The following is a 72,089-nucleotide window of genomic DNA, read 5'->3' on the forward strand; positions in this document are numbered from 1 at the left end:
TGCTTCCCTCCTTAATCTAAGGAAGGTCCTCTCAGATTCAGAATCAAAGGAAGTTGAAGCCCCGCTTCTTCTACCTGTAATACAACCAACAAAGCAAAAGCAAGAGAGATAGATGCAGACAGTAATTTCTTCAGAAATGCTGTTAGTGTGAGTGACGCAATATATCAAACAATTAGTGGGTTAGTGAATGAATTGTAAACAACTAAGAAAATGGGTAGGCGAAAGGGAAGAAAATAGCTAAACAGAAAGTAAATTACTCAAATGAACTTAAATCAAACAAAATAAAAACAAATGCTCAATCTAGTTATCCACCAATTTAATCATTGTTGATACAAAATCAATCCCCGGCAACGGCACCATAAAATTGATGCACGGGAACTTGTTTCTCAACAAATTTCCTTCGGCAAGTATACCGAATTGTCGTCAAGTAAAAACTCACAATAGAGTGAGGTCGAATCCCACAGGGATTGATTGGTCAAGCAACTTTAATTGGAAGAATGTTCTAGTTGAGCTAAGCAGAAAGTGAGTTGAGAATTGCAGGAAATTAAATGGTGGGAAAGTAAATAGCAGAAAATAAATGACGAGAAGTAAATTACAGAATCTTAAATGGGGAAGGGAAGTTTAGCATTAAATTAAATGGCACTAAGTAAAGAAAATGGGTAAGATCAGAAATGAGGAAGTCATTGGGCTTAGGAGATGTTGCATTCTCCAGATCAAGTTCATTTTCATCTCTTCCTCAATCAATGCATTCATTGATCTCCTTGGCAATCTTAAGTGATTGAATTCCAATTCCTTGGTAATTCAATCTTTCAAATCAGATCAATAGCCAATTCCTTGGTCTAATTGCTCATGAGAAGAGATGAAGTGTGGTCACTGATTATACCACATGTATTTCCAAATCAAGAGAAAACAAAGAAGAAGGATTATGAAAACTATTATTGATCCATCAAATTACAACAGAGCTCCCTAACCCAATGAAAGGGGTTTAGTTGTTCATAGCTCTGGGAATGGAAAGCAAAGATGGAGAGTACATTCTGAAAGTTAAACTAGAAGTGCAGAGAAAGTAAAACACAGAGAGTAATTCTAATAATGCCAAAAGCTCCTTTTTTTCTAGTTCAAAGCTCTCCCTATTTATACTACTCTTCTGATCTTCTAGTTGGCTCTTCAAGTCTTGGATATGGGCCTTTGGATCTTGAGTTGAAGCAGTTATCTTTTTCAGTGGGCTCAGCTTTACTTGCAGAGAAAGTGTGAAGTAGGCAGCGACTTTAGCTTAGGGCGTTAGTGGTGTTAACGTTAAGTGAAAATGTGGGGTTGAGAACGTTAGTGACAATCACCTTTTTCACTAACGTTCCTAACCCAAAGTGGTCCACGTTAACTTCAATGTTAGTGGCACTAATGTGACCACTAACTTTGACCCTTGGCCCTTCGCAAACGTTACTGGGGTTTACCTTTTTCAATAACGTTGAGAGTACCCCTTTCTCCCTACGTTAGAGTTCACGTTAGAATAGTTAACGTGGCCTTTAACGTAGGCTTGCCAAATCTTCGAGAGTGTTAGTGACACTTACCTTTGTCACTAACGCTTCAGAACGCCCCTACTTCCCACGTTAGAGTTCACGTTAACTAAGTTAACGTGACTTCTAACGTGGTATTGATAGCCATCTCCAACGTTAGTGACAAAGGTGAGTGTCACTAATGTTGGCTCATCATCCCTCTTCTCCACGTTAGCTTCCACGTTAATGTAATTAACGTGGCAACTAATGTGGCTCATAGTGGCTCAATCCAACATTAGTGACAAAGGTGAGTATCACTAACGTTGGTGATTCTTGCTCCCTCCACGTTAGAGTCCACGTTAACTAGGTTAACGTGGCTTTTAACGTAGCCAATATGGGCTTAGTCCAACGTTAGTGACAAAGGTGAGTGTCACTAACATTGGCATCATCTTCTTCCACGTTAGAGCTCACGTTAACTAAGTTAACGTGGCTCTTAACGTGGCCAATTGCCCCTTTTGGAACGTTAGTGGCACTTACTTTTACCACTAACGTTGGAGTTCTACTTCTCTTCCACGTTAGCTTCCACGTTAACATAGTTAACGTGGCAACTAACGTGGGCTATGATGGCTCACGAAGGTGTTATTGGCAATCACTTTTCTCATTAACGTTGCAAGCTAGCCTTCATTCCACGTTAGTAGTCACATTAGCTAGACTAACGTGGCTGCTAACGTGGTTCTTCCTTACTTCCTTTATCCTGAAATCAAGCAATAAAGTGAATCAAAGCTCTGATCCAAGTTATGAGACATGCATCATTCAATTTGTCCTTTAATTCATGCATAATTCTCATGAAATCATGTAAAATTCACAATGTTTGCTTGAATCAAGATGTAAGTGATTATTTACCCAAAACTTGCTTATTTCCTAAGAAAATGCATGAAACTACCTTAAAACCATAAAGAAAAGGTCAGTGAAACTGGCCAAAATGCCATGGCATCAGTTGTGCGTGCGCACAAGGCTGTACGTACGCACACAACCCAGAACTCACAAATTCTGCAGAATCTGCAGAATTCAGACTTTCGACCAAAACTTCCAATGATCATATCTCCTTCCACAAAATTCTAATTTCAATCAAATTTAACCATTTTAAAGCTTATGAAATTATCTTTCAATTGATATAAAAATCATCAAATTCTGAGAACAATTGCTCGAGATATGATCCGTTGAAGTTCATCGAAATTCCATTTTTACCAAAACTTATAAACTCCCCATTTCAAAACATAAACTTACCAAATTCCCAATCAAAATCAACCCAAAACTCAACCATTCCAACATTAACCATTTCCAACCCTCATTCAATCATCAACCCATCAATTACACCATATTTAACCAATATCTCAAATTAACAATTCTCACATCACAACCACCATTTCATATCTCAATTCCCAAAACAACAATCATTTTCATCAATCACCATATATTTTCACATGTCAACATCATACTCTACAAACATGCTCATCAACAAGAGTTTCAACCTTTTCATCAAATGAACATATCCATCCAAGTATCCATCTCAATCCAATTCATTCATCAAATATTTCAACATGTCACAACCCACCAAGTTCATGCATAACAACATAATTTACAACATTCACCAACTAACTCATTATTTTAAAACCCTATCCTAAAGCCACTAGCCTACATTTTCACACAACATTACATTTTAGATACAGGAAATCGAAATCATACATTGGCCGATTTCCGTTCCACCTGGAACACCTCTAATATCAACCTTCCAAGGTTTCTAAACTCCACCAACAGGTTTTCCCAACACAAAGCTCCTTTCCCAAGCTTTCCAAAATCACCAACCAAGCTCCAAAACACACATATATAATACCTAAGCCACAATATCACACCAAAACACAATAACTCAATACCCAATACCTCAAATTCATTATTTTAATAGGTTTTGAGATCTCTCACCTCACCCAAGGATCTAGGAAGCAAGGGCAAGCCTTCCTTTCAAGTTAATTTGGTCCTACAACACAAAGAGCTCACAAATTTCAACATTTTTGCCCAATAAATTCGAAATTAAGGGCTGGAATTCGAAAAAGAAAACGTGGTTTACCTCAAGATTGATTGTGTGAGTTTTGTAGAGCTCGACGCCGCGGTTGCGTGGCCACAAATGGTGCATCAATCGAAGCTTCGGATCAAAAGATATGATCAATTGAAATTGGAGCAAGGGTTTATGTTTCCTCCCCCTCTCTCCTTTCTAATTTCAGCGTGAGTGTGTTCTTGGAGGAGAGAGGGCTGAGTGATAAACCACTATTTTATGGTTTATCTTGTGCTTAATTGAGTGGATTTTATCAATCTTTCATACACTTATTCATACTATTTGCATGGTTTTACATTCTCCTTCCTGATTTTGTGCTATGATTGAAAACATGCTTCTTTGGCCTTATATTTGCTAATATTAATCCTCTCTCATTACCATTAGATGCCTTGATATGCGTGTTAAGTGATTTCAGAGTTTATAGGGCAGGAATGACTTAGAGAATGGAAAGAAAGCATGCAAAAGTGGAAGGAATACAAGAATCTGAAGGAAGTGCTAAAGCTGTCTAGCCTGACCTCTTGGTACTAAATCGACCATAACTTGAGCTACAGAGGTCCAAATGATGCAGTTTCAATTGCGTTGGAAAGCTAACATCCGGGGCTTCGATTTGATATATAATTTCCCATAGTTACCCTGACGATAAGTGATGCGAATGCATGATCTACGTGGACGCGTCGCAGTGGCAAAAAACCAGCGTGTTTGAATTCGAAACCAGCGAATTCTGGGTTGTTTCTGACCCATATCTCGACCCAGAAAACACAGATTAGAGGCTATAAAGTGGGAGAATGCATCCATACATCATACACTCATAATTCACTTTTCATAATTTAGATGTAGTTTTAGAGAGAGAGAGGTTCTCTCCTCTCTCTTAGGATTTAGGATTTCTTATTATTTCAACTTACAATTTCTTTTTGAGTTCCAGGTTCAATGTTCCTTTAATTTAACTTCTATTCTACTTTTATTTGTTCTAGCTTACTAGTTTATTCTATTTTTCTTGTTGATTCTCTTTTTAGCCAAATTGGCTTATGAACTCTTCATGTTAGATTATAATTTTTATTTAATAAATTGAGATATTTGAGATTTATGATTCTTATTTAGCTTTTTATATTCTTGATTTTAATTGATTAACTGGAGGCTCTTGAGTTATCAAACTTATCGTGATTGTTGATTAATTTTTCTAATTGAATTGAATTCCACTAACTCTAGTCTTTCCTCAGGAGTTGGCTAGGACTTGGGGATCTAACTAATTAGTCCACTTGACTTTCCCTTGCTGTCGTAAAGGTTAACTAAGTGGGATTAAACTCAATTCTCATAAAGATAACTAGGATAGGACTTCCAAATTTTCATACCTTGCCAAGAGTTTCATTAGATACTAATTTATTAATTCCTGCAATTTATTTTCCTTGTTCAAACCTTTTAAAATCCAAACACACTGTTTTTCATAACTAATAATAAGAACACCTCCCTGCAATTCCTTGAGAAGACGACCTGAGGTTTGAATACTTCGGTTTATAAATTTTATTGGGTTTGTTACTTGTGACAACCAAAACATTTGTAAGAAAGGATGATTGCTTGGTTTAGAAACTATACTTGCAACGAGAATTTATTCTGAATTCTAAACCGTCAATCATTCGTTCTTCAAAATGGCGCCGTTGCCGGGAAATTGCAAACGTGTGCCTTATTATTGGTTATTGTAAATATTTGTTTTTTACTTGTTTATTTGTTTTTATTTTTGTTTTTAATTTTGCTTTTTTCGTAAATTAAGAGGTTATTGTCTTTTATTTAGTTATTAAATTTTTTTCAAAAATTTGTTCTTCGTGTTCATCTTGACCTTCAAGTTGTTCTTAGTAGTTTTCTTTGTTTTGATCTAAAAATTTTAAGTTTGGTGTCATTTTATTGTTTTTCTCTTTCCTCGTTTAATTCAAAAATATCTTTTCTCTTTATTTTAATTGATTTTTTTCGAAAATTACAAAAAAAATATTCAGATTTTGATTTTAAAATTTTTATCTTATCTTATATTAGTTTTAAATTTCAAAATTCAAATCTTTTTCAAAAATCATATCTTTTTCAAAATCTTATCTTATCTTATTTCAAAAATCAAATTTCAAATTTCAATATTTAAATTCCAAAATTCAAAATTTAAATTTCAAAATTTAAATTTAAAAATTTTAAAAAATCAAAAATTTTCAAAATTTAAATCTTTTTCAAATCTTTATCTTATATTGTTAACTTTTCCAAATTCAATTTTCAAAATTTAAAAATTCAAATTTAAAAATTTTCAAATTTGAAATTTCAAAATTCAAAATTCAAAAATTTAAAATTCAAATTTAAAAATTCAAATTTGAAATTTCAAAATTCAAATTTCAAAATTTAATTTTCAAATTCAAAATTTAAATTTCAATAACCTTTTAATTTAAATTTGTTTTTATTTTCATTTTTAATTTTTATTTGCTATTATGAGTTCTCACCCCCATCGCTTTAAGTTTGGTTCCAATGTTGTAAGGAATGGAAACTATAATGAAAATAGGCATCAAGGTTGGAAGAATCAAAGATGGGAGGAGCCACAAGGATTTGATCAACCCTCTTGGCAACAACCCCCTCCAATGCACTATAACCAACAACCATTCTGTGATGCATACCAAAATAATAACTATGGTGGACCCCCTTGTAGTTACCAACAAGTCCCGCCATATGCTTATGAACCATCTCCTCAACACAACTTTGAACCACCATACTCACAAGCCCCTTACCACCATTCACCTCCATATGACCCTAACCCGTATCCATCATACCAACTACCTTATGAACCAAATGAACCATACATAGAACCACCCCCATTCCAACACAACTACTCTCATGAACCACTACCTCAATATACACCATCTCCTTATCATTATCAAGATGAACCACCTTCCTACCATGAACCCTCCTATCCACCCCAAACCTCCATGGAGAAAGCACTTGCCGATCTAAACTCTACTATACAATCTCTCGTCGCCCAAATCGGACCACCAAATACCTTCAACAATCAACCCTCAAGCTCTAGTGCACTTCCTTTTCAACCACAGAATGATCTCTCCATCCCATCACCATCATCCATGGAAGAGCACCCACATCCATCAATCCAAGAGCAACATGATCCTAATGATGCTATTGACATGGAACAAGAGAGAAGGGATCATCTTCGCGAATCCATACTTCATAAGGAGCTAGAGGAGGCCTTAAAGGTGAAGGTAGTAAAGACCCTTGAAGTCGAAGGAGTGGTTGAAGAATTAGTGAAGGAAGACATCAAGGAGGAGTCTGATTTTGTCTTAGAGCAAGAGGAGGCCCAGAACGTGGAGATAGGAGAGACCCTTGAAGATGAAAGAATAGTTGAAAGGAGTTGTCATGGAAAGAAAATCATCAAGGATGAGTACGATTTTATATTAAAACTACTGGACAAAGCAGTAATTATTGAAGAGGAAGAAGTGGTTGAAGACTTGGGAGATGCTGAACCTCCATGGGAAAGTCACGACATAGAGCCTCCTTCCAAGACGGTTGCATTTGATGTTGAGGAGGGTGTACAACCTCCAAGGCATGTCATGGTTAAGGACTTGGAAGAGGTGGATCAAGAGATGGAGATTCAAGAAGAAGAAGCACAACCTCCCATGCCCTTGGAAAGCAGTGAAGAGGAGATTGAATTGGAAGAAAGCTACCAAGAGAAAGAGGTTGAAATTGAAGAAGCTTACAAGGAGGTGGAAGTTGTTAGAGAAGAGCACAAGGGAGTGGAGCTTGCAAGTTCATTAGAAACACCTCTCCCAAGGCCATTACCATCCAACACAACGTTCAAGTGGGTAAAATTCTTATCCTTGACCTTTACCTTCCCACTTGAATATGGGCTACTTGAGACAGATGGTCAACTTAGAGCTCTTTGTGGCATTAAGAGTAAGAGGAAGATGGTTAGTGGTTGGAGTTGTCAGGCAAGGTTCATTAAGGTTCCACATTCCGCACTGGAGTACAAGTGTTGGCGCAGAGCTCAATTGAATGGGTCTAGGATGTTGTTTGGTCGCTTCAGTGAGAATTCAAATTGCTTGCCACCCGGATGGAACAATGATGATCAACTTGAAGACGGGTGTAGAAACAAGATTTGGGATCCGAGAATATATGACGATCAATTTTGGGAGCTCAAAGCTTATGAAGAACTCCATCAAAGCTTGAGGAATTTACCTGGTATTGATAGAGCTTATTAGAAGTCCAAGCATTGGTGGAAGTTTCAAGATGAGTTCAAGCACAAGCCGCCATGACAAGGAGCTCACCAAATGTCTAACTTAAGGACTTTAACTAAAAGTGCTAGGTGGGAGACAACCCACCAAGGTATGACCGCTCCTTTTCCAATTATAATTTTATTTAGTTTTGTTTGTTTTTGAGTTTTATTTTACTTCATTGGACCTGGAATAATTCATAGCATCTGCATACTGCATTCTGCATTTTGCATAAAAAAAATGCACGCGACGCGTCCGCGTCACAAGTGCATTAGGAAGAAAAGAAAAGTGAACAGAGAGTCACGTCAGAGCGTGGCTAGAGGCGTGCCTTTGGCACAAATTGATCCACGCGACCGCGTCGCTGACGCGTCCGCGTCATGTGGGAAAAATGCCTCCCACGCGTCCGCGTCACCCACGCGAACGCGTGGCTCTGTAAAATCGACATAAAGGGGTGTATGGCAGTATGTTGGGCTGGAATGGGGCTGGACTTGTGCTGGAAGCCCAAGCCCTCCGACGCGAACGCGTTCCCCACGCGGCCGCGTCGTTTTTAAAAAAATGGCCACTCACGCGATCGCGTCAACCACGCGACCGCGTCATCCAGATTTTTGGTAAAATGCATTTAAAACAGAGAGTTGCGCGACCGCGAGGCTACCCTCGTGCTAAAGGCACAAATCACTCCACGCGAACGCGTGACCCACGCGTCCGCGTCGCATGCGTCACACAACTTATCCAGATCAGCGCCAATTATCTTATCTTTTCTTTTCTAATCCTAATTTCTTCTATCTTAAGGCTAGTAATCTGCACAATCTATAGAGAAAGGCATCAGTTGGAGCAACTCGTCCACTTGTACATCTTAGCATGCACCGAGGACGGTGCAACCTTTAAGTGTGGGGAGGTTGATACCGACTTCCAGGGGTTAGTTACCTTCTTTTCAACACCAATACTCTATTTTCTTTGTTTGTTCATTGTTGCATTTGCATATTTGATTGCATGTTTGTTTAATTTTATGCATTTAGTTACTACTTGGTTGAAGTAATATTTTCTTTTTCAAGAAATTTTTATAGTATTTCACTAATTTAAATTGAAAAATTTTTGTTAAATTTGTTTGAAGTTGTATTTAGAACATGGTTTTTGAGCCAAAGAACACACAACCTGTGAGATTTTGAGCTTATTTATATGGTTACATTATTTAACCATAATATTTTTATTCTTGTGTGTTTTCTTCTCTATAATTGCAATCTTTGCTTTCTTCCATTCTATATGTCCATTATTTAGTGTATTTACATGCTTGCATATGATTGGGGCCATTACTTGTTTTCACTCACTTATCCCAAATAATCCTACCCTTTTATATCACCCTTGTTAGCCACTTTGAGCTTTTTAACCCCCGTCTATTCCATAACCACATTACTAGCCTTAAGTAGAAAAACAAAATAAAAATCCCAAGTTGAATCCTTGGTTAGCTTAAGATAGATATTGTGTATAATTTAAGTATGGAAAATTTTATGGGAACATGAGATGATAAAAAAAAAGGGAATTAAATTGAATAAGTTATTTGAAAATTTGGGAAGCATGCTCATGTGAAATCAAAATAATTAAATTACCATATGTATTGAAAAAAAAATTTAAGTAATTAAATAAGGGGATACAAAAAAATTTAAAAAAATAAAAAAATAAATATTACCCCAAATGCAAAATAAAAAGAATCAATGCACATGGGACAAAATTCAAAAATAAGTTTGATACATGAGCATGTCATACAAAAGTGGAAAAAATTTGGGTAGCTAGGTAAAGCATTTTAAATTATATAAAGTATGTATATGTTAGATGAGATCTTAGACAAATCAAGGATTCACTTTGTTAGCTCACTTAGCCTTATATATCCTTACCTTTACCTCAGTCCCATTACAACCCTGAAAAGACCTCATGATGTTTGCATTGGTACATTAAATTTTTGTTGATTGGTTAGATGAAGAATAAAGTTTAGAAAGCATGACTAGAGAAGAGTAGAGTGAATTAACCCTAGACACTTGAGAGATTAAAGTGCATATACACTACTAGTGAGGGTTCAATGCTTGATTCTATGTTCCCTGCTTTCATGAGCTATCTTCTTACAAGTTTACTTGTCTTTTATTGTATGATTTGAATTAGTGGAATCTAATTTATGTTTGTCCTAGAAAACTTGTTTACTTTTAACCAAGTAGGTAGAAACATTTTGCATGAACTTACATTCATATAGATAGGTTGCATTTCATACATTCTATCATTCCTCTTCACTCTTTTAGTTCTCTTAAGCTTAGCATGAGGACATGCTAATGTTTAAGTGTGGGGAGATTGATAAACCACTATTTTATGGTTTATCTTGTGCTCAATTGAGTGGATTTTATCAATCTTTCATACACTTATTCATACTATTTGCATGGTTTTACATTCTCTTTCCTGATTTTGTGCTATGATTGAAAACATGATTCTTTGGCCTTATATTTGCTAATATTAATCCTCTCTCATTAACATTAGATGCCTTGATATGTGTGTTAAGTGATTTCAGAGTTTATAGGGCAGGAATGACTTAGAGGATGGAAAGGAAGCATGCAAAAGTGGAAGGAATACAAGAATCTGAAGGAACTGTTAAAGCTGTCCAGCCTGACCTCTTGGTACTAAATCGACCATAACTTGAGCTATAGAGGTCCAAATGATGCAGTTTTAGTTGCGTTGGAAAGCTAACATCCGGGGTTTCGATTTGATATATAATTTTCCATACTTACCCTGACGATAGGTGACGCGAACGTGTGATCTACGCGGATGCGTCGCAGTGGCGAAAAACCAGCGTGTTTGAATTCGAAACTAGCGAATTCTGGGCTGTTTCTGACCTAGTTCTCGGCCCAGAAAACACAGATTAGAGACTATAAAGTGGGAGAATATATCCATACATCATACACTCATAATTCACTTTTCATAATTTAGATATAGTTTTAGAGAGAGAGAGGTTCTCTCCTCTCTCTTAGGATTTAGGATTAGGATTCCTCTTAAAGGATTTAGGATTTCTTATTATTCCAACTTACAATTTCTTTTGAGTTCCAGGTTCAATGTTCCTTTAATTTAACTTCTATTCTACTTTTATTTGTTCTAGCTTACTAGTTTATTCTATTTTTCTTGTTGATTCTCTTTTTAGCCAAATTGGCTTATGAACTCTTCATGTTAGATTATAATTTTTATTTAATAAATTGAGGTATTTCAGATTTATGATTCTTATTTAGCTTTTTATATTCTTGGCTTTAATTGATTAACTGGAGGCTCTTGAGTTATCAAACTTATCGTGATTGTTGATTAATTTTTCTAATTGAATTGAATTCCACTAACTCTAGTCTTTCCTCAGGAGTTGGCTAGGACTTGGGGATCTAACTAATTAGTCCACTTGACTTTCCCTTGCTGTCGTAAAGGTTAACTAAGTGGGATTAAACTCAATTCTCATAAGGATAACTAGGATAGGACTTCCGAATTTTCATACCTTGCCAAGAGTTTCATTAGATACTAATTTATTAATTCCTGCAATTTATTTTCCTTGTTCAAACCTTTTAAAACCCAAACACACTGTTTTCCATAACTAATAATAAGAACACCTCCCTGCAATTCCTTGAGAAGACGACCCGAGGTTTGAATACTTCGGTTTATAAATTTTATTGGGTTTGTTACTTGTAACAACCAAAACGTTTGTAAGAAAGGATGATTGCTTGGTTTAGAAACTATACTTGCAACGAGAATTTATTTTGAATTCTAAATCGTCAATCATTCGTTCTTCACTGAGCTTCACTAATTAAATGAAGCTTGGCTGGGCCTTGGTGTAAGACCCGGTTAATTAACGGCTAATTAACCCATAAATGAGAATTTATTCTAGAAAGCCAAAAATGTTATTTTTATGGCTAAATGTGATAGAGGAGATTGAGACGAGAATTTTGGTACCAATTTTATAGAATTCGGACCAAGATTGGACCGAACGGGCCAAACTGGGCCAACCGGACCCAAAGTGGGCCCTTGGCCCAACTAAACTAAACCAAAACCCTAGTTTTCAGCACTCTCTCTCCTCACAACACTCATATTCACGCTGAAATGGAGTAAGGGAGGGGAAGAACACTCTCTCAAGTTCTATCTCTCACTTGATCTTCAAACCACCATAACTTTTGATCTAGAGCTCCGATTGCCGCTTCGTTTGCGGCCACGCGTTCACCGCGGAGAGCTCTACAAAACCCATACAATCAATCTTGAGGTAAGCCACGTTTTACTGTTCGAAATTCCAGCCCTTGATTTCGAGTTTCATGAGCAAAAATGTTGAGATTTTGGGTTCTTTGATGTTATAGGACCCAACTCTCTTGAAGGAGAAGGTTAATCTTGTCTCCTTGGACCTTGAGTGTGGTAAGATTCTCAATCCTAGTGTAATTTATTGTTCTATGATGTTTGGGTATTGAGATGTTGTGTATGGATATGATGATTGTGGCTTATGTTGTGTATATGTGAATATTGGAGCTTGATTGGTGATTTTTGGAAAGCTTGGAAGAGGGTTTTGTGTGATAAAATCTGTTCTTGGAGGTGTTGATACCTTGAGAGCTTGTGGACAAGTGATTTGGAAGTGCTCCGGTTGAGCTTGGAAAATTGGCTAAGGTATGGTTTCGGTTTCCCGTATCTAATATGTAATGTGGTAGGAAATACTTAGGCTAGAGGCCCTAAGATAGGCATTGAATTGATGATGTTGTGGAATGGTTGAGATATATGATGTGATCATATGTGTGATTATGAATATTGATGCCTTGATTGTGTGATATGTGAGAAAATGCATGTTGTGATATATGCTTGATGAATGATTGAGGTTGAATTGATGGGTGGTGCCATATTGTTGGTGAGTATGATGATTATGTATAATGATGGTTGATTGGAAATTGATATTGTTAGAAATTGGGATGAGAAGGATGTATGACATAATATTGTGTTTATCCTTTGGCCTTTTGATTGAGAAGTGTTAAAATGGTTGGAGGTAGTTTTGAGAATTTTGGTAAAATGTCAATGCGTGAGTTGAGGATGGCTTGTTGTTGAATTTGGTACACTTTGATTGATTTCAAAGAAAAGGGATGAAATTGGCATGTTTTAATTGATTTTGAAAAGAGTTGAAAGTGGCTTGTTTTGAAAATGGCACTTTGTGGTTTTGAATGAAAATATGGTTTTTGGGCATACTTTGACGGGACATAACTTGGACTACGGATCTTTGATTTGTGCCAAATCTATTTAGAAATGAAATTGGATCCGGGATGTTCATGCCGTTCGAAGAACGGGTGAAAAATGATTTAAAATGAGAGAGTTATGACCGTCGGAAGATTGGGGGTTGAATCTATGAATTCTGCAGCTTTTAACTTAGAAAATTTTTAGCAGAATGACCCCTCGCGCGTAAGCGCACTTGGCGCGTATGCGCCGTTCTTCGAGAAAGCATCATCCACGCGTGCGCGTGGAGTGCGCGTACGCGTGGCCCTGTTTTCATCCCAAAGTTGATTTTTGAGTTTTAAAAGCCAAACTTCATACTTCTAAGCCTCTGATCTCACCACTTATGTCTTAAATCATTATGATATGCCTAGCATGAGGAAAAGGGCTAGTGAATGTGGTAACTTGCGAGTGAAGCAAGGGAAAAATGAATGATCCATGAGGATCAAAGATGATTATGTGAGATGTGGAGGATGGCGGTGGAAGTGCTTGTTATGCCATGGGCCAAATGGCCGTAATTGTTAATGAATTGGCTGGTTATGGATTTAACTATGAGCCGGATGGCTGGATTATGCCGTGTGGCGGCGGAGCCATGTTTATGGCTAAGTATAAATGCATATATGCTGTTGAATGAATTGTGAAAGTTTGCACTTCCACCATTGGAGATGAGGGTTTCCCTGGGTAGTAGCAATGGCTAGCCACCATGTGCTCCAGGTTGAGACTCGAAGCTCTGTTAACCCAATGTCGTAAGTGTGGCCGGGCACTGTGAAAGGCCCGGATGAGCTTGCCCCCATAAATATTCACCAGTGATGGTGATGGATAAATATTCACCAGTGAGGGTGATGGATATGGATCATGATTATGATCAAGTTTATGATGAGTATAACTCGAGTTGGGGATGCACGACAGAGGGACAGTCCAATGGTTAGCTACCAGGACTTGTCGGGTTGGCTCTATAACCGACAGATGATATCATCAGCCACTAGGGAAAGGCATGCATCATAAGCATACTACATGAATTGTTTGAGATTGCCTATTGACTGCATATTACTTGCTAATTGCCTAAATGCCTTATCTGTTCCTATTTGTAAATCTCTTGTCTGATATAACTGTGTTTGCTATATTATACTCCTGCTGGTGGTTGGGAGGTCTGAAGGAATTGGAAAGGGAAGTATTAGTTAGAATGAAGGATCTTTAGTCAGTTGCCACTTACGGTTTAGCTTGTTTATAAGCTTTGATATTACCTGGAGGAAGTTCTAGGATTGCCTTCGGCTTTCCTCTATTATTATGTATTATATATGTGGAAGATGTTACCGTACTGGGGACCTCTGGTTCTCACCCATGCGGATTTTGTGGTTTTCAGATGCAGGACGCGAGGCTTCTCGTTGAGGCATGCTGGAGACTTCTGGATTAGCGAAGATCCTTTGTTCTTGGGACTCTGTTTGGTTTATATATCTTGTTTAGATACTTTTATCTCCATTAAATAATACAAACTGTGATGACTCCTTCTAGAGGGGATTTTGGAGAATAGGTTGTATGTATTTGTGTCCCTTTGGGTTTTGGTGCACGAAATTGTGATCTCTGGTAATGGCTTTTTAGGCCAGACACTCTGATCTAGTTTTACAGTCTGTCACAACTTCGATACAACTAACCAGCAAGTGCACTGGGTCGTCCAAGTAATACCTTACATGAGTAAGGGTCGAATCCCACGGAGATTGTTGGTATGAAGCAAGCTATGGTCACCTTGTAAATCTCAGTCAGGCGGATATGAAGTGATAATGTTGTTTTCGAATATTATATAATAAAATAGGGATAGAGATACTTATGTAAATCCTTGGTAGGAATTTCAGATAAGCGAATGGAGATGCTTTTCGTTCCTCTGAACCTCTGCTTTCCTGCTATCTTCATCCAATCAGTCTTACTCCTTTCCATGGCTGGCTTTATGCAAGGGCATCACCGTTGTCAGTGGCTACATCCCCTCCTCTCAGTGAATGATATGCTCACGCACCCTGTCACGGCACGGCTATTCATCTGTCGGTTCTCGATCATGCTGGAATAGGATTCACCCTCCTTTTGCGTCTGTCACTAACGCCCAGCACTCGCGAGTTTGAAGCTCGTCACAGTCATTCAATCATTGAATCCTACTCAGAATACCACAGACAAGGTTTAGACCTTCTGGATTCTCTTGAATGCCGCCATCATTCTAGCTTACGCCACGAAGATTCTGGTTAGGAGATCTAAGAGATATTCATTCTAGCTTTATTTCATGTAGAACGGAGGTGTTTGTCAGGCACGTGTTCGTAGGGGAGATGGTGATGAGCGTCACACATAATCATCACCTTCATCACATTCTTGGGTGCGAATGGATATCTTAGAAGCGAAATAAGATGAATTGAATAGAAAACAGTAGTACTTTCATTAATCTTTGAGAAACAGCAGAGCTCCACACCTTAATCTATGGAGTGTAGAAACTCTACCGTATGAAAATACATAAGTGAAGGTCCAGGCATGGCCGAGATGGCCAGCCCCCTTGATCTAAGAACAATGCGTTCAAAGATGATCCTAAGATCCTAAGATGATCAAAAGATGCCTAATACAATAGTAAAAGGTCCTATTTATAATAAACTAGCTACTAGGGTTTACATGAGTAAGTAATTGATGCATAAATCCACTTCCGGGGCCCACTTGGTGTGTGTTTGGGCTGAGCCTGAGTGTTGCACGTGTAGAGGCCATTTGTGGAGTTGAACGCCAGTTTCTGTGCCAGTTTTGGGCGTTCAACTCTGGTTTTGGATCCTTTTTTGGCGCTGGACGCCAGATTTGGGCATAAGGCTGGCGTTGAACGCCAGTTTACGTCGTCAATTCTTGGCCAAAGTATGGACTATTATATATTTCTGGAAAGCCCTGGATGTCTACGTTCCAACGCAATTGGAAGCGCGCCATTTCGAGTTCTGTAGCTCCAGAAAATCCACTTTGAGTGCAGGGAGGTCAGAATCCAACAGCATGAGCAGTCCTTTTTCAACCTCTGAATCTGATTTCTGCTTAAGTCCCTCAATTTCAGCCAGAAAATACCTGAAATCACAGAAAAATACACAAACTCATAGTAAAGTCCAGAAATGTGAATTTAACATAAAAACTAATGAAAACATCCCTAAAAGTAACTAGATCCTACTAAAAACATACTAAAAACAATGTCAAAAAGCGTATAAATTATCCGCTCATCACAACACCAAACTTAAATTGTTGCTTGTCCCCAAGCAACTGAAAATCAAATAGGATAAAAAGAAGAGAATATACTATAAATTCCAAACTATCAATGAAACATAGTTTCAATCATATGAGCGGGACTTATAGCTTTTTGCCTCTTGAATAGTTTTGGCATCTCACTTTATCCATTGAAGTTTAGAATGATTGGCATCTATAGGAACTTCAGATTTCGAATAGTGTTATTGACTCTCCTAGTTCAGTATGATGATTCTTGAACACAGCTATTTTATGAGTCTTGGCCGTGGCCCTAAGCACTTTGTTTTCCAGTATTACCACCGGATACATAAATGCCACAGACACATAATTGGGTGAACCTTTTCAGATTGTGACTCAGCTTTGCTAGAGTCCCCAATTAGAGGTGTCCAGGGTTCTTAAGCACACTCTTTGTTTTTGCTTTGGACCGTGACTTTAACCACTCAGTCTCAAGTTTTCACTTGACACCTACACGCCACAAGCACATGGTTAGGGACAGCTTGGTTTAGCCGCTTAGACCAGGATTTTATTCCTTTAGGCCCTCCTATCCACTGATGCTCAAAGCCTTGGGATCCTTTTTATTTGCCCTTGCCTTTTGGTTTTAAGGGTTATTGGCTTTTTCTGCTTGCTTTTTCTTTTTCTTTTTTTTTCTATATTTTTTTTCGCCTACTTTTTTTTTTTCTGCAAGCTTTGTTCTTTGCTGCTTTTTCTTGCTTCAAGAATCATTTTTATGATTTTTCAGATTATCAAATAACATGTCTCCTAGTCATCATTCTTTCAAGAGCCAACATATTTAACATTCTTAAACAACTTCAAAAGACATATACACTGTTCAAGCATACATTCAGAAAACAAGAAGCATTATCACCACATCAATATAATTAAACTAAGTTCAAGGATAAATTTGAAACTCATGTACTTCTTGTTCTTTTGAATTAAAACATTTTTCATTTAAGAGAGGTGATTGATTCATAGGACATTCATATCTTTAAGACAAAGTTACTAACTACTAATGATCATGTAATGAAGACACAAACATAGATAAGCACATAACATAGAAAACGAAAAACAGAGAAAGCAAGAACAAGGAATGAATCCACCTTAGTGATGGTGGCGTTTCCTTCTTGAGGAACCAATGATGTCCTTGAGCTCTTCTATGTCTCTTCCTTGTCTTTGTTGCTCCTCCCTCATTGCCTTTTGATCTTCTCTTATTTCATGCAGCATGATGGAGTGCTCTTGATGTTCCACCCTTAGTTGTCCCATATTGGAACTCAATTCTCCTAGGGAGGTGTTGATTTGCTCCCAATAATTTTGTGGAGGAAAGTGCATTTGAGGCATTTCCGGAATCTCATGGTGATGAGCTTCTTGCGCCTCTTGAGCTCCATGACTGGGCTCTCTTGCTTGCTCCATCTTTTTCTTAGTGATGGGCTTGTCCTCTTTGATGAGGATATCTCCCTCTATGTCAATCCCAGCTGAATTGCATAGGTGGCAAATGAGGTGAGGGAAGGCTAACCTTGCCATGGTGGAGGACTTGTCAGCCACCTTGTAGAGTTCTTGAGGTATAATCTCATGAACTTCCACCTCTTCTCCAATCATGATGCTATGGATCATGATGGCCCGGTCTATAGTAACTTCAGACCGGTTGCTAGTGGGAATGATTGAGCATTGAATAAATTCCAACCATCCTCTAGCTATAGGCTTGAGGTCCAATATTCTTAGTTGAACCGGCTTGCCTTTGGAGTCAATCTTCCATTGAGCTCCTTCTACACATATGTCCATAAGGACTTGGTCCAACCTTTGATCAAAGTTGACTCTCCTTGTGTAGGGGCGTGCGTTCTCTTCCATGTATGGCAAGTTGAACGCCAACCTCACATTCTCCGGACTAAAATCTAAGTAATTCCCCCGAACCATTGTAACATAGTTCTTTGGATCCGGGTTCTTACTTTGATCATGGTTCTTGGTGATCCATGCATTGGCATAGAACTCTTGAACCATTAGGATGCCGACTTGTTGGATGGGATTTGTTAGAACTTCCCAACCTCTTCTTTGAATTTCATGTCGGATCTCCGGATACTCATTTCTTTTGAGTTTAAAAGGGACCTCAGGGATCACCTTTTTCTTGGCCACAACATCATAGAAGTGGTCTTGATGGGCTTTGGAGATGAACCTTTCCATCTCCCATGACTCGGATGTGGAAGCTTTTGTCTTCCCTTTTCCTCTTCTAGAGGATTCTCCGGTCTTAGGTGCCATCAATGATAATGGAAAAACAAAAAAGCTATGCTTTTACCACACCAAACTTAGAATATTGCTCGCCCTCGAGCAATAAACAAAAGAATAGATGATGAAGAAGAAGAAATGGAGGGGAGGGAGAGGGAGATGTGGTTTCGGCTAAGGAGAGTGTAGAGGGGTGTGTTGTGTGAATTTGGTGAAGAATGGAGGTCTTTATATAGGGAAGGGAAGGGGGGGAAGGTTTCGGCCATATGGGTGGGTTTGGGTGGGAAATTGGTTTTGAATTTTGAAGGTAGGTGGAGTTTATGAGGTAGGTTTATGGGGAAGAGTGGGTGGATGTGAGTGGTGAAGGTTTAGTGGGGAAGAGAGATTGAGGTGATTGGTGAGGGGTTTTTAGGGAAGAGTGTTTATGGGATTGTGTGAAAGAGAGTGGGGAGAAGAAGTGAGTGGAGGTAGGTGGGGATCCTGTGGGGTCCACAGATCCTGAGGTGTCAAGGCATTTACATCCCTGCACCATTAGGCATGTAAAAATGCCTTTGTACCCAACTCTGGGCGTTCAGCGCCAGGTTGGTGGCCATTTTGGGCGTTCAACGCCCATTTGTGTGCCATTTTTGGCGTTGAACGCCAGAACTATGCCTGTTCTGGCGTTCAGCGCCCAGAAGCTGCCCATTTTGGGCGTTCAGCGCCAGAACCATGCTCTGTTCTGGCGCTGAACGCCAGACAGATGCTCCTCCAGGGTGTGATTTTTCTTCTGCTGTTTTTGATTCCGTTTTCAATTTTTATACTTATTTTGTGACTCCACATGATCATTAACCTAAGAAAACATGAAAAACAATAAAAATAAGAGTTAGATAAATATTGGGTTGCCTCCCAACAAGCGCTTCTTTAATGTCAATAGCTTGACAGTGGGCTCTCATGGAGCCTCACAGATGTGCAGAGTTTTGTTGAAACTCTCCAACACCAAACTTAGAGTTTGGATATGGGAGTTCAACACCAAACTTAGAGTTTGGTTGTGGCCTCCCAACACCAAACTTAGAGTTTGACTGTGGGGGCTCTGGTTGACTCTGCTTGGAGAGAAGCTTTTTCTGCTTCCTCTCCATGGTTACAGAGGGAGATCCTTGAGTTTTAAACACAAGGGAGTTCTCATTCCATTGAAGGAATATTTCACCTCTGTCAACATCAATCACAGCTCTTGCTGTGGCCAGGAAAGGTCTTCCTAGGATGATGGATTCATCCTCTTCCTTTCCAGTATCCAGGACTATGAAATCAGCAGGGATGTAAAGGCCTTCAACCTTTACTAACACGTCCTCTACTTGTCCATAAGCCTGATTTCTTGAGCTGTCTGCCATCTCTAATGAGATTTTAGCAGCTTGCACCCCATAGATTCCCAGTTTCTCTATTACAGAGAGGGGCATGAGGTTTATTCCTGAACCAAGGTCACACAGAGCCTTAAAGATCATGGTGCCTATGGTACAGGGTATTATGAACTTTCCAGGATCCAGTCTCTTCTGAGGCAATGTCAGTTGATCCAGATCACTTAGTTCATTGATGAACAAGGGAGGTTCAACTTCCCAAGTATCAATGCCAAATAATTTGGCATTCAGCTTCATGATTGCACCAAGAAACTTGGCAGTTTGCTCTTCAGTAACATCCTCATTCTCTTCAGAAGAGGAATACTCATCAGAGCTCATGAAGAGCATAAGGAGGTTCAATGGGATCTCTATGGTCTCTAGATGAGCCTCAGAGTCCCTTGGTTCCTCAGAGGGAAGCTCCTTATTGACCACTGGACGTCCCAGGAGGTCTTCCTCCTTGGGATTCACGTCCTCTCCTCTCCTCATAGGTTCGGCCATGGCGCTTATGTCAATGGCCTTGCACTCTCCTTTTGGGTTCTCTTCTGTATTGCTTGGGAGAGTACTAGGAGGGATTTCAGTGATCCTTTTACTCAGCTGGCCCACTTGTGCTTCCAGATTTCTAATGGAAGACCTTGTTTCATTCATGAAACTTACAGTGGCCTTAGATAGATCAGAGACTAGATTTGCTAAATTAGAAGCATTTTGTTCAGAGTTCTCTGTCTGTTGCTGAGTTGATGATGGAAAAGGCTTGCTATTGCTAAACCTGTTCCTTCCACCATTATTAAAGCCTTGTTGGGGCTTTTGATCCTTCCATGAGAAATTTGGATGATTTCTCCATGTTGAGTTATAGGTGTTTCCATAAGGTTCACCTAAGTAATTTACCTCTGCTATTGCAGGGTTCTCAGGATCATAGGCTTCTTCTTCAGAAGATGCCTCTTGAGTACTGTTGGATGCAGCTTGCATTCCATGCAGACTCTGAGAAATCATATTGACTTGCTGAGTCAATATTTTGTTCTGAGCCAATATGGCATTCAGAGTATCAACTTCAAGAACTCTCTTCTTCATAGGCGTCCTATTACTCACAGGATTCCTTTCAGAAGTGTACATGAACTGGTTATTAGCAACCATGTCAATGAGTTCTTGAGCTTCTGCAGGCGTTTTCTTTAGGTGAATGGATCCACCTGCAGAAGTGTCCAGTGACATTTTTGATAGCTCAGATAAACCATCATAGAATATATCCAGGATGGTCCATTCTGAAAGCATGTCAGAAGGACACTTTTTGGTCAACTGTTTGTATCTTTTCCAAGCTTCATAGAGGGATTCACCTTCTTCCTGTCTGAAGGTTTGAACATCAGCTCTAAGCTTGCTCAGCTTTTGAGGAGGAAAGTACTTGGCTAAGAAAGCCGTGACCAGCTTATCCCAAGAGTTCAGGCTGTCTTTGGGTTGAGACTCCCACCATAATCTAGCTCTGTCTCTTACAGCAAAAGGGAAAAGCATGAGCCTGTAGACTTCAGGATCTACTCCATTAGTCTTAACAGTATCACATATCTGCAAGAATTCAGTTAAGAACTGAAAAGGATCTTCAGATGGAAGTCCATGAAACTTGCAGTTCTGCTGCATCAGAGAAACTAATTGAGGTTTCAGCTCAAAGTTGTTTGCTCCAATGGCAGGAATGGAGATGCTTCTTCCACGTAAATTGGAATTAGGTGCAGTAAAGTCACCAAGCATCTTCCTTACATTATTATTATTTTCGGCTGCCATCTCCTCTGCTTGTTCGAAAATTTCTGAAAGGTTATCTCTGGATTGTTGTATTTTAGCTTCTCTTAATTTTCTCTTCAGAGTCCTTTCAGGTTCTGGATCTGCTTCCACAAGAATGTTCTTATCCTTGCTCCTGCTCATATGACAAAGAAGAAGGCACAGAAAAATAATAATAATAATAGAGATCCTTTATACCACAGTATAGAGATCCCTGTGTGAGTAGAAGAAGAGAAGAAAAGAAAATCTGAACTCAGAGAGAGAGGGGGTTCGGATTTTTGGTGAGTTGAAGGAAAGATGTTAGTATATCAATAAACAAATAGAAGAGGATGAGAGGGGGAAGTGAATTTTCGAAAACAATTTTTGAAAATGAGTTAGTGATTTTCGAAAATAGTTTTTGAAAAAGGTTAGTATTTTTTTTTGAATTATTTTTTTTTTTAAAGTCAAAAATAAAAATAATTAGTTAATAAAAAAGAAATTTTTGAAAAAGAGGGAAGATATTTTCGAAAATTAGAGAGAGAGAGAGTTAGTTAGGTAGTTTTGAAAAAGTTAAGAAACAAACAAAAACTTAGTTAGTTAGTTGAAACAAATTTTGAAAAGATAAGAAGTTAGGAAGTTAGAAAAGATATTTTGAAATCAATTTTTTGAAAAAGATAAGATGAGAAGATATTTTTGAAAAGATATGATAGAAATTAGTTTTTGAAAAAGATTTGATTTTTAAAATCACAATTAATGACTTGATTCACAAGAAATCACAAGATATGATTCTAGAACTTAAAGTTTGAATCTTTCTTAACAAGTAAGTAACAAACTTGAAATTTTTGAATCAAAACATTAATTGATTAGTTATTTTCGAAAATTTTATATAAAAATAAGAAAAAGATTTTTGAAAAAGATTTTTGGAATTTTCGAAAATAACTAAGAAATTTGAAAAAGATTTGATTTTTGAAAAAGATTTTGAAAAAGATAAGATTTTCAAATTGAAAATTTGATTTGACTCATAAGAAACAACTTTGATTTTTAAAAATTTTTGAAAAAGTCAACTCAATTTTCGAATTTGATGAGAGAAAAAGGGAAAGATATTTTTTTGATTTTTTGAATTTTTATGAAAACATGAAAATTATGCAATGCATGAAATTTTTTAGATCAAAACATGAATGTATGCAAGAATGCCATGAATGTCAAGATGAACACCAAGAACACTTTGAATGTCAAGATGAACATCATAGACACAATTTTGAAAAATTTTTTAATGCAAAGAAAACATGCAAGACACCAAACTTAGAATTCTTTAATGCTTACGCACTAAGAATTCAAGAATGCATATGAAAAATAATAAAAGACACAAAACAAAAAATCATCAAGATCAAACAAGAAGACTTACCAAGAACAACTTGAAGATCATGAAGAACACCATGAATGCATGAAATTTTCGAAAAATGCAAGATGCACATGCAATTGACACCAAACTTATGATCTGACTCAAGACTCAAACAAGAATCACAAAAATATTTTTGATTTTTATGATTTTCTAATTTTTTTTTTTGGATTTTTATTTTATATTTTTCGAAAAATTATTTAGAAAAAGGAAAAATAAGGATTCCAAAATTTTTAATATGAATTCCAGGAATCTTGCCATGTTAGTCTTAAAGCTCCAATCAAAGGGTCTGGCATGGCTTAACAGCCAGCCAAGCTTTAGCATATAATTACATGGGCTGGAGTGATTAGTTGAATACCAATCCCAAAGTAGTTTGGGTATGGCTTTACAGCCAGATATGAATCAACATATTTCATGAAACACTAGAATTCATTCTTAAAAATTTTGAAGCCATAGAATAATTTATTTTTGAAAACACATTTTTTTTTTTTGAAAACTTTTTTTTTTTCGAAAACAAAGAAAAATTTTTGAAAGATTTTTGAAAATTTTTTGAAAACAAAACAAAAAGAAAATTACCTAATCTGAGCAACAAGATGAACCGTCAGTTGTCCAAACTCGAACAATCCCCGGCAACGGCGCCAAAAACTTGGTGCACGAAATTGTGATCTCTGGTAATGGCTTTTTAGGCCAGACACTCTGATCTAGTTTTACAGTCTGTCACAACTTCGATACAACTAACCAGCAAGTGCACTGGGTCGTCCAAGTAATACCTTACGTGAGTAAGGGTCGAATCCCACGGAGATTGTTGGTATGAAGCAAGCTATGGTCACCTTGTAAATCTCAGTCAGGCGGATATAAAGTGATAATGTTGTTTTCGAATATTATATAATAAAATAGGGATAGAGATACTTATGTAAATCCTTGGTAGGAATTTCAGATAAGCGAATGGAGATGCTTTTCGTTCCTCTGAACCTCTGCTTTCCTGCTATCTTCATCCAATCAGTCTTACTCCTTTCCATGGCTGGCTTTATGCAAGGGCATCACCGTTGTCAGTGGCTACATCCCCTCCTCTCAGTGAATGATATGCTCACGCACCCTGTCACGGCACGGCTATTCATCTGTCGGTTCTCGATCATGCTGGAATAGGATTCACCCTCCTTTTGCGTCTGTCACTAACGCCCAGCACTCGCGAGTTTGAAGCTCGTCACAGTCATTCAATCATTGAATCCTACTCAGAATATCACAGACAAGGTTTAGACCTTCCGGATTCTCTTGAATGCCGCCATCATTCTAGCTTACGCCACGAAGATTCTGGTTAGGAGATCTAAGAGATATTCATTCTAGCTTTATTTCATGTAGAACGGAGGTGTTTGTCAGGCACGTGTTCGTAGGGGAGATGGTGATGAGCGTCACACATAATCATCACCTTCATCACGTTCTTGGGTGCGAATGGATATCTTAGAAGCGAAATAAGATGAATTGAATAGAAAACAATAGTACTTTCATTAATCTTTGAGAAACAGCAGAGCTCCACACCTTAATCTATGGAGTGTAGAAACTCTACCGTATGAAAATACATAAGTGAAGGTCCAGACATGGCCGAGATGGCCAGCCCCCTTGATCTAAGAACAATGCGTTCAAAGATGATCCTAAGATCCTAAGATGATCAAAAGATGCCTAATACAATAGTAAAAGGTCCTATTTATAATAAACTAGCTACTAGGGTTTACATGAGTAAGTAATTGATGCATAAATCCACTTCCGGGGCCCACTTGGTGTGTGTTTGGGCTGAGCCTGAGTGTTGCACGTGCAGAGGCCATTTGTGGAGTTGAACGCCAGTTTCTGTGCCAGTTTGGGCGTTCAACTCTGGTTTTGGATCCTTTTCTGGCGCTGGACGCCAGATTTGGGCATAAGGCTGGCGTTGAACGCCAGTTTACGTCATCAATTCTTGGCCAAAGTATGGACTATTATATATTGCTGGAAAGCCCTGGATGTCTACTTTCCAACGCAATTGGAAGCGCGCCATTTCGAGTTCTGTAGCTCCAGAAAATCCACTTTGAGTGCAGGGAGGTCAGAATCCAACAGCATCAGCAGTCCTTTTTCAACCTCTGAATCTGATTTCTGCTCAAGTCCCTCAATTTCAGCCAGAAAATACCTGAAATCACAGAAAAACACACAAACTCATAGTAAAGTCCAGAAATGTGAATTTAACATAAAAACTAATGAAAACATCCCTAAAAGTAACTAGATCCTACTAAAAACATACTAAAAACAATGTCAAAAAGCGTATAAATTATCCGCTCATCAGGTTTCCTTTGGGGTTTCCTTATTTTATTATATGTATATATTGCTATGCTCGGACCGGTTCTCTTCGCAGCCGGATTTTGAGTCTTGATATTCTTGTTTTTGACACTCTTTATATATATGACCTCGCGTTAGCTTATCCCGGTTCGTTACGTTATCGATCGGAGTGTTGCGCGTTCGAGTTACGGTTTTTGTTTACCCCCTCTTTTTCTACAAAGGCTCCTAGTTATAATCAATTATTCATACTACTATACGTACTAAATTTTTGTTTTAGAGGTCGTAATACCTTGCCATCTCTGAATTATGACTTAAGCATAAGACTTTGTATGGTAGGGTGTTACACTTGGGCCCAACCGGTTGGTCCGGTTTGGCCCGTTTAGTCAAATCTTGGGCCAATTTCTTTAAAATTTGTGTCAAAATTCTCGTTTTAAATTTTCTTATCACATTAAACCATAAAAATCCCATTTTCTCCTTCTCTAGAATATATTTTAATTTATGGGTTAATTAGCCATTAATTAATCGGATTTTACAGTTGTTATTTTTCAGATGCAGGTCGCAACACACCTCAATAAGTTTGCGGACGTGGTGACAGAACGAAGGATGATTCAGCTTTATTTTGTACTTTATTTTGTTATTAGTTCTCTCACTTTTGGATTATTGTATTTTGTTAACTTAGAGGATTTTGCTTTAAACTTTGAGAGATAGGAAGTAAGCCTTTTATATATAAGGCTCAAAATCTAAATATTTAAAGTAAAGCATATAAAATACTCATTATTTTTTAATTACTAAAACTTTAAATCATAACTAAGAAAATGTCCTCTTACTATGAAAATTATATGAGTGCTAATTGATTTAAAACTCAAAACCTTATACTTAGCTTCAATTACTTTTTTACAAGATAATTTTCTAAAAATATAAATCAGAAATAAATATCATAAATCTTAGTTAATTTTATAATTTAATTTTCAAAAATTCAGAATCTTACAAATTTAGTATTTAGATAATAAAATATAATTAAAATATTTTTTCACAAGATATTATATTATAAAGTAATCTTACTATAAAAGTTAACATCCAATATTTTAAAAAAAGTTTAGTCAAAAAATAATTTATAGACATAACATCATAAAATATTTAAAATAAAATGAATAATAGTAAACAACAAAAAAGTAACGTGATTATGCTAAAAAGACAATAACATCACCCCTGGAAAATGAATACAAATGAGTATGTAGAGTAACAAAAGATTGGATGAATAAATTTTTCATAATATTTAGCATGGGTTTATGAAAGACTGCAATTTATAAAAAGTTGTATATTTTTTGCCTTTTAGATATAACGCTGGTTTGGTAAAATTTTTAACTTTTGAATGTAATTTATTAAAATTAGTTTTGAAAGATAACCTTTTAAAAATTGTAGCATATAAATTTGATAAATCAAATTAAAAATAATTTTTAAATAAATACAAACAACAATAATTATATTTAGTAAAATAATTTTAAAATTTAAAATATCATAATAGACATAAATATAAGAATATTTTTTTATATTTTTTAATATACAAAATTTTTTTAGAGTTTTTAGTTTTAATAAGTAGAAGTTAACTTTTAAAAACTATAAGTATAAATATATTATCTTTTTTGTTTACTTTACTAAATATAAAACTAGGTTCTTAAATTTTTAAAAAACATAAGCACTACTATTAAACCAAACTATAATTCCTGAAAAACAAGTTGTACCAGTTGTATTTTAGAAAACAAAATAGAATTTGTGGTAACCATAATTTAAAAAAATTCTTTGGTGAAATTAATTTGTGAAAACCATAATATACATTCATTACAAATTCTTTTTTATTTCCGTGACCTGCATTTTGGTCTTTTTTTATATTATTTTCACTCTGATATACTGCTGGAATAATAATACTGTGGGCCTATTAAGATTATTAGTTATTTTTGCTATCTTGATATATGTTTTTGGTCATGCTCTCTTGATTCTAGATACGGAACACTTCATCTGTCCCAAATATTCTTCAACTCTTGTGTGGTGCATGAATTTTTGGCCAAACAAAAAACTCTTTCAACAGACAAAGTTGGCCCATCAAATGATAAAAAAACTGTGATTACATTTCAAATCAAACTGTTACTTTTTATGGCAGTATGCTACTAATCACTGCGATAAGCTATAATATGTCAGCCTTTTCTGCTATTGTTGAACCATCAATCAGTCACAAATGTTCACATATCCTTCCTATGCTATGCCACTAGTATTCTATAAGTGTAGAAAATTTTTCTTGTCTACACCCTAGCATTCATCAAATGAATATAGTTTTCCTTAAAGAAAGGGTATAGTAGTCGAGTCACAACTCACACCTCACAATTGAAGCACTAAATCATTTTCTTCCTCAATCTATAGTAATCTACAACTTAGGATTTGTTTGTAGACTGAGCTGGGTTGTCTTCAATTATCCTTCGAGACTTACCAATGGGTGTTCCATGGCTAACAATCCTTCACAGCTTCTCCCATCAAGTTGTTTTACTTTGTTCTTATCATCACATTTTCTCTAACTCCTTTTTAATTTTTATTGTAACAATTGGAGAGTAATGAATGAATATATGGAGAATTGATTGACCGGTGTATAGGGTCAAAAATATAGGTGATAATGAAAGGGGACAAAGAGCTTATTGGTACTCTCAGAGGCTATGATGTCTATGTTAATATGGTTCTTCAAGATGTTACTAAATAGTAACACCTCTACTCACTTGTTAATTACTTAATTCTTATGCAATATTTGTTGCCATTTCTTCCCAATGTTATATTACTGGATTATGTGCATTTTGTGTGTTTCTATGTTAACTGCATACTTATAGCCCAAGTTTTTAGTTGTTATGTTGATTTGTTGGTATTGGAGTGTAAACCAATCCAAAGTGCTCAACTTGTCTGAATACTGGTTAAACTATTAGTTTTTTACTCTAGTAAAATGTACTTTGTTGTAGGCGTTGTTGGTATTTTTTACGAGCTCTAGTAACAACTAGAATTAGTTGACTAATAGGTGTGTTAATCAAATTGTTTATGTAGAGAAGTTGTTGTATCTTTTGACTTTAGCGAATTTTCTTGGAAAATGTTATTCCACACATTATCATTGTATTCAGGGAAACAATTTGCTAGTTTGCTACTTTGTGTATGTGACCTGCTTTCAATATTATTTTATTTTATATTTTAGCTTTGAAAACCTTATGGTTAAATAATGTTCAAAATAAAAAACTACAGTTCAGACAAGATTCTTGTTGACATGTATGCTATGAGCTTGTATAAGGTTATTTGGTTTATTAACTTTACATTCATCCAACAGTGAAATCACTACAGAAGGAAGGCGGATAACAAAGCTTGATCAGATCTTACTCAATGGAAATAATATTGCCGTTATAAGTTAGAAATAATTGTTTTCTCCTGCATACTTATATTGTAATTTGACAGTTTCTATGAAGGAAAAAAATTTGCAACAAGTTTACTACTTCCTTGTTTTCTTAATTCTTATGTAAGGCTTTTCTTGACAACAGTGCTACAGAGTTTAGACTATAATAGTGTCATAAGGTGCATGATGCTTTGTTTAATTCTGATATAGCATTCTTAGTTGTATTTTCATACTGTGTAAATGCAGTTGGTCCCTGGTGGTTCCCCTGATACAGAGTGAAAGAACTCTACTGTCAATGTTTTAGGCCCTTGATTCCTCTAGTTTAATGAGGATTGTGGTTTCTGGTAGATGTTACTTTCTGCCAGATTGTGTCAAAAATAACATGATGGTGAATACTGCATTGCAGGTTCTTAACTAGTAGTTGATGAAATTGAATACATACTAATTAGCGTTGACATTGTTAGCATGGTCCATTTCCTAAATTCTAACTAGGCTAGAAAATCTGTTGATCAATTTTCCTTCCACTAAGTTGAGTTTGGGCCATGATGTGATGGGTGTGTATGATACAGTTCGAACCATATTCTCAGAGCCTAGTTAAGGATTTGTGATTCCTATAATTTTATTTTTATTCACAAATTCTTTTATTTGCTTATAAATAAATTAATTGAGTAAAAATTAATAGTAGTAATTTTTTTTATGAGTGCTTTATTTATAAAAAAGAAAGATCGTTATTTACAAGTTAGGCTCCAAAGTGGTCATGAGATTCTAATTGCACCAATTACGTCTCTAAAATTGGCAAAAGTGCACCACATTAATTCTTGAATTATTTTTCGTTAACGACATGCTGATATGGTTGATGACATGGTGTGTGATGGTATGATGAGAAATTGATCAATGACATGTGGTATGTTGATGTGGATGGGTGTGTAACATGTTGCAACATTATTCGTCCACATCTCATCCACTATGTCATCATTGTAGATGCACCAAATTGGTTCTTGATTTTTCATTAAGGAACTCATTTTAATCCTAGAAATTGATTGTCGTGTATCAAATTAGTCTATTTACTAGTGTTCTCTCCTTTTCTACAAATTCAAAATTCTCAATATCTTTAAATGCACTAATTTTAATTTTATTTTTTCACATATTTTTAAAATACAAATACTTTTGATAAATATTTTTAAGATTTGAGTTTTAATCATACAAATTTTTTTACATAATAATTTAAAATTGATAACTACACAATGTGAGATAATTTTCCATCCAATAAGGGTGGGAATCACATTCTCACTTCAGATAATATTATTAATTTAGAGAACTAAGTTATCATCTCTCCTTATAAATATCCCAACAAATTCTAGTATGTTGGAGTCCCTTACAGGTATTTTCAACCACCGTCTTGGAGTTAACGTGAAAGCACTTCAAGCACTCTTATTGTCATCTTCGACCTCTTTCATCTAGCTCATTTACACACAACTAGTTTTAGGCACCCTTTGTAACAATGATAATGTTATTTAATAAAAGAATTATATGATTAATTTAAAAAACTTAATTTTTTAAGTCAAAAAAACGTGTATTTCATACAAACTGAACAAACAAAAAATGTGTATTTTAATTCTTGATTTCTTGTTAAAAACATATATATTTTTTGAGAAAAATAAAAAAAATTTAATCAATCATATATATATTTTTTTTAAATAACATACTTATATATTACAAAATTTATCAATGTTAAATTATTATAAAAAAATTATACAATTAAAACTAAAATCTTAGAAATATTTTATGAAAGAACTTGTGTACCCCTCTTAATTTTAGAAAATTTAATTATGAATGAGTTATGTTTTATTAGCTTCTTATTATAAAAATTATTAAGATAATTAAGTTGATTTTTATGAGAATGAGTTGAAAAACTAATTAGGACTTATATATATAACTTTTAAAATAATTAGGTATTTTCTTATTAGGGATTTAAACTTTTAGTAATTGAAAATAATGAGAGTTTTATAACTTAAATTGAATAATTGAAAGTTTTATATATTTTATGAATAAAAGAAATGTTATTTATTTATATCTAGATTTTAAAATTTGAGTACTTATTTGAAAATAATTTGTAAGTTGATAATTAAAAAGTATTCTTAAAGATAATTATATTGAATTATAATTGGTTTTAAATTACTTTACCCCCTGATTTTAGTGAAAATTACCTAATAATTCTTACCCCTCTTTTTCCAAACTAAACATTAAGTTCACCCTAATCCTAACTGTAAGACCTAGAACTTTTGAAAAGTCTTATTATGATCAAGTCTCAAATCATATAGTTATTTATAGCCTTAATTTCGGAAATCATTTTTATTAAAGAAAATTTAAGCAAGTTTTGATTTATTGAATTTGAGACGAGTTATGATTATTATCCAATTTTACAATTATTGGATTATTTTCTATATTTGAATTATAAAGTTGATAGTTATAAAATAATAAGGATTTTTATATGATTTGGATTGGATAAGTAATATTTTAAATATTAATACTGCTATTTTGGAAAATGAAGAAATTAAGTATATTATTTCTAATTATTTGACTTGAGCATTTTATTGAAAATAATTTGTAAAAATTGATGAGCAAATTGTATTTTCTATATACAATTAGTGTTGGATCTAATTTGGATTTCAATTACTATAGTATCTCCAATTTTATGCAAAATTACTATATTGCCCCTTACCCTAATTTGGCATACCCTTCCCTCTATTCTCTCTTCATGCTGCGCAGCCTCAAACCCTCTTCTTCACTGTATTTGCTGCGCAGCCCTAACCTAACTAAGCACACACTTATGGTTCCTTAAACCAGTGGGAAAAGAAGAACGGGAATCAGGAAGGAGGAAATCAGAAAACACAACACACACACCCACGAAGCACTGTTGGTCGCGGAGAAGGGGAAGGGAAGGGGAACAAGTCGCGTCGGTGTACTGGGTTGCACCACCACCATGTCGCCGTCTGACCGAGGAGGGGGAAGAGCGTCGCGCCTCTCTGTCTCGCCACCGCTGAGCTCGCGCACAGGAAGAGAGGAGATGCGCGAAAGGGAGCCACTGCGGGGAAGCCATCGCCGCCTGCCACCATCGCTGAGCGTGGGGCCGCCGTCCTCCTCGTCGCCGACCAGCCCGTCTCGTTGCCGCCGTCGAACCCGTCCCTTGCCGCCGCCGTTGAAGCTGCGAACAGAGAAGAGGGAAAGGGATGAGTCGCGAGGAAGCAACGCTGCCCTTCCATTGCCGCTGCTACCACGGTTTTGGTTGAGGGTATCCCCGTCGCCGTGGGTGGTTCCACCGCCCTTGCTGCCGTGCCGTCAGAGTCTGCCGCCATGGCCGCCGGTCTCCTAGTTGCTGCTGTGGTTGTGGGTCTGCTGTGTATGGTTGCCGGAAAACCCTTCTGCCACCGGAGCTGCCCTGAAACACCATCGGAGTCTAACAGCACCACTGCGGAGTTTTGAGGCCACCGAAACCACCACCAGAGGTTCTGGCTACTTCCGCCGTCACCGGAAAAGTTGCCGGTAAGGGTTTTATTTGAAGTTTCTGCCTTTTTGCATTTCGAGAAGGTTTTAACGCTGCACAGTCTTTATAGTTAATCTACCGGAGCTTCTGGCCGCCGCCGGAGCTGTTGCCGAGCCTGTTCGAAATCGCAGCTGCCTTATCTCGTTATTTCGGTAAGTAAGTGTGTTTCGAAAAAGCCTCGCGTTAGTATCCGGTTGTGTTTGATTAATAAATATGAGTTTTGGTAACGTGGGGGTCGAGTCCTGATTATTGTATGTTGCGATTAGTGTTTCTATGGATATTGCGAAAGTGGCTGAGAGATGAGGTTTTGATTGCCGTCAGTTCGGGTTGTGGCGAAAAGGACTCTGTGAGGCGTTTGGATTATGGAACTTTGCGTTTTGAGGTAGGGGCGTTTTCCAAAAACTATATTTTATATATTAGAATTATTACATATGGATACTGATGTGAGTGAATGTGTATTTGGTGATTGTATCGGCCTTATGTATGGCTTGATTTGCCTTGGTTGGTTATGAACATCTGTTGGTTGAATTGTTGTGTGGTTTTGTGAAATGAAATGCTTTTCAAGTTGATTCTTTTAAAGCTTTGAGATCGAGTTTAACCCATTGAGAATTAATTTGAGTTAATTTTATTGAGAATGTGAAAAATAGAATCTACTCTTGAATTCAGTCTTGTTTGCTTTAAATGATCTGGTTTGATAAATGATTGTTGCTGAACCGTTTCTTTAAAGCTTTGAAAATGAGTTAATTCGGTTGATATTGGTGTGATTTTGAAATGGTTTCCTTGAGATATGCCAATGAGGCGACTGTTGGATTTAGCTTGATTTTGAATTGATTTTGGATTCTGGACTGTTGAAAAGGATTGTGGAACAGTTTAGTTGGGACCCGAACCGAGTGGCAAAGTCCAAGTTTTAGGGGAGATGCTGCCGAAATTTCTATAACATCCGAGTCTTTATTGAAATGTTGTTTGGAAAAATGATGAGTTAAAGACTTCTACTATTTTATTTGAATTATCAAGGAAAGGATGATTCATGCTTTTGAAATGAATTACTAAAGAGAAAATTGTGATTAAGTCTTGCTTCTTAAGAAAGGCATTGTATCTCTTTCAGGAGAAAGTTATTTAGATAAAACTTATGTTTTAAAGCTGTTTTAAATGTGACAAGGGCAATGCCTTTGAATTTGATTTCGGGGTTTCAATTAAAGAAGTTTCAATGACTTTGAAAGAATCTGAATGTCCATTGACAAGTTTCATTTTGAAATGTTTTGAGAAAGGTTTTAAGTACTCTTTGGATTCTGAATTTTTGCAAGACTAAAACAATTTTGGACAGTTGAAACGCTTTAGAATTTATCATGGGGGTTAAAGCTGGTTTTGCCTAAGTAAAGGAAATGGCTTTGAAAGAAGTAAAGGATTACGTGACTCGGTTTGGCTTAGATCCTATTTTATTACTCAAATCAGGAAACCAAGGTGTTTAATGATTTTAAGTGAATTTGGCAAATGAGTTATGATATACTCCCCTAAAGACTTGAGACTCTGCCGAGAAACTTTTGTTATAAAATCCCCTTGTTGGATGGATGATTTTGAATGTTTCAAAATGAATCTTTAACTTTCCATGGTTATGGAAGTTTTGAAAAGAGGATGCCGAGAGTGGCATGGTTTTAAAAGGGGAATTCACCTTGAGTAAAAGTGGCTTATAAGCCTGAGATGATTTGAGAAATGAGACCTTTAAAGCCAAGGCTGAAAAGAGTTGAAATTTGATTTCAAAGTGAAATGAATTGAGGAAATGATTTATGGCTCAAATGCCGATTTCATGAATTTGATGATTTTGTTGTGAGCCGGGATGGCTGTGTATGATTATGAATAATGGCTAGTTCTGGATTGAACTGTGAGCCGGATGGCTGAGTTATTGCCGGGTTACGACAAGGCCATTATGGATTATGGCTGAGTATAAATGCATATATGATAAATGAACTAATATGATAAATGAATAATGATGGAAAATGTTGAATTTAAGTATGCTTGTGTTTTCTCTCTGGTTGTAAGGGTGACAGGGCACCGATACCCTCTAATGGCGACAGGGCGCAAATACCCTCTAATGGTGACAGTGCACATATTCCCTCTTATGATATTAGTGCGCAACAGAGAGACTGTGCCCGGGTTAGCTACCGGACACGTCGGGTTGGCTTGATAACCGACAGATGATATCATCAGCCACTAGGGACAGGCATGCATCATATGCATTTATGTGACAATGGTTGGGTGTGCATATTATACTTGGTTTGCCTATGTGATTAATTGCTAACTGTTCTACCTGTAATAACTGTTTGTTTGTGCTTGAACGTCCTATCTGTGTTTGCATCTGGGACCCTGTTGGATTGTGGTGATTGGTTGTTGGTTAGATTGTTTGGGCCTAGGGCCGTGGTTAAATTGAGATGGACCGATAATTGGTTTCGGTTTTGTGTTTCTAATTTGGAAAAGTGTGAAATGCTAATTTGGTTCAGCATGGTTAAACCTTTTTAAAAGGCTTTTGAGTTTTTGTGAATTGAACGGTTCCTCTTCTAGAAAAGATATTCTGAATTTACTTTTATTGTAAACTGTTGTTTTTGAAAGGAAGCATAAGACGGGTAGTAATCACTGGTACGGTTTATCTTCACGTATCCTATTAAAGTAATTCCAAAAAAACCTCTACTGAGAACCCTTTCGAGGATGATGTTCTCACCCCCTTACATTTTTTCCCCTTTCAGGATATGGGCACAGAAGTTACGAAGAGTTTATTTATTTGTTGTTGAGATGCTCTGTATTGTTTTAGTTATGGTTTATTGTACCCTCGCCTTTATCTTGATATATTCTGTAAGAGGGATAGGGATTGTATTGGTTAATGCTTGTAATAATGTTTATATATATGTATGTATATATATGGATGTACTCTTTATGAGTTTCTGAAAGTTGTATAGTATCTATGGACGTGCGATGTCGAACAAAAGTATTTTAGGAGCGGTACTGCGATTTAAAGTTTTTAAACAGGCTCATATTTTAATATTAAATATTATAAAAGTTGTCGTAATGTCCGAGCTATCAGAGTCGCGCAGCCGAAGCGTGAGCTTTGGTAGTTAGGGTGTTACATTATGGTATCAGAGCAGTCCTTCCTGTAGAGCCTGAGGAATGGACCGACTATGCTTCAATTGCATACTCTGAGCGTTTGTCATGTATTAGGTCTGGTCGAATGACAGGAATTAGAGCTTTATGCACATACCGGTCTATTGATTAACGTTGTTAGTCTTGCATTGCATAATTCCTGATATTAAGTTTGGCCGGCTTAATACTAGTGAATTATGTATATGAGAGCACTAATGGGTTATCATAGATGATATACGAGTTTTGAGTAAAACGAATCGCGGGTTTTGGGAATGCTAGAAACTATTTCTCGAGGCTATTCAGTTGTGTGTCTTGAATTCTGTTCGAGTCGACCTGTTCTTTCGTATCCTAACTTGAAGTTCTTGGTTGTTAATCCTTTTGAAAAGTAGTTTGATTTTTCAACTTTATTCCTCTATTCATATGCATTCTTGTTTGATCTTAATTGCATATGCTTGTTTGGAATCCTTGTTGCATCTATCTTCCTCTGTTTGAGTTTTTCTTGATTCACGTGTTCCTTGATGTAGCCTTGAACTTGTCTTAATGTGCTGTGACTTTTAACTCCGGGTTCCGAGTTCATTCTTAGAGAACTTGTTGATTCAGTTTTCCTCTTATTTGACAGTGATTACAGCTAATTTTGAGATTTTTATGAAAATTGCTGTTGATTAGATATATACTTATTTGTATATATAAAACTTTGAAGATTACTCATACTGTTTAGCAACTATCTATTTTTAATACCTCGCCTGTGCTTTTACTGGTTTATGGAACTGTATTTACCTTAAATTACAATTTGACTTTCTGGTAATTTTACTATATTTCTAATGCACATCTTCATTTGATTATGTATTTGGATAAAAAAAAATTTGGAAAGAAAGAATTTTTTACTTTTATCCCGGTTGAGTTTCGTTTGGTAAGCTTTACTCAACTTATTTTGAATTGAGTTTGATTTAGCATGCTATATGATTCATGCCATTGTTGTTCTTTTGAAAGTGTTGGACTCGCAGCTTTCTTCTTATGAACGGACTCATTCTCTCTTAAGCTTTCCATCTCCATGAATGTCATGTTTGACTTTGTTTTTAACTAATCTTTTACATCTTGTGAACATTACCATTGATCTTGGTTTTTCCTCTCTTGTGAATCTCATCCGTATGTGAGTCAGTTTGATTCGTTTCAAATTAGTGCATTGTTTATTCTCTCATTTTCTCTACAAGAGTTTTTAGTTAAAGATTTACCTTTGAGAAATTACCAATGATTGAGTTGTCTTTTCCTATGACTTTTGTATTCTTTTGGATCAATTGAAAGCTTGTTTGATGACTCATGCCTAGTGAATCTTGTTTGAACTACTTTGGTTTAAGATCCTTTCTTGCAAGGCTTGACTCCTTTTTAGTACATCTTAAACTTCTTGAATGTTCTTCTGAGATGGTGATTTCAAGAACACTTTTGGAGTCTTGTTTTGAACCTTTTAAAGAAGTTTTGAATTCTCTTTGAATAAATATTAAACGGAATTTATTTTCTGTTGCTTGATTGAGATAGAAACCATTGTTCAATTTTGACGAAGTTAATTTAAAGTTGGCATGCGCTATTTTAAATGAGGTTTTGAAAAGTTTTCTTGTTTAATGGAATCCGGTTCATTTGTAACGCACCATTTATTTCCTTACCAGATTGTAAGCAAATTTTTAGCTCGAAATTTCTTTTCTAAAAAGAGTTTAACTTCCTCTTTCGTCCTTGCTATAATTTTAATGCTTGTTTGAATATGAACTTTGAGAATTTTTGAACAAGCATTTGATTTCTTTCGAGTTTTTATGAATTTCTTTTGGATTGAGTTGGGCACCTAACTATCCTTCTGAAATATTTGAGGAAATATTTTAGCCTTTAGTCAAGTTTGTGTGCATTTTGTTTTTAAAATTCCACATGATCTACTTCAACATGAAATTTGTATTAAAGCAAAGCGATGTTTATGCTTTTGTTACTCTCTTGAAGGATGTTGTTGCTTAACTTTTCTTCTAGATTGCGAAGTGGTTTTTCCGCAAGCTTTCGATTCTTTCATGAACAAAGTATTCGAAAGTATTTTAATCGTGCTCTTGAGTTCAGTGAGCTTGGTCTTGGGTTTGAAATATTCTCTTCTGTAAACCTCATGCTTCCTCGACTCAGCTTGAGTTTGTTTCAAACTGATGCGCTGGTTTTCTTCTTATTGATCCTATTGAACTTCTTTGATCTAAGGGTTATATTTGAAGTTTTCAATTGAATTGTGTCTAGCAAACTTCATTGCTTGAACATCCTTGTCTATCTGGAATTGGATATATTCTTTCAAATCTATGAGTATTATCTTTGATAATTGTCTCTCCTTTCTAAGATCTCGTATTCTTCTGAGTAGACTCGAGAATTGTTTCGATATCACGTGCGACTTGTAGACGTAGTAACGCGATGTGTTAGCTCTTTAAGACGTGATATGTGTATACGGAAGTTGAAGCGGTAGGTGTACAATGTTAGGAGTTGTGGGTGTTTTGTCCCTTGCAAACGAGCATGCGGGTGTTAGGCTCATGATTGGCTATGAGGTTGTAAAGTGCTTGATGGAGTTGAAAAGTTGAAACTTGAGGTTGATATGAGATTAGTGTGCGGATATTGAGCACATCGTTTTAACCCCATCCTGTTTTATAGCCTTCGATGCCTTGCCTTAGTATCACATGTTTGACCCATGTCACCTTTTGCATTGAGCCTACCTTGTAATGTTGCTTTGCACTCACACTTCTACCTTTGCATCCTTAGGCATATGACTATCAAAGTATTTAGAAATCGTATATATGTTTATATGATGAGATATTTTTGCTACTTCCTTAAATGTGTTCAAGGATGAACTGTTATGAAATTTCTTTCATTTTGTATCAATTTTCGAGGACGAAAATTTTTATAAGGTGGGTAGGATGTAAGACCCAGAACTTTTGAAAAGTCTTATTATGATCAAGTCTCAAATCATATAGTTATTTATAGCCTTAATTTCGGAAATCATTTTTATTAAAGAAAATTTAAGCAAGTTTTGATTTATTGAATTTGAGACGAGTTATGATTATTATCCAATTTTACAATTATTGGATTATTTTCTATATTTGAATTATAAAGTTGATAGTTATAAAATAATAAGGATTTTTATATGATTTGGATTGGATAAGTAATATTTTAAATATTAATACTGCTATTTTGGAAAATGAAGAAATTAAGTATATTATTTCTAATTATTTGACTTGAGCATTTTATTCAAAATAATTTATAAAAATTGATGAGCAAATTGTATTTTCTATATACAATTAGTGTTGGATCTAATTTGGGTTTCAATTACTATAGTATCCCCAATTTTATGCGAAATTACTATATTGCCCCTTACCCTAATTTGGCATACCCTTCCCTCTATTCTCTCTTCATGTTGCGCAGCCTCAAACCCTCTTCTTCACTGTCTTTGTTGTGCAGCCCTACCCTAACTAAGCACACACGCATGGTTCCTTAAACCAGAGGGAAAAGAAGAATGGGAATCAGGAAGGGGGAAATCAGAAAACAGAATACACACACCCACGAAGCACTGTTGATCGCGGAGAAGGGGAAGGGAAGGGGAAGAAGTCACGCCGGTGTACTGGGTTGCACCACCACCATGTCGCCGTCTGACCGAGGAGAAGGAAGAGCGTCGCGCCTCTTTGTCTCGCCGCCGCTGAGCTCGCGCACAGGAAGAGAGGAGATGCGCGAAAGGGAGCCACTGCGGGGAAGCCATCGCCGCCTGCCACCATCGCTGAGCGTGGGGCCGCCGTCCTCCTCGTCGCCGACCAGCCCGTCTCGTTGCCGCCGTCGAACCCATCCCTTGCCGCCGCCGTTGAAGCTGCGAACAGAGAATAGGGAAAGGGATGAGTCGCGAGGAAGCAACGCTGCCCTTCCATCGCCGCTGCTGCAACGGTTGTGGTTGAGGGTATCCCCGTCGCCGTGGGTGGTTCCACCGCCCTTGCTGCCGTGCCGTCAGAGTCTGCCGCCATGGCCGCCGGTCTCCTAGTTGCTGCTGTGGTTGGGGTCTGCTGTGTATGGTCGCCGGAAAACCCTTCTGCCACTGGAGCTGCCCTGAAACACCATCGGAGTCTAACAGCACCGCTACCGGAGTTCTGAGGCCACCGGAACCACCGCCAGAGGTTCTGGCTACTTCTGCCGTCGCCGGAAAAGTTGCCGGTAAGGGTTTTATTTGAAGTTTCTGCCTTTTTGCATTTCGAGAAGGTTTTAACGCTGCGCAGTCTTTATAGTTGATCTACCGGAGCTTCTGGCCGCCGCCGGAGCTGTTGCCGAGCCTGTTCGAAATCGCAGCTGCCTTATCTCGTTATTTCGGTAAGTAAGTGTGTTTCGAAAAAGCCTCGTGGTAGTATCCGGTTATGTTTGATTAATAAATATGAGTTTTGGTAACGTGGGGGTCGAGTCTTGATTATTGTATGTTGCGATTATTGTTTCTATGGATATTGCGAAAGTGGCTGGGAGCTGAGGTTTTGATTGCCGTCAGTTCGGGTTGAGGCGGAAAGGACTCTGTGAGGCGTTTAGATTATGGAACTTTGCGTTTTGAGGTAGGGATATTTTTCAAAAACTATATTTTATATACTAGAATTATTACATATGGATACTGATGTGAGTGAATGTGTATTTGGTGATTGTATCGGCCTTATGTATGGCTTGATTTGCCTTGGTTGGTTATGAACGTCTGTTGGTTGAATTGTTGTGTGGTTTTGTGAAACGAAATGCTTTTCAAGTTGATTCTTTTAAAGCTTTGAGATCGAGTTTAACCCGTTGAGAATTAATTTGAGTTAATTTTATTGAGAATGTGAAAAATAGAATCCACTCTTGAATTCAGTCTGGCTTGCTTTAAATGATCTGGTTTGATAAATGATTGTTGCTGAACCGTTTCTTTAAAGCTTTGGAAATGAGTTAATTCGGTTGATATTGGTGTGATTTTGAAACGGTTTCCTTGAGATATGCCAATGAGGCGACTGTTGGATTTAGCTTGATTTTGAATTGATTTTGGATTCTGGACTGTTGAAAAGGATTGTGGAACGGTTTAGTTGGGACCCGAACCGGGTGGCAAAGTCCAAGTTTTAGGGGAGATGCTGCCGAAATTTCTATAACATCCGAGTCTTTATTGAAATGTTATTTGGAAAAATGATGAGTTAAAGACTTCTACTATTTTATTTAAATTATCAAGGAAAGGATCATTCATGCTTTTCAAATGAATTACTAAAGAGGAAATTGTGATTTAGTCTTGCTTCTTAAGAAAGGCATTGTATCTCTTTCAGGAGAAAGTTATTTAGATGAAACTTATGTTTTAAAACTGTTTTAAATGTGACAAGGGCAATGCCTTTGAATTTGATTTGGGGGTTTCAATTAAAGAAGTTTCAATGACTTTGAAAGAATCTGAATGTCTATTGACAAGTTTCATTTTGAAATGTTTTGAGAAAGGTTTTAAGTACTCTTTGGATTCTGAATTTTTGCAAAACTAAAACAATTTTGGACAGTTGAAACGCTTTAGAATTTAACAAGGGGGTTAAAGCTGGTTTTTCCTAAGTAAAGGAAACGGCTTTGAAAGAAGTAAAGGATTACGTGACTCGGTTTGGCTTAGATCCTATTTTATTACTCAAATCAGGAAACCAAGGTGTTTAATGATTTTAAGTGAATTTGGCAAATGAGTTATGATATACTCCCCTAAAGACTTGAGACTCTGCCGAGAAACTTTTGTTATAAAATCCCCTTGTTGGATGGATGATTTTGAATGTTTCAAAATGAATCTTTAACTTTCCATGGTTATGGAAGTTTTGAAAAGAGGATGCCGAGAGTGGCATGGTTTTAAAAGGGGAATTCACCTTGAGTAAAAGTGGCTTATGAGCCTGAGATGATTTGAGAAATGAGACCTTTAAAGCCAAAGCTAAAAAGAGTTGAAATTTGATTTCAAAGTGAAATGAATTGAGGAAATGATTTATGTCTTAAATGCCGATTTCATGAATTTGATGATTTTGAATGTGGAAGTGCTGTTTTGTTGTGAGCCGAGATGGCTGTGTATGATTATGAATAATGGCTAGTTCTGGATTGAACTGTGAGCCGGATGGCTGAGTTATTGCTGGGTTACGGCAAGGCCATTATGGATTATGGCTGGGTATAAATGCATATATGATAAATGAACGAATATGATAAATGAATAATGATGGAAAATGTTGAATGTAAGTATGCTTGTGTTTTCTCTCTGGTTGTAAGGGTGACAGGGCACCGGTACCCTCTAATCGCGACAGGGCGCAGATACCCTCTAATGGCTACAGGGCGTAGATACCCTCTAATGGTGACAGGGCACATATTCCCTCTAATGATATTAATGCGCAACAGAGAGACTGTGCCCGGGTTAGCTACCGGACACGTCGGGTTGGCTTGATAACCGACAGATGATATCATCAGCCACTAGGGACAGGCATGCATCATATGCATTTATGTGACATTGGTTGGGTGTGCATATTATACTTGGTTTACCTATGTGATTAATTGCTAACTTTTCTACCTGTAATAACTGTTTGTTTGTGCTTGAATGTCCTATCTGTGTTTGCATCTGGGACCCTGTTGGATTGTGGTGATTGGTTGTTGGTTGGATTGTTTGGGCCTAGGGCCGTGGTTAAATTGAGATGGACCGATGATTGGTTTTGGTTTTGTGTTTCTAATTTGGAAAAGTGTGAAATGCTAATTTGGTTCAGCATGGTTAAACCTTTTTAAAAGGCTTTTGAGTTTTTGTGAATTGAACGGTTCCTCTTCTAGAAAAGATATTCCGACTTTACTTTTATTGTAAACTGTTATTTTTGAAAGGAAGCATAAGACGGTTAGTAATCACTGGTACGGTTTATCTTCACGTATCCTATTACAGTAATTCCCAAAAACCCTCTACTGAGAACCCTTTCGAGGATGATGTTCTCACCCCCTACATTTTTTCCCCTTTCAGGATATGGGCGCAGAAGTTACGAAGAGTTTATTTATTTGTTGTTGAGATACTCTGTATTGTTTTAGTTATGGTTTATTGTACCCTCGCCTTTATCTTGATATATTCTGTAAGAGGGATAGGGATTGTATTGGTTAATGCTTGTAATAATGTTTATATATATGTATGTATATATATGGATGTACTCTTTATGAGTTTCTGAAAGTTGTATGGTATCTATGGACGTGCGATGTCGAACAAAAGTATTTTGGGAGCGGTACTGCGATTTAATGTTTTTAAACAGGCTCATATTTTAATATTAAATAGTATAAAAGTCGTCGTAATGTCCGAGCTATCAGAGTCGCGCAGTCAGAAGCATGAGCTTTGGTAGTTAGGGTGTTACACTAACACACCACATACTTTCCTCACTTTCAGCGCTGCCACCGCCTTTGCACTCACACACAACACACTTCACCTACACACATGCGGATCATAAGAGAAGAAGAAAGAGGGAGAGCAAGAGAGAGCTGCAGCGAGGAAGGAGAGAAGAAGGAGACACGGCATCAGCAAATCCTGGAGCCGTCGTCAGGGTCAGGAATTAGAACCAGAGGGAGAGAGATCTCACGAGGGAGTTGCTGCCTAGAGCCATCGATGCACCTTGTCACTGTCATGCCTGTTGTCGCTGCTGCAACCGTCACCACCATTGGAGCTGTGCGAATTCGTCGCTACCAAAGAACGCCACGAAGGAGCCCGAAGAGAAAGAGAGAGAGAGAGAGAGAGAGAGGTGCTTTGTCACCGTCGTGGTGGTTGCTGTCTCTGCTACATGAAGGGGAAGAATGAGCAGAACATGAATTAAGAGGAGAGGAACTCGTCAGAGGAGGAGAAAACCGTGCTGCCATGCCTGGCCACTGGAGAATGGCGCTGTGGTCGCGGGAGTCATCACCGGAGCTGCTATCTTTTTATTCCTCTATTCTTTTCTAATTACAGTAAGTTTTCTTGTTCTGAAACCCTCACCATTAGTATTCTATTATAATTTGTTAAAGATTTTGAGGTATTGAATGTCGTAGGGTTGAGTAACATTATTGTATGTTGCGTTTGTGGCTGCCGGAGTTACTACCGCAGCATCCTTGGTTGTCCCTCATGATATGCATTGTTGTTGCTGTGTTCATTGTGGTCGCTTGGAAATCATCGAGGTTGCTGCAACTGCAGTGAATGTTGCGGCTGCTACTGTTGTTGCCGTGTTGTAGAATTGCAATAATTGAGGTAAAGGTTGTTTGTTGTGGCACAAATTTGGAATGCTTTAAAAGTTTAGTAAATACGTGCATCTGAGCTGATTTATATTTTACGGCTAGATTATTTTTATTAAAGACTCGATTAATTTGATTTTGAATCTTGAAACTTATTTTGAATAATTGAGTTGAAGTTGATTAAATATTAAAAAGAGAATAATAACTCAAATAATAAAATTAATTAGTAATAATATAATGACCCAACTTTTAGCACGTCATGATCGTACTAAAAGTAAGGTATTACTAACCTGATTTTCTTTATTATCTATTTAATATTGAGTCTTTACGATGTTAATATGTTTCCATTTTTGGGAAAAAGGTTAGTAAAGTTTTGTTTTTATTCATTAATAACCGTTTAACAAAGACTTCTAATCAACAATAATCACATAATTACTAGTAATACATTATAGTTAATCAATGAACAATATATACAAGCCTACCCCTTGAAATAAAAGCTTTAACAAACAAGACAAGGAAAAAAATAACTTCTAACAACAACTCAACTCGCAAACAAACTCTCTTATGCTTCCACAACTTATAATAAGCCTTCGCACCTGTAGCTGAAAGGGGTAGAAAGAGGGGTAAAAATTGGGGAGTCCTTAGTAAGATCGGAGTTAAAAGTTAAGTTCATTTTACTATTATTAGCCAATAGCAACAAGCAATAGAATACATTTAACTTAACAAATAAAGAACACAGAAGTCAAATAATCATAAAGTACATACAAAGCATCCATATATATACACAAAAAACACATCACAGAGAAATATGCGTATACAAGTATGATGCATGTTGTCCTATGCAAGCTATGAGCTCATGTGTCGGTTTACACCCTACAACCCGACATTACCTAAAAACTAGACTTAGATATGGTTTTTCGTTGTGTCCTTTGTCCATACGTGTCGGTGGTTAAGAGTATCATCAATTTGGGACCACCGGCAATCGATGCAAAGCTTGACGCCATAATATACGCACAAGAGAAAACAGTGATCCTCAGTTCATGGGTGTCCCCAAGATCAACACACAACAGATCGTGGGTTATTTCCGTGATCAATAATTATCAATTCGTAGGTGTTCCCACCTTTAAACATTTGGCACTAAGGCCCAAACAACAATCATGTTTCATCTGCTCTCATCTGGCAGATGGTCTTTTAAAGTCTTTTTATCTTTGGTCTCTGCTCTCCTGTGGCAGAGATCCACTCTCATGTGATAGACATCCCCTTTAGTTAATATATTCTTTTTTTTTTTCTGCTCTCTTGTGGCAGAGGTTCTTTAGATTCTTTTAGTCTTTGCTCTCTACTCTACTCTACTGTGATAGAGATTCCTTTCATATTTTTTTCTTTCTTCTTTATTTATTTTATCATTCTCTTTTCCTTTCTTACATTTCAACAATATAAGTTATCTTCACACTCTTCCCTTGCCTTTCCTTAAGTGTGTTATGATAGGAGAATCATAAAATTCTTAATTTAGATTTAACTTTCTAACATTTTTAGGGAATATTACTGTTTCACTTTTTTATTAACAAATATTCAAATTAAATAATATCTTTAGTAAAAAGATAATAATTATATTATTATAAGTAGACTAATTATAATAAAAACACATTTATTAAAAGTCTTACCGTTAAACTTTTAGGAATTACATTTAATTTTGAACTTTCAGAAAGATTTATATCTTGAACCAACGTACTTTACAAACTTACTAAAATAATTTACATACATTATAATTATCAAAATTATCCGTTTACTTTTATAAAATACCTGTTTTATCCCCTGAGCTTTTACTTATTACCCAAAATACGCCTAAACTTATAAAATTACTATTTTTAACTACGATCTTTTATCAAAATACAACTTTATTCTCAAAAATAAACTTTGTGTTGGTGATCACACCTCCACCATAAAAATCAAACCTTCTTTTAAGTTTCCTTCAAATTTTCAATTTGATTTTTAATCAGTTTTTGAGTTTTTCTGTTATCAATTTTTCACAACTTTCACGTTAACTTCCTAACCATAAATTTTCATCAATTTTTCATCAAGATCAGACTTAATACTAGCCTCAAATTTATCAACAATAATCAGTCAAGGGCTTTTTTGGTAGCCAAACCATCAAGTTCATAAATCATCAAAATTTCAACAAGAATCAAGCATAAACTCATTCAATTTTAAGCAATAATCATCAAACCAACAATCACACATCAAGAGCATATTTAATTATCACAGAATTACCAAACCCTACCTCCGTATAAAAATTACCAAAATCGAAGCATTAGGGTAGGTTTCTGATAAAGAAATTGAAGAAGAAAATGTGAAAAATCGACTACTCCACCTTGCTCCCACTTGGGCGAACCATGCATGGAAAATCAGCGGTGTCACCATTGATTCTCCTCCATAGAAAGTGGTACCATCACGAAGAGGAAGAAGATACAAACACTTTAATCATTTTAGATTTTTTATCAGAATTGCGGAGCTAAAGAAATTAGCTTGAAAGGTCGAAGGTTCCATGGTTTCTTTCTTCTCTCACTCACGTTCTCTCTCTTTTTTTTTTCTTGGTTCGGTTAATGAGGAAGAAGAAATGACATAAGATTATGATAATGATGATGTTTTAGGGAAAGGGCGTGTGTCACATCCTGAAACTGATGAATCATCGATTCAAGTTATAAATATCTTAAACGAATAATTATAAAAGATAGATATATTAAAACACAAGTAATAATATTTATGGAGATAAATATATATGAATTACTAATATAAATGACATTAGTAACATAATAATTATAAGGATAGAAGATATACAAGGAAGCATTAGCAACTCTAAGTCCATCAAAGAGCACCGATATTTGCTCATACCGACAGATTTTGAACTTGAAATATTAATTACTCAAATTAAATTATAAAATATTCATTATTAATAGATTACTAAAATTATAATTTAATAATTTCAATTATGTAAAATATCTTATTATAGAAAAATTATATAATTATTTTAATTAATCCAAACTCAAATGATAATAATTATAAAAATTAATTTAATTTTCCTATTAAAATAGTTTCTAATAAATAGTTCAAACTAATAGAATAAATCATAATTAATTTAAACTTTAATAATCATAAAATTAATGTAATTACTTTTAATTAAGTATTCCTCTAAAGATAATAAGTTCATATTAATAAAATAAATTATAAATAATCTATGATATAAGTTTAAAAAATACGGGTTGTTACAAACAATACTTGAAGCCTCTTGGTGGGTGAATTAGGATTTGAACAACTTGGTTGCTGACCTAAATGCATAAAAATTTAATAACTTGAAGACAATTAAAAGATAACAAACCAAGAATAATTATATTGAAAATCTGATTTGTATTTAGAAATGATTTGGCATTCAAACAGTTGATAAAAGTTGAGAGATGTCTGGTTTGGATGGACCCTTGAAGGGTGACAAAGTCTGAATTTTGGGGGAGGTTCTACCAAAATTTTCATAGGAATTTGAGTGAAATTGAATAATAAGAATCTGTTTAAAGTTTTATAAAAATTAAAGACTCTGTTTAAAGTTTTATTTGGTTAAATTTTATTAAAAGATTATGTTCTGAGAAGTTTTGATGAATTTAAAGTATTTCAATTTGATTGGTGAAATATAATGATTTTTGAGTCTTTTTGAAAAAGTCTTAAACTTAAAAATGAAATTGAAAACTAGTTTCGAAAACTTGGTTAATTAAACAAAATGAGTTTTTATTTGATTAATTTTGATTAAAGAATTTTATTTTGGGGTTTTTTAGCGAATTTAAAGCAATGGGGTGATTGTTTTAAGAATAAATAATTATGATGTTGCAATTAAGATTTTGATTAAAAAATGGGGTGATTTTGAGTCTCTTTGGGAAATTTTAAACTTAAAATAGAAATGAAGTTAGTTTGATAACTTGATTAAGAAAAAATTAAATTCTTATGGTTTTGTTAACTTGTGAAATCAATTTGTGACTTAACTTATTTGATTTTGATGGACAACGAAAAGAGTAAATAAGTGATTAATGTTAATTTGAAAGGAGGTTTAATTAATTAGTTAAACATTTAAAAGTTAAATTATTTTATCAACCGATGGGTTTGAGTTTAGGAAGTGTGAATATGAGATAATATTTATGGAGCCAAATAATAGAGTTAAAGGAAAAAGAGATAACTGGAGGACATGTAATTAAGTTGTGATTCTTAAAAATTATGAGATAAAAGTTTGGCTTGTTAACCCATAAAGTAAATAATTAAAGAATGAGGTGATGAGATTGAATGAGTTAGTTTGAGGTTGACTATAAATGATTATGTGTATGAGTTAGTTTATGTGCAATCTTAACCTTGAGTACAGGGTATTGTGTTAGACGTCTCATACCCGTAAATCATAAGTAATGGCTTAAGTCTAATCTGGTGAATATTAAAGTGTGCGGAGTAGGAAGTGGAGTTGAGTTGATAATTATGAGACTTGATTAGAGGCTTATAGTAAAAAGTAAGACTAATATGAGCATTATAATGAGAACTTTGACTAAGTCAAGTGATATGTAAAAGATTATGATTGATGATGAATGATTGTTATTGATGATGAGATTTGATATGATATTTATGATGAGAGACAAGATCATGATTGTAATTGTAACACCCTAACTACCAAAGTTCACACTTCCGGCTGCGCGACTCTGATAGCTCGGACATTACGATGACTTTTATACTATTTAATACTAAAATATGAGCCTGTTTAAAAACTTTAAACCGCAATACCGATCCAAAAATACTTTCATCCGATATCATACATCCATAAATACCATACAACTTACAAAACTCATAAAGAGTACATCCATATATATATATATATATATATATATATATATATATATATATATATATTACAAGCAATAATCAATACAATTCCTATCTCTCTTACAGAATATCTCAAGATAAAGGCGAGGGTACAAATAATAACCTAAAGTAATACGGAACATCTCAACAACAAATAAATAAGCTCTTCGCAACTTCTGCGCCCATATCCTAAAAGGGGAAAAATGTAGGGGGGTGAGAACATCATCCTCGAAAGGGTTCTCAGTAGAGGGTTTTTGGGAATTACTGTAATAGGATACATGAAGATAAACTGTACCAGTGATTAATAACCGTCTTATGCCTCTTTTCAAAAACAACGGTTTACAATAAAAGTAAGGTCGGAAATCCTTTCTGAAAGAGGAACCATTCTATTCTCAAAACATCAAGCCTTTCAAAAAGGTTTATCTATACTGAACCAAAATAGTTTTTCATATTTTATTCCAAACCAGAAACACGAAACCAAAATCAACCATCGGTTCATCTCATTCCAACCACGGCCCTAGGCCCAAACAATCCAACCAACAACCAATCACCACAATCCAACAGAGTCCCAAATGCAAACACAGATAGGAAGTTCAAGCACAAACAAACAGTTATTACAAGTAGAACAGTTAGCAATTAATCACATAGGCAAGCCAAGTATAATATGCACACCCAAACAATGTCACATAAATGCGTATGATGCATGCCTGTCCCTAGTGGCTGATGATATCATCTGTCGGTTATAGAGCTAACCCGACAAGTCCTGGTAGCTAGCCATTGGACTGTCCCTCTGTCGTGTCTCCCCAACTCGAGTTATACTCAATATAAGCTTGATCATAATCATGATCCATATCCATCACCCTCACTGGTGAATATTTATGGGGGTGAGCTCGTCCAGGAATTTCACAGTGCCCGGCCACCCTGACGACATAGGGAAACTCAAGTCTCCGATAGTGAAAGCGCAAATCACAATTATCAATATCTCAGCATATATGCTTTCATTCTCGGCCATGGATCAACATCCATCGCAGCCATCCGGCTCTCGGTTCAATCCAGAACCAGCCAATATTCATAATCATACACAGCCATTCCGGCTCACAACAAAACAGCACTTCCACATTCAAAATCATCAAATTCATGAAATCGGCATTTAAGCCATAAATCATTTTCTGAATTCATTTCACTTTGAAATCAAGTTTCAACTCTTTTCAGCCTTGGCTTTAGAAATCTCGTTTCTCAAATCATCTCAGGCTCATAAGCCAAATTTACTCAAAGTGAGTTCCCTTTTCAAAACAAAGCCGCTCTCGGCATTCTCTTTCCAAAACTTCCAAAACCATGGAAAGCTAAAGATTTATTTCAAAGTATTCAAAATCACCCACCCAACAATGGGATTTTATATTCAAAACTTCTCGGCAGAGTCCTAAGTCATTAGGGAAGGTCAACCTGTATCATTTCCTTAAAATTCACTAAAACTATTAAAATCATGGATTCTCGGTTCAAGTAAATGAACTGAATTTATTATGAAACCGACCATACGAAATCACAAGTTCCAACCCGGTCCAAAAATCAACTCATTTAAAAAGGAACCGGTTCATTTGAATCAAACCACGTTCAGGTTTCTTTTTGGAACCTATTTTTCTAACTCTTCCAAAATGCCTCCAACTTAATTGCTCAATCAAAAGTCTAGATTCCTTTGAAATCACTAAAAGCTCCTTTTTATATTGAAATCAATATTAGTGCATCATTCTTTCCTTCAGTGGTTCAAACGGTGAAAAATAGTTCATTTCTAAATAAGCCGAACTCAACGCATAAAGTTCATTAAATAAATTAAGCTTGAAAACATAAATATTGTCTTAACAAATCAAGTAATACAATTTCTCAAATCCAACCCTTTTAAAATAACTTTTCAAGCAAGACTAGGGTTTTGTAGAAATTTCGGCAGCACCTCCCCTAAAACTTGGACTTTTGCCACCCGGTTCGGGTCCCAACTAAACCGTTTCTCATTCCTTTTCAACAGCTCAAAACCAGAAATCAATTCAAAGCGAGCTAAATCCAACAGTCGCCTCAGTGGCATATTTCAAGAAAACCATTTCAAGATCAACTCAGTATCAACCGATTTAACTCATTTCCAAAGCTTTAAAGAAACGGCTCAATAACAAATCATTTGTCCAAACCAAGTCAATTAAAGTAAACCAGCCTGAATTCAAAAGTGCGTTCGACTTCTCACATTATCAAGATAATTAACTCAATTCAAATCAATCCTCAACGGATCAAACTCAGATTTCAAATCTTTAAAGAATCAACCTCAAAACATTATATTTCACAAGCCGCACAACAATTCAGCCAAACAAGCATCCTTAACCATTCGAGACAATCAAATAACACACAAGGCAGATACAATCACCAAATACCAATTGTCTTATATTAGTATTCATATGTAATAATTCCAATACATAAAACATAGTTTTTGGAAAGTGTCCCTACCTCAAAACGCAATTCCATAATCCAAATGTCTCATAGAGTCCTTTCCGCCTCACCCCGAACTGACGGCAACCAAAACCTCGACTCCCAGTCACGTTCGCAATGACCATAGCAACACTAATCGCAACATATAATAATCAGGACTTGACCCCACGTTATCAAAACTCGTATTCATTAACCATACACAACAAAATACTAACGCGAGTCTCTTCGAAATATACTTACTTACTGAGACTAAGAAAGGACGGCTGAACTGAAACAGCGGGGGTCTCCGGGCCGGCTCGGCAGCAGCCCGGCAGCCACCTCAAGCGGTTGCGGTGACAAATTCCGATCACGACATCGGAAACCTTTTCCGCCGATGGTAGCAGTAGCCAGAAGCTCCGGCGGTGGTCCCTAACGTCACAAAACCACTCCTGGCGGTCGGAATCACAGAGATGCAGCTCCCTTCTCCAGCAGCAACACCTGCGGCGGCCTGAACCCCTTTCTGATGGCGACAGTTCCGGCGGAGGCGGCACCGGCGACACAAACGGCGGCTGGACACGGTGGTTGGACTCCCAGCCCAGCCTAAAATCTCTCTCTTTCTTGCTCTGCTCCTGAACTCTCTCTTTCTGGCTCTGCCATACATGACAGCGGCTGACCCTGTAGCAAGGACGACGGTGGCGCAGAGAGGACGACAGCGGCTTCCAGATATGGCGTCTTCTCCCCTCTGGCCATGGCTCGCATCTCCTCCCTCTCCGGATCGCGATTCACGGTGGTGATAGCAGCGCCGTTGGGAGAAATGACGGCAACAACAGTGCCGCCCTCCACCCGCGCTCACACTCTCGGCTCGTGGGTCACCAAGGACAGCGACGACAGTGCGGCCTCAGGGAACGGCGACGCTTCCCTTTCGCGGGCCCTTTCTCTCTCTCTGTCGCATCTCTCTTCAGCTGGCGTCGATGAAGACAATGACACGGTGATGGGCTCGGCGGCGGCGCTCCTTGCGGTTCTGGCGACGAGGATGACGGCGCCTCTCTCTCTCCTCTCTTCCTTCTCCCTGTCGCACGCTATTCCTTCTCTCTTGATTTTGTTTCGTTTCTTTCATGGGAAAAGGGGGAAACCGTGTTTGTGTGCCACGGCTGCTACTGGGTTTTTGGGAGAGGGTTTCAGTGGCGGCTGCTAGGGTTAGAGAGGTTAAGGTGTTGGGTGAAATTAGGGTTAGGGGTAAATTGGTAATTTCACTTAAAATTGGGAATAATATAGTAATTGAAACCCAAATTAAATCCAACACTAATTATATATAGAAAATACTATTTGCTCACCAATTTCACAAATTATTTTCAATAAAATGCCCAAATCTAAAAATTAGAAATAGTGTACTTAATTTCTTCATTTTCCAAAATAGCAGTAATAATATTTAAAATATTATTTATCTAATCCAAATCATATAAAATCCTTATCATTTAATAACTATCAACCTTATACTTTAAATATAGAAAATAATCCAATAATTATAAAATTGGATAATAATCATAACTTATCTCAAATCCAAGAAATCAAAACTTGCCTTAATTATCTTTAATAAAATAATCCCTGAAATTAAGGCTATAAATAACTGTAGGATTTGAGACTTGATCATAATAAGACTTTTCAAAGATTCTGGGTCTTACAGTAATTATGACTATGATAATGATGATAGTTTTGGGTGATGAGGATTATGATGAATTTGATTATGATGGTTTTAATTGACGATGATTATTGATTGGCAAGGACGTGGGTTTTCTCTCACTTGCGTTATTGATATTGTGGGATGGTGGTTCGTCCTGCCCATGGCGAGGATAGTGGCATAGTCCTGCTCACGTTATTGATTAGGCACCTGCACTGGGTAAGGATGGTGGCTTGTCCCGCTTGCTCGTAGTTTCGGTGTGATGTGGAGATGGTAGTTTTGTACTACCCACATTCTCTCTAATTGCAAGGTGAAAGGGCACTCATCCCTCATTTTGTATGGCACGGCCTCACAGAAGAAGGTAGTAGGGCACATTCTCTCGATTTATTTTTCCTAGTGATACCTCCAGGAAAAGGTAGTAGGGTACACTCCTTTGATTATATTCCTCCTGGGATGCACAACAAAGAGATAATGTTCGGGTTGACTACTGGATGTGTTGGTTCTGGCACTACAAAGAAATTTGGTTAAAATGGCAATTTTTTGGGTATTTACGACGGTTTGAACTGCCATGATTACCAGAAATGGCGGTTTTAGAAAATAACGTAATTTTCGGCACCATTTTGGTTATTACGGAAGTTTTCAGAAAACCGCCACAATTTCTTGGGTTAAAATGGCGGTTTTTGGATAGGTTAAAACGGCGGTTCAAATCGCCATTATTTCCAAATAAAATGGCATTTTTTGGTTTGTTAAAATGGCGGTTCAAACCGCCGTTATTTCTATGGTTAAAATGGCAGTTTTGGTTGGTCAAAATAGCGGTTCAAACTGTTGTTATTTCCAGGATGAAAATGACATTTTTTATTGGTTAAAATAGCGTTTATGAACCGCTGTTTTTACCCTGACAGAGCAGCATTTTGGTTGGTTAAAACGGCATTTTTAGTTAGTTAAAATGGCATTTGAAACCACCATTTTTACTGAGTTAAAATGGCATTTCATGTTGTTTAAAATGGCAGTTACAAATCGCTATTTTTACCAGATAAAAGTGACATTTTTTTATCATTTACGAAGATAAATTTTAACCGTCATTTTTATCGCATTAAACATAATTTTTTAATTGAACTTCCTCAATAACGAAAAATCAATACTCATAAACAAAATATTATATAACTCATAAACAATGTATTAAACATAATATATTATTTTTTAGTATTAAAAATCAAAAGTAATAACCCTTGTACAAATAAAGTATCTAACATAACATAATTTTTTAATTATAAATGTCTTAGTATGTAGCTCTTAATACATAAAATTTCCATCATAGATTTTGGTGTACTTTGTCATGATAATCTCTGTCCTCACTCCAATCCTTCTTTTGTCTTGATTATTTGCTTCTAGAGTGCTTATTTTCACGCCCAACTTTTGCTTGAAAGAAAATCATGTTCATTTTAATTAAACCAACTATGAAATCCACAGTAACAAGGGTTGGATTAATTAAACACAAAGCATAATTTTTTTTTCTTTTTTAACAATATGACACAAGATGAAAATTTGGCAAATAAAAGGAATTTATGATCAACTGCTTATAACAGAATGATGAGCAATGTATTGAAGCAACATCGCATTAATTAGGATTATGATGCTGAAAGTGAAAGTGAAAAGCTTCTGCCAAATCATGCATTTTGAATTCTCATCAGAATCAACCGACAATTACCTTAGCTTCTCATCTATCTATCCCTTTCACTTTCAATTACAAATAATAATAATAATAATAATAATAATAATAATAATAATAATAATAATAATAATAACTCAGAATGATTATACCTATGACATAACATTCACTACTTTAGCTTCCACCTGTCATAACACTACTCATTACTAAATTACTATTTGTTAAAATAAATGTGTTACCTTACTCCTTAGCACATTATTTGTTTCAACAAGCGCCATTTCCTGCATCACAGTCGATAAAATAATGCCAAATTAAAGGTGATATTAATTAGGAACGGACTCTACATATTAATTAAACAAGAACACTAAGATTTAGTGATGCCCAATCAGGTTCAGGGACACCGCAATCAGCACATCTATCATTCCCACACACTTTTCGCAACACATCAATGGGCTTCTCATTCGCTGCAGCTACAAACTTCTCGAGTTGCGGTCCACATTTGTTGTAGCAGGATTTCTCTCTACTGCAAATTCTTCAATAGCTGTGTGATCGAAATCTGGACTTTCAAAAGAACTACTCTCATTGGTAGACCTGTTATGAGCACTTCCCATTGGACTTGCAAGTAATAACTAAAAAAATTGGGCACCATTAATCAAAATTAACCGAAGTTCCACTGGAACATATCAAGCAAAAGTTTTTGGTAGTTACCCTTTCAGGAATCTGAGAACTCAATAATGAGGCAATAACACATGTGATCTTTTCAATCCAATCATTTAGGAGTTCGAAGAATGGGATATTCAAGTGTTGAGTGTGAACATAAGCTGTCCCAAACATATAAGACATACAGGAGCTTCCCTCTTCTAGGGCATTAGCTACTTCACTTTTTGTGCCTTTTCTCAGTGACAGAAACCTTTCACGAGTCTGCAAAGATTATAGATTTAGCAATTATTAGGAAGCAACTTGATGCTGAAGCTTAACATTGTTGTCTTCAGTTTAGTACAATGTTTGATCCTCTTCCAAGAAACATCAACTGCGATCAATAATCAAAACATAGAAAGAAAACAACATTTCCAATGCTGCTACTGTGTAATTCAAGCAACCAATAACTTATCCAGTTTTAAACAAGCAGAATTCAAGTTAAATCATGAAATCCTTGAAACTCAGATGCAACAAAGAACGAACTCCAAGCCTTAAACCAGGAGCTACAACCAAATACAGAACTAACAGAAGCAATTTCTAAGAAGCAAAATAACAAACACATAGAGTGCAATAAGTGTATTATTACTAAATGTTTGTAATAAGAAATTGTTCACCCTTCCAGTCCAGTCTTTTGAACCAAACAAGATTGAATACTCTGATTATTATTTGTCGTTTGTTTCGTTTTGCTTTTAATCAAAAGTATAGATAGAAGTACTTAATTTCTATTAAGAAAAAGTTGTAAAGAACAATAATTCCACTAAAATATAAACTAGTATAATCAACATAAGTAAACCTTACTTAAACAGTTAAAAGTGGAGGTCACATTAATTTCCTCAAAAGTTAGCATAACCTTTATATGATGCTTGCATAAACCAAGTAGAAGTTTCCACAATCTAAATGAGATGATGCTAAGATAGGGATTCTGATCATGGAAAATAAAAAAATTCTAAAGTGCAGGTTATAATTGATGCCCTTAATCATAGAAGAAAACATAAAGGGAAATCATAAATATTGTAAAAACCAATGGACACCAAATGAATGGATACAAACTCTTATTCTCTTAACCAAGCAAATAAGACAATTCTGGATTGATAGTTAGAGCAAAATCCATATGTGAAAAGCTAATATGCTATTTGCTAGTGCAAAATAAAACATATACTGTTGAAAGAATGCATATAAACAACTGCACATGATTGCAGGATATGGAATTTCCAATCAACGCCTACACTTTGCCATGCATCATGTTGAGAAACTTTCCTGCATCAAACAAGGGTAACTCATAGCCTCTTGGAGCCCATCTCAAATAAAGAAATTCTCTATCATGCCTTCCATTCTTCAAACAATTTTGATGAGATTCAATGTGGCTGCAGGTTTTATTGGTATAAAATGGTCCAAAAGGATTGGGGACCCAGTCCCCACTAAAATAATCACATTCTTCTGCTCACAAAAATTTAACTTTCAGCATCCGTTCACATTCCTAGCCAGTAGTCAATTACTCTAGAACTCAATTTTTGGTTTAGCTAACAAGTTAAAGGTTGCTAGCAATTGAAAATTTTAAATAATTTACTTCAATAAATATAGAACAAATGCATTAAGAATTTAAATTTTGCATCTTTTTCTAAGAAGACTTGGATAACTTTATCATGTGTCAGGGCACATCAAGAAAACAAACAGTAGCAGTACCAAACCAATAAAAAGCAGTAGGTTTGGGGTCTTCACATTCCTTAGCCTAAAAGTACAAACATGTCAAAAGCATGGTCAGAAAATTCAACTTTTGGATTTTTCTTTACATAATAAACATGTTCTAATGGTAAAAGTTACAACTAACCTCTCCATGTTTCTTCAACCATCCTTCTCTATCAAATTGAGGATCATAACTAAAGTAGTCACCATACAGGAGATCAGGAACTACAACCAATAATCCAACTGCTGCTACCTTGTCTGCTAGTTCCCTTTGTAATGAGAAAATGTCAAATCTAAATCAGTATATAGAATTATAAAACCAAGACTCAAAGCATACTTGACTAAGAAGATTATCGCTTGCCACTAATACTTAAGCTGAAAATTAAAGGAGAATACTACTAACTAGTCTACTTAGTTGAATAAGTTCAGCAAGGAGATACATTTCTAAATTCACAGAATCAAAAGTATATGTACATTTTACTAACTGATATTATTATATTAATCATTCCCCTACTAGATGCCTTTGAGTTGTCTTCTGTTCTATGAATGAGAGACCATGTAAATCCTCCATCTAATTCATGCCTGATACCAAGGTATTTCTTCAAGTGCTCAAAAAACTGTCAAAGCATTAAAAATATATTTCAGAATCAAGCCATAGTGCTACCTGAGTTATTTCTGTCAGTTTCACAAACTTAAACTTGACACATCATTACAAAAAAAAAAGAAGAAGATCCATCAATTAATTAATTAATTGTTATACCTTTTTCTTTTTTTTTCTCTTCATTAACATCAGTCCTCAAGGAGAAAATTTCAGAATTTAAATAAACAAGTATATCACAAAAAGAAAGAAATTAGTCATAATAAACACTTTTAATTGAGATACTTTGGTACTTACTTGAACATTGTGTACTTTTTATATATAGCATCATGCATTGTATGAACATTTTCATTTTCTATAATGCTCAATTGTCCTTGTAACACTAGCAGGTATTGGGAGATACGACAGAAAATCACATAGAATGAAATAAAATAACTTAGTAATAGCATTACCTATATATTTGATCAATTACAAAAGTCAAAAATCAACATTATTAAAACTAAAAAATATACAAATTTACAAGATATCATCATATCATCATAATAGAACAGAGGGAAGAAGAATAGAATAGAGGAGGGAGCTCAAACATGATATCATCATAATCCATAATCATCTAACATACATATAAACAAAATTAGAAGAAAATTTAGTGAATGTCTCATCTCCAATTTCTTCTGACAAGGAAGAAAATAAAAAACCTAGAATTAAAGAAAAAGACGTAGTCATTGTTAGCATAGAACACGGCATATTTACTAATCATGAGAAAATAGAAGAAGATAACGCAAATTTGTACACTAACCTAGATGCTCAATGAAGCTCGATGGAGATGGAGAAATCACAGAACACAACTCGACGCCGTAGGAAACACTTGCGCAACAGATCTCATCAATGGAAGAGAAGCGTTGATAGAGGAGATCGCCGCCGAAGAAGATCGTCAGAGGAAACACTTGCGCAATAGATCTCGTAGTTTTATTAAGTTTCTGCAACTTAATTTTTCATTTCAAACTTTTAGGTATTTTTGACAATAGTAGAAAATTGAGAGAGATAGAAGATCAACCTTGCTCTCACACAGAGATTGTAGCTAGAGGCGAACGTGCCATCGGAGGAGAACCTGCTAGAGGAGATCGTCGCTTGAGAGAGCACACAATCTCGTTGGAGGATAACGCTGCTGAGAAGATCATCTCCGAATTAGTCGCTGGATTAGATCGCCACCGGAGCAGCCGCTGGAGCAGATCATCACCGGAGCAAAGCACAGGTCCTCATTTTTGGGTTTGGTGACAGCGCGCATTAGTTTCAGGAATGGGTTTTCGGGTTAGAGTTTTCCATTGTTGGGGGAATGGTTTTATTTGGGCCTTCTATTTCAAATGATGGGTTTTGATCATGGCGGTTTAAAACTGCCAGAATCACCAAAAACGCCATTTTATGCAAATTAATTGTGGCATCACCATAAAATGCCATAATAGCCAAACATCATGATGGTTTTATAAAACCGCCATAATATAAATGCCATTTTAAACTCTTTTTTTGTAGTATGGCATTTTAACCGACACATGTAACACCCTAATATTCAAATCCTTATGCTCGAGTCGTAAGTCAATGATAATAAGGTGGTACGACTCTCAAGGTGGATTTTTAATAAATAAATGTAAGTATAATTGAAAGGAGTATTAATCGAGAAGCCTGTAAAGGAGTAAAATAAAATTGCGAAGTCGTATCACTCACGTATCGACAGCAAAAAGGTAAAGCGTGAAGCCGGAAGCGATATATAGATAAAGGCATAAAAGAGAGTGAGAGAAGGATAGTATATAAATACATAACATAAGTAAATAGTCACTAGTCGCAACCCGCGAAGTTTAGGCCGGCTAGGGTATAGTTATGAAAGTAATTGACAACAGCATCTCCTAATCTCTCCCAAAAGAAACATAAGAGCCTCTATAGGCAAATTCAAAAGAGTTCAAAACATAATAAAGCTTTCCCAGGTGGAGAGATTCTAGCAAAATACAAAGTAGAGAATATTAAGATCTTCGCCATCTTTCAGATGAACCACAGCTCACTTCTGAGCACCTGGACCTGTATCTGAAAAACAAGAGATATATACGGAATGAGAACCCCCGACCCATGGGTTCCCATTACGGAAAAAGTGCCAAATAAATACAATACATTGTAATAAAAACTAACTAAGCATCCTAAACTTTCTATCACCAAACATTCACCCTATGTTCTCGCTAATCCATAAATAGGCAACTATCATAAGAGAAATGCTAAATCTAATTCATCTTCCTCATGCATTCCCAACATTCTAACCCTCCAACAAATCAGAATCAGAATCATAAAATAAAACCATCACTAGTTATTCTGTCTCAGCAATCCTATATCATTATCTCATATCCTCACCTGGAGCAAGTGAAATCACTTCACTACGTCTACCCAGAGAGCTCAAATTATCTCATTCAAAAATCGTCATCATTATCCAATCACATCATCAATTCATCTTATCAAGAACAGCCCTCAGCATCCACCGACACCAGCATGAGGGACCTCTCAGTTGTACAAACACAAACAATACAGGCAAGTAATACACAATTAAAGTACAAGTAGAACAAGTAGCATATAATCAGGTAACATAGCATATATGATATAGCAATCCAAAACAAATAAGCAGACCCAAACAATTCAAACATATGCAAATGATGTATGCCTGCCCTATGGCTGATGATATCATTTGTCGGTTATATAGCCAACCCGACACGTCCTGGTAGCTAACCATGGACAGAAACACCCATCGCGGAGTAAGTAGGTTTGAGCTACAACTCCGTTGCTACTATCCACTCAACCCAGAGCCAGTGGAATAACCACTACTACGGCTACTACCCAGGCAGGTGTTTAAAAGCTCAACCTAGAGCGAGTGGAATAACCACTACTGCCGCTACTACCCAGGCATCACAGTCTCTGACCTGGAGCAAGTGGGATGAACCACAACCCCTGCTACTACCCAGGTAATTCAAGTATTAGCCCAGAGCAAGTGGGATGAACCACAACTCTTGCTACTGCCCAGGTATCTCAAACATATATTCATTCAATCTCAATTCATATTATCAATCTTCATTGTTACCAAATTTCAAACATTAACCTGGAGCAGGCGGGACGAACCACCACCCTTACTACTACCCAGGTATCACAAGTACACATTTATTCATAATCACCCTTCATTATTATCAATTCTCAGATAATGACTGATGAGCGGATAATTTATACCCTTTTTGGCATTATTTTTACATAGTTTTTAGTATATTTTAGTTACTTTTTATTATATTTTTATTAGTTTTTATTTAAAAATCACATTTCTGGACTTTACTATGAATTTGTGTGTTTTTCTGTGATTTCAGATATTTTCTGGCTGAAATTGAGGGACCTGAGCAAAAATCTGATTCAGAGGCTGAAAAAGGACTACAGATGTAGTTGGATTCTGACCCGGATGCATTCGGAATGGATTATCTGGAGCTACAGAAGCCCAATTGGCGCGCTCTCAATTGTTTTAGAAAGTAGTCATCCTGGGCTTTCCAGCAATATATAATAGCACATACTTTGCCCGAGATTTGATGGCCCAAACTGGCGTTCAAAGTCAGCTTAAAACATCTTGGCGTAAAACGCCCAAACTGGCACCAGAATTGGAGTTAAACGCCCAAACTGGCACCAAAGCTGGCGTTTAACTCTAGGAACAGCCTATGCATGAAAAAGTTTCAATGCTCAGCCCAAGCACACACCAAGTGGGCCCCAGAAGTGGATTTCTGCACTATCTGCACTTAATTACTCAGTTTATGTAAACCCTAGTTACTAGTTTAGCATAAAAACTACTTTTAAAGATTTATTTTACAGCCTTTTAGTCTTTTATGCTATCATAGCACTACAAGAAAACACATCTTTTGCCACGCTTTTTGAGCTATCGCCACGCTTTTTGTTTGCATCATAGACCTTTGTTCATGTTTGAGAGGCTGACCTCACGGCCATGCCTAGACCTTTTTCACTTATGTATTTTCTATGGTGGTGTTTCTACACCCCCATAGATTAAGGTGTGGAGCTCTGCTGTTCTTCATGAATTAATGCAAGTACAATTGTTTTCCTTCAATTCACGCCTACTTCTTCTCCAAGATATACTCTTGTTCTTAATTCAGTTAAGTCAGAATGAAGGGGTGACCCGTGATAATCACCCAATCTTCGTTACTCGCTTAGCCAAGATCGCGTGCCTGACAACCACAAAGCGATCTACATGATGTTCAACGTAGTCATTGGACGACAGCTGGAGTATACTCTCTTGGATATCTAATACACGGACCGAGTCCGTGAGATTAGTATCTTCGTGGTATAGGCTAGAACCATTGGCAACATTCCTGAGATCCGGAAAGTCTAAACCTTGTCTGTGGTATTCCGAGTAGGATCTGGGAAGGGATGACTGTGACGAGCTTCAAACTTGCAAATGTTGGGCACAGTGACAGTGTGCAAAAGGATAATGGTCCTATTCCAACGCTAGCAGGAACCGACAGATGATTAGCCGTGCGGTGACAGCGCATATGGATTTGTTTTCATCCGAGAGGATCATACAGCTTGCCATGGAAGGAGGTAACGCATGGTTGGAAGAAGGCAGTAGGAAAGCAGAAGTTTAGAAGCAACAAAGCATCTCTAGACACTTATATGAAATTCCCACCAAATGAATTACAGAAGTATCTCTATTTTATTTTCTGTTTTATTATTAAAACCTTATAACCATTTGAATTCGCCTGACTGAGATTTACAAGGATGATCATAGCTTGCTTCAAGCCGACAATCTCCGTGGGATCGACCCTTACTCACGTAAGGTATTACTTGGACGACCCAGTGCACTTGCTGGTCAGCTGCACGGAGTTGTGAGAAAAGTGTGAGAACATGACTCTATCACGCACCAAGTTTTTGGCGCCGTTGCCAGGGATTGTTCGAGTTTGGATAACTGACGGTTCATCTTGTTGCTCAGATTAGGTAATTTTATTTGGTTTTTAAGCTTTTTTTCATTTTCGAAAAATTCAAAAAAAATATATTTGTTCTTCAGAATTTTTAAGAATGAATTCTAAAGTTTCAGATGATATGTGAAGCCTGGCTGGCTGCTAAGCCATTTCTAATTTTTTTGGACCGAGGCTTCCACTTATCATTGCAAGTGCCTTTTGATTCCCATCAATTTAGCTGTTGTATGTAATGCTCTGCTGAAGCTTGGCTGGTCATTGGCCATGTCTAACCTTTTAGACCGAAGCTTTCACATAAAGCTTGGCTGGCTATTAAGCCATGTCTAAATTTTTAGACCGAAACTTTAGACTAACATTGCATGATTCCTGGAATTCTTATTAAAAATTTTGAATTTCTTTATTTCCCTTTTTCAAAATAATTTTCCGAAAAATACAAAAAAATTTTAATAAAACCACAAAAAAAAAACAAAAAATATTTTACGTTTCTTATGTGAGTCTAGTGTCAAATTTTAAGTTTGGTGTCAATTGCATTCTTTTAAATTTCTTAAAAATTTTCGAAAATTCATGCATGTGCTCTTCATAATCTTCAAGTTGTTCTTGATGATTTTCCTTGTTTGATCTTTAATTTTTCTTGTTTTGTGTCTTTTCTTATTTTTCATATGCATTTTCGAATTGTTAGTGTCTAAAGTTTAAAAATTTTTAAGTTTGGTGTCTTGCATGCCTTTCTTTTCTTAAAAATTTTTAAAATTATGTTCTTGATGTTCATCAGGATCTTCAAAGTGTTCTTGGTATTCATCTTGACATTCAAAGTGTTCTTGCATGCATTATTAGTTTTGATCTTAAACTTTTATGTTTTGTTTCATTTTTGGTGTTTTTCGCTCGCCTCATTAAAAATTCAAAAATAAAAAAAATATCTTCCCCTTATTTCACTCATAAATTTCAAAATTTTGAATTGATTTAGTCATAAAGTTTTAAAATTTAGTTGTTTCTTGTTAGTCAAGTCAAAATTTCAAATTAAAAATTCTATCTTTTAAAATCTTTTCAAATTTCTTTTAATATTTTCGAATTCTTTCTTAAATAAATTTTCAAAATCTTTTTCTTACTTTTATTTCATCATTAATGTTAACAATTAATATTTAGATTCAAAAATTTTCAAGTTGTTACTTGCCTATTAAGAAAGGTTCAATCTTTAAATTCTAGAATCATATCTTTTAGTTTCTTGTTAGTCAAGTAATCAACTTTAATTTCAAAAATCAAATCTTTTTAATTTCCTTTTCAAATCTTTTTCAAAATAAATTTTCAATCATATCTTTTTCAAAATTTAATTTCAAAATATTTTTCTAACTTCTTATCTTTTCAAAATTGATTTTCAAAACTTTTTCAATTAACTACTTGACTTTTTGTTTGATTTTAAAAGTTTTCAATTTCAATCTTATCTTTTTCAAAACCACCTAACTACTTTTCTCTCTCCAATTTTCGAAAATCACTAACCACATTTTCAAAAATCTTTTTAAGTAATCAATTTATTTAATTTTCAATTAATTTCATTTTATTTCTCTTTTTAAATTTCGAATACTAACCAATAATTAAAATAAAGACAAAAATATTTTCCTTTTATTTTAATTTAAAATTCGAATTCTCTCTCTCTCTCATCTCTTTCTATTTATTTATTTATTTACTAACACTTCTCTTCTTCTTATAATTCGAACCCTCTCTCCCTCTCTGTGTTCGAGTTCTTCAACTTCTCTCTTCTTCATTCTACTCTTCTATTCTTCTACTCACATAAAGGAATCTCTATACTGTGACATAGAGGATTCCTATTTCCATTGGAATATCCTCATCAGTCTTAGCTGAATTCTTACAAATCTGTGACACTGTCAAGACCAATAGGGTTAATCCTGAGGTCTACAGACTTATGCTTTTCCCATTTGCTGTAAGAGATAGAGCTAGGACATGGTTGGACTCACAACCTAAAGATAGCCTAAACTCTTGGAAAAAGTTGGTCAATGCTTTCTTGGCCAAATTCTTTCCACCTCAAAAGTTGAGCAAGCTTAGAGTGGAAGTCCAAACCTTCAGACAGAAGGAAGGTGAATCCCTCTATGAAGCTTGGGAAACATACAAGCAATTGATCAGAAGGTGTCCTTCTGACATGTTTTCAGAATGGAGCGTCATATGTATATTCTATGATGGTCTGTCTGAATTGTCCAAGATGTCATTGGACCACTCTGCTGGAGGATCTCTTCATCTGAAGAAGATGCCTGCAGAAGCCCAGAAACTCATTGAAATGGTTGCAAATAACCAGTTCATGTACACTTCTGAAAGGAATCCTATGAATAATGGGACAACTCAGAAGAAATGAGTTCTTGAGATTGATACTCTGAATGCCATATTGGCTCAGAACAAAATATTGACTCAGCAAGTCCATATGATTTTTCAGAGTCTGACTGAAATGCAAGATGCATCAGGCAGTACTAAAGAAGCCTCCCCTGAAGGAGAAGCTTATGATCCTGAGAATCCTGGAATGGAAGAGGTGAATTACATGGGAGAATCCTATAGAAACACCTATAATCCTTCATGGAGGAATCATCCTAATCTCTCATGGAAGGATCAGCAGAAGCCTACTCAAGGCTTCAATAATAATAATAATGGTGGAAGAAATAGGTTTGGCAATAGCAAACCTTTTCCATCATCTTCTCAGCAACAGACAGAGAATTCTAAGCAGAGCCAATCTGACTTAGCAACTGTAGTCTCTGATCTATCTAAGACCATTCTCAGTTTTATGACTGAAGCAAGCTCCTCCATTAGAAATTTGGAGGCACAAGTGGGTTAGCTTAGTAAAAGAGTTACTGAACTCCCTCCTAGTACTCTCCCAAGCAATACAGAAGAGAATCCAAAGAGAGTGCAAGGCCATCTACACGTCCAACATGGCCGAACCTGTAGAGGAGGGAAAGGCAGTGATTTCCATTGAGAAAGACCTCAATGGACGTCCACTGGCCTCCAAGGAGTTCCCTAATGAGGAACCAAATGAATCTGAGGCTCATATAGAGACCATAGAGATTCCACTAAACTTACTGTTGCCATTCATGAGCTCTGATGAGTATTCTTCTTCTGAAGAGGATGAAGATATTGCTGAAGAGCAAGTTGCTCAATATCTAGGAGCAATCATGAAGTTGAATGCCAAGCTATTTGGTAATGAGACTTGGAAGGATGAACCCTCATTGCTCATCAATGAACTAAGTGATCTGGTTCAACTGAAATTACCTCAGAAGAAACAAGATCCTAGAAAGTTCTTAATACCTTGTACCATAGGCACCATGATCTTTGAGAAGGCTCTGTGTGACTTGGGGTCAGGGATAAACCTCATGCCCCTCTCTGTAATGGAGAAACTAGGGATCTTTGAGGTACAAGTTGCAAGAATCTCACTAGAGATGGCAGACAATTCAAGGAAACAGGCTTATGGACTTGTAGAGGATGTCTTGGTGAAGGTTGAAGGCCTGTACATCCCTGCTGATTTCATAATCCTAGACACTGGGAAGGATGAGGATGAATCCATCATCCTAGGGAGACCCTTCCTAGCCACAGCAAGAGCTGTGATTGATGTGGACAGAGGAGAGCTAGTCCTTCAATTGAATAAGGACTACCTTGTGTTCTAGGCTCAAGGATCTTCTTCTGTAACCATGGAGAGGAAGCATGAAAAGCTTCCCTCAATACAGAGTCAAACAGAGCCCCCACACTCAACTTTTAAGTTTGGTGTTGGAAGGCTATCATTAAGCTCTAAATCTCTGTGAAGCTCTCTAAGAGCTCACTGTCAAGCTATTGACATTAAAAAAGCGCTTGTTGGGAGGAAACCCAATGCTATTTAATTATATTTATTTGTTTTCCATTGTTATTTTATGTTTTCTTTAGGTTGATGATCATGTGAAGTCACAAAAACAAGTGAAAAATAAAAAAATATAATGAAAAACAGCATCAAAAATAGCACACCCTAGAGGACAAGCTTATTGGCGTTTAAACGCCAGTAAGGATAGCAGAGTGGGCATTTAACGCCCAGCCTGGCAGCATTCTGAACATTTAACTCCAGAAATGGGCAGCAGAGTGGCGTTTAACACCAGGAAAGGTAGCAGAGCTGGCATTAAATACCAGAATTGGCACAGAATGGGCGTTTGAACGCCAGAATGGTGCAGGGACTCAAATTCCTTGACACCTCAGGATCTGTGGACCCCACAGGATCCCCACCTACCCCACTTCTTCTTCTCTCTTCTTCATGCCTTTCCATAACACTCTTCCCCAAACACCCCTCACCTATCAAATCCTACCGCCTTCCCCACAACTTCTTCACCACTCACATCCATCCATCATTAAACCCCACCTACCTCACCATTCAAATTCAAACCATTTCCCTCCTAAACCCAACCCCTTATACACGGCTACCCTCTCTCCCTTACCCTATAAATACCCCCCTTACCACCTTCATTTCCACACATCACACACACTCAACCCACTTTGGCCGAACCTACACCCCCTCCATCTCCTCCATTTCTTCTTCTTCTCCTATTTTCTTTCTTCTTTTGCTCGAGGACGAGAAAACCTTCTAATTTTGGTGTGGGAAAAGCTAAGCTTTTTGTTTTTCCATAACCATCAATGGCACCTAAGGCCGGAGAAACCTCTAGAAAAAGGAAAGGGAAGGCAATTGCTTCCACCTCCGAGTCATGAAAGATGGAGAGATTCATCTCAAAGGTCCATCAAGACCACTTCTATAAAGTTGTGGCCAAGAAAAAGGTGATCCCTAAGGTCCCCTTCAAGCTCAAAAAGAGTGAATATCCAGAGATCCGACATGAGATTCAAAGAAGAGGTTGGAAAACCCTCAACAACCCCATTCAACAAGTCGGGATCTTAATGGTTCAAGAGTTCTATGCCAATGCATGGATCACTAAGAACCATGACCAAAGTGTGAACCCAAACCCAAAGAATTGGCTCACAATGGTTCGGGGGAAATACTTGGATTTTAGTCTGGAAAATGTGAGGTTAGCATTCAACTTGCCAATGATGCAAGGAGATCCTCACCCTTTCACTAGAAGGGTCAACTTTGATCAAAGATTGGACCAAGTCCTTAGGGACATTTGTGTGGAAGGAACTCAATGGAAGAGAGACTCAAGAGGCAAGCCGGTTCAACTAAGAACGCTTGACCTCAAACCCGTGGCTAGGGGATGGTTGGAGTTTATCCAACGCTCTATAATTTCTACTAGCAACCGGTCTGAAGTTACTGTAGACCGGGCTATCATGATCCATAGTATCATGAATGGAGAGGAAGTAGAAGTTCATGATATCATATCCCTAGAACTCTACAAGGTGGCAGACAAGTCTTTCACTTTGGCAAAGTTAGCCTTCCCTCATCTCATTTGTCACCTATGCAATTCAGCCGGAATTGCCATATAGGGAGACATCCTCATTGAAGGAGACAAGCCCATCACTAAGAAGAAGATGGAGCAAATAAGAGAGCCCACTCATGGACCTCAACAAGAGCATGAGGAAGTTCCTCATCATGAAATTTCCTGAGATGCCTCAAGGGATGCATTTTCCTCCACAAAACTATTGGGAGCAAATCAACGCCTCCTTAGGAGAATTGAGTTCCAATATGGGACAACTAAGGATGGAGTACCAAGAGCATTCCCTCCTCCTCCATGAAATTAGAGAAGACCAAAGAGCCATGAGGGAGGAGCAACAAAGGCAAGCAAGAGATATTGAGGAGCTAAAGCACTCCATAAGATCTTCAAGAGGAAGAACTAGCCGCCATCACTAAGGTGGACCCGTTCTTTAATTTCCTTGTTCTTATTTTCCTGTTTTTCGAAAATTATGCTTTATGTTTTGTCTATGTTTGTGTCTTTATTACATGATTATTAGTGTCTGGAGTCTATGTCTTAAAGCTATGAATGTCCTATGAATCCTTTACCTTTCTTAAATGAAAAATGTTTTTAATTGCAAAAGAACAAGAAGTACATGATTTCGAATTCTATCTTGAAATTATTTTAATTATTTTGATGTGGTGGCAATACCTTTTGTTTTCTGAATGAATACTTGAACAGTGCATATTTTTGAAATTGTTGTTTATGAATGTTAAAATGGTTGGCTCTTGAAAGAATGATTAAAAAGGAGAAATGCTATTGATAACTGAAAAATTATAAAATTGATTCTTGAAGCAAGAAAAAGCAGTGAAAAGCTTGCAAAAAAATGAAAAAAAAGTGGCAAAAAAAAATAAATAAAGAAAGAAAAAGAAAAAGCAAGCAGAGAAAGCCAATAGCCCTTTAAACCAAAAGGCAAGGGTAAAAAGGATCCAAGGCTTTGAGCATTAATGGATAGGAAGGCCCAAGGAATAAAATCCTGGCCTAAGCAGCTAAACCAAGCTGTCCCTAACCATGTACTTGTGGCATGAAGTTGTCAAGTGAAAAGCTTGAGACTGAGCGGTTAAAGTCGTGGTCCAAAGCAAAAAGAGTGTGCTTAAGAGCTCTGGGCACCTCTAACTGGGGACTCTAGCAAAGCTGAGTCACAATCTGAAAAGGTTCACCCAGTTATGTGTCTGTGGTATTTATGTATCCGGTGGTAATACTAGAAAACAAAATGCTTAGGGTCACGGCCAAGACTCATAAAGTAGCTGTATTCAAGAATCAACATACTGAAATAGGAGAATCAATAACACTATCTGAATTCTAAGTTCCTGTAGAAGCCAATCATCCTGAACTTCGAAGGATAAAGTGAGATGCCAAAACTGTTCAGAAGCAAAAAGGCTACAAGTCCCGCTCATCTAATTGGAACTAAGTTCATTGATAAGTTTGGAATTCATTGTATATTCTCTTCTTTTTATCCTATTTTATTTTTAGTTGCTTGGGGACAAGCAACAATTTAAGTTTGGTGTTGTGATAAGCGGATAATTTATACCCTTTTTGGCATTGTTTTTACATAGTTTTTAGTATATTTTAGTTAGTTTTTATTATATTTTTATTAGTTTTTATTCAAAAATAACATTTCTGGACTTTACTATGAGTTTGTGTGTTTTTCTGTGATTTCAGGTATTTTCTGGCTGAAATTGAGGGACCTGAGCAAAAATCTGATTCAGAGGCTGAAAAAGGTCTTCATTTTTGGGTTTTGTGGCAGCGCGCATTAGTTTCAGGAATGGGTTTTTGGGTTAGGGTTTTCCATTGTTGGGGGAAGGGTTTTATTTGGGCCTTCTTTTTCAAATGATGGGTTTTGATCATGGCGGTTTAAAACCGCCAGAATCACCAAAAATGCCATTTTATGCAAATTAATTGTGGCATCACCATAAAATGCCATTTTAAACTCTTTTTCTTTGTAGTGTGGCATTTTAACCGACACATATAACACCCTAATATTCAAATCCTTATGCTCGAGTCATAAGTCAATGATAATAAGGTGGTACGACTCTCAAGGTGGATTTTTAATAAATAAATGTAAGTATAATTGAAAGGAGTATTAATCGAGAAGCCTGTAAAGGAGTAAAATAAAATCGCAAAGTCGTGTAACTCACGTATCGACAGCAAAAAGGTAAAGCGTGAAGCCGGAAGCGATATATAGATAAAGGCATAAAGGAGAGAGAGAGAAGGATAGTATATAAATACATAACATAAGTAAATAGTCACTAGTCGCGACCCGCGAAGTTTAGGCCGGCTAGGATATAGTATAGAAGTAATTGACAACAGCATCTCCTAATCTCTCCCAAAAGAAACATAAGAGCCTCTATAGGCAAATTCAAAAGAGTTCAAAACATAATAAAGATTTCCCAGGTGGAGAGATTCTAGCAAAATACAAAGTAGAGAATATTAAGATCTTCGCCATCTTTTAGATGAACCACAGCTCACTTCTGAGCACCTGGACCTGTATCTGAAAAACAAGAGATATATACAGAATGAGAACCCCCGACCCATAGGTTCCCATTACGGCAAAAGTGCCAAATAAATACAATGCATTGTAATAAAAACTCACTAAGCATCCTAAACTTCCTTTCACCAAACATTCACCATATGTTCTCGCTAATCCATAAATAGGCAACTATAGGGAAATGCTAAATCTAATTCATCTTCCTCATGCATTCCCAACTTTCTAACCCTCCGACGAATCAGAATCAGAATCATAAAATAAAACCATCACCAGTTATTCTGTCTCAGCAATCCTATATCATTATCTCATATCCTCACCTGGAGCAAGTGAAATCACTTCACTGCGTCTACCCGGGGAGCTCAAATTATCTCATTCAATAATCGTCATCATTATCCAATCACATCATCAATTCATCTTATCAAGAACAGCCCTCAGCGTCCACCGACACCAGCATGAGGGACCTCTCAGTTGTACAAACACAAGCAATACAGGCAATTAATACACAATTAAAGTACAAGTAGAACAAGTAGCATATAATCAAGTAACATAGCATATATGATATAGCAATCCAAAACAAATAGGCAAACCCAATCAATTCAAGCATATGCAAATGATGTATGCCTGTCCTATGGCTAATGATATCATTTGTCGGTTATATAGCCAACCCGACACGTCCTGGTAGCTAACCATGGACAGAAACACCCATCGCGGAGCAAGTAGGTTTGAGCTACAACTCCGTTGCTACTACCCGCTCAACCCAGAGCCAGTGGAATAACCACTACTGCGGCTACTACCCAGGCAGGTGTTTAAAAGCTCAACCTGGAGCGAGTAGAATAACCACTACCGCCGCTAATACCCAAGCGTCACAGTCTCTGACCTGGAGCAAGTGGGACGAACCACAACCCCTGCTACTACCCAGGTAATTTAAGTATTGGCCCGGAGCAAGTGGGACGAACCTCAACTCTTGCTACTGCCCAGGTATCTCAAACATATATTCATTCAACCTCAATTCATATGATCAATCTTCATTGTCACCAAATTTTAAACATTAACCTGGAGCAAGCGGGACGAACCACCACCCTTACTACTACCCAGGTATCACAAATACACATTTATTCATAATCACCCTTCATTATTATCAATTCTCAGATAATGACTGATGACCGAATAATTTATACCTTTTTTGGCATTGTTTTTACATAGTTTTTAGTATATTTTAGATAAATTTTATTATATTTTTATTAGTTTTTATTCAAAAATCTCATTTCTAGACTTTACTATGAGTTTTTGTATTTTTCTATGATTTCAGGTATTTTCTGGCTGAAATTGATAGACCTGAGCAAAAATCTGATTCAGAGGCTGAAAAAAGACTGCTGATGCTGTTGGATTCTGACCCGGCTGCATTTGAAATAGATTTTCTAGACCTACAGAAGCCCAATTGGCGCACTCTTAATTGTGTTGGAAAGTAGACATCCTGGGCTTTCCAGAAATATATAATAGTCCATACTTTGCCTGAGATTTGATGGTCCAAACTGGCGTTCAAAGTCAGCCTAAAACATCTTGGCGTAAAACGCCCAAACTGGCACCAGAATTGGAGTTAAACGCTCAAACTGGCACCAAAGATGGCGTTTAACTCCAGGAACAGCCTATGCACGAAAAATCTTCAATGCTCAGCCCAAGCACACACCAAGTGGGTCCCAGAAGTGGATTTCTGCACTATCTGCACTTAGTTACTCATTTTCTGTAAACCCTAGTTACTAGTTTAGTATAAAAACTACTTTTAGAGATTTATTTTACAGCCTTTTAGTCTTTTATGCTATCATAGACCTTTGTTCACGTTTGAGAGGCTGGCCTCACGGCCATGCCTAGACCTTTTTCACTTATGTATTTTCTACGGTGGAGTTTCTACACCCCATAGATTAAGG

The 72,089-nt window shown here is 36.6% G+C and overlaps 1 protein-coding gene, 1 non-coding gene and 1 pseudogene across 2 annotated transcripts; 2 read left to right on the forward strand and 1 right to left on the reverse strand.

Annotated features, from left to right (window-relative positions):
- The first annotated feature begins 21,160 nt into the window (after nt 1-21,160).
- On the forward strand, nt 21,161-21,268 carry LOC148581239 (small nucleolar RNA R71). Its single transcript, XR_015899082.1, has one exon. It is a non-coding gene; the product is annotated as a small nucleolar RNA R71 (small nucleolar RNA).
- A 6,438-nt stretch (nt 21,269-27,706) lies between these two features.
- Nucleotides 27,707-29,031, forward strand: LOC148581240 (sm-like protein LSM5; annotated as a pseudogene).
- Nucleotides 29,032-53,927: 24,896 nt separating this feature from the next.
- LOC107623499 (uncharacterized) lies at nt 53,928-57,191 on the reverse strand. Its single transcript, XM_016325792.3, has 5 exons — nt 57,160-57,191; nt 56,831-56,954; nt 55,012-55,224; nt 54,543-54,584; nt 53,928-54,053 (listed from the first exon to the last, which is right to left on the reverse strand). The coding sequence occupies exons 1-5, from the start codon at nt 57,189-57,191 to the stop codon at nt 53,928-53,930; spliced, it is 537 nt and encodes a 178-aa protein (XP_016181278.1).
- Nucleotides 57,192-72,089: the final 14,898 nt, after the last annotated feature.

This window comes from Arachis ipaensis, chromosome B10, assembly GCF_059453495.1.
Source record: "Arachis ipaensis isolate K30076 ecotype BB chromosome B10, ASM5945349v1, whole genome shotgun sequence".
NCBI classification, from domain to species: Eukaryota; Viridiplantae; Streptophyta; class Magnoliopsida; order Fabales; family Fabaceae; genus Arachis; species Arachis ipaensis.

Excerpts from the sequence above, each read along its gene's own strand:
- LOC107623499 (XM_016325792.3), bottom strand. The coding sequence starts at position 57,191 with ATGATTAATATAATAATATCAGTTAGTAAAAT. Across the intron at positions 56,955-57,159 it reads ATAATATCAGTTAGTAAAAT|GGAACTAGCAGACAAGGTAG; the intron begins GTACATATACTT and ends CTCATTACAAAG. Across the intron at positions 55,225-56,830 it reads GGTTGAAGAAACATGGAGAG|ACTCGTGAAAGGTTTCTGTC; the intron begins GTTAGTTGTAAC and ends TAATCTTTGCAG.